At 44.1% G+C, this 72,089-nt stretch overlaps 1 protein-coding gene across 1 annotated transcript; it reads left to right on the top strand.

Annotated features, from left to right (window-relative positions):
- Window positions 1-40,071: 40,071 nt before the first annotated feature.
- Window positions 40,072-49,461, top strand: LOC120917271 (interferon-induced transmembrane protein 5-like). The gene is made up of 2 exons (XM_040328440.1): window positions 40,072-40,356; window positions 48,653-49,461. The coding sequence occupies exons 1-2, from the start codon at window positions 40,171-40,173 to the stop codon at window positions 48,875-48,877; spliced, it is 411 nt and encodes a 136-aa protein (XP_040184374.1). The 5' UTR covers window positions 40,072-40,170; the 3' UTR covers window positions 48,878-49,461.
- Window positions 49,462-72,089: the final 22,628 nt, after the last annotated feature.

Raw genomic sequence — 72,089 nt, 5'->3', positions numbered from 1 at the left:
TTTAACAGGAAACAGAGCTGATAAGGTGAAATACAGTATTTAGAAATCCGACGGACGGTTTAGATGTTGAATTTTAAAAGCAGCAGCAGCAAACCTGCTGATCTGGCAGGTTTGCTAATGTGACGGAACACCGCTGTACCTCTGAACACTGACTTTTAGGCCTAATTCACATGGATGTTTGCAAACATGAAATATGTCTAATGTAAAATTCCAAGCATTTTCCCACACCCAAGGTGCCAAAGGTGAGCCAGCCATAGAAGTGAATAGCTGCATAGAGCACTGGCATTTGTGCATTGGCATTTAACCATGCAAACAGGTACATCATATTTCCCAAAAGCTGAAGTTTCACATTTGGGAAATATGCAGCATGTGCAGGTAAACTCACAATAACTTCAATCACCAAATGATGGGGAAAATAATAGTGACCCGGAATGTGATGATAGGGAAACACCTCCACCTTAATGATATACTGCCTCTTACCAGCTGGTATTGATCTCTTGTCACAGGAGATCAAAAAAAGCATGTAAGCTGGTTAGCACATAGCATAAAATCCAATGTAAATTTATTCAAAGAAATAGTAAAATGCACACTTACAACATGTCAAATGCAATGTGCATGTAAAAGATCGAGCCGGCCGGCTCCTCGATCCGCCTGCCCGTGTCTTCCGGGTACAGCTGAGCGCGTTGACGTCAGAACGTCGCTTACCCAACGTTTCATCACAAAAATGGACGTCACTTATTGATTGAGGCTGTATCCTATTGATGCCGTTCGCATCCACTTGCTTGATATCCACTGAATAAACGCAATTTTTATTTTCCCACAACCTGAATACCCAGAGATGGGCCCAAACCATCATTCCCCACAGACTATTTTGACCATGCTCACCTTCAAAACCCTGAGACCCATGCCTATGACTCTATCGAACACCCTCGCTTAGAGCTTGCAAAAGAAACATACACACCAACACTCACCAAATGCAAGCAAGGAAAAAGAAACAAAGAGAAGGGTAAACTAACCAAACAGTAACATTTAGGGGAGGGGGGGTAAAGTTTCTCCACAGCTTACCAGTCTCCAACTGACCCTTCAATCAATGCCCCTACTATCAGATAAGGATGTGCTCAGGCGTGTTCGCAACTCCACATGCCCACACCTGCCAGAAAGCTGACACTCCGCAGCGCTAATCGCAGGTAGTGAAACGTTACCCGATCTGTGCAGCCACAGACCGGGAAATGTCTCACTGTCTGTGAATAGCGCTTTGGAGTGTCAGCTTCCTGGTGGACGCGGGCACGTGCAGTTGTGAACACGCCTGAGCTCATCCTTGCTATCAGACCACTTTATTAAAATTAGAGGAACTGAATATATTCTCTCTTGAGTAGAGGAGAATAAGGGGGGATATGATCAACATGTACAACTATATAAGGGGTCCATATAGTGAACTTGGTGTTAAAGCGGATCTCCACTCTAAAGTGAAGTCGCGCTGATCGGCACCCTCCCCCCCTTCGGTGTCACATTTGACACCTTTCAGGGGGGAGGGGGGTGCAGATACCTGTCTACAGACAGGTATCTGCACCCACTTCCGGCCCTACGATACGGGCAAAAGACGGGTTTTTTCCTTGCTTCCCGTCCGTCCCCCGTTGTATGCTGGGAACACTCGGCTCCCAGCACACAGCGGAAGCCAATCGGCGGGCGCAGCGCGACTCGCGCATGCGCCGTAGGGAACCGGGCAGTGAAGCCGGAGCGCTTCACTTCCTGGTTCCCTCACCGTGGATGGAGGGGGGAGCAGCAGGGTGACGAGCGATCGGGTCGTCATCTGCTGCGATCGGCGCTGGACTCCAGGACAGGTAAGTGTGCTTATATTAAAAGTCAGCAGCTGCAGTATTTGTAGCTGCTGGCTTTTAATATATTTTTTTAGTGGCACATCCGCTTTAAGTTATTCACTTTATGGTCAACACAGAGGACAAGGGGCGCTCTTTACGTCTAGAGGAAAAGAGATTTCATCTCCAAATACGGAAAGGTTTCTTCACGTAAGAGCTGTGAAAATGTGGAATAGACTCCCTCCAGAGGTGGTTCTGGCCAGCTCAGTAGATTGCTTTAAGAAAGGCCTGGATTCTCTCCCAAATGTACATAATATATATATAACTGGGTACTAACATTTATAGATAAAGTTGATCCAGGGAAAATCTGATTGCCCCTCGGGTGATCAGGAAGGAGTTTTTCCCCCAGCTGTAGCAAATTGGATTATGCTTTGCTGGGGTCCTTCCCCTTCATCTGGATCAACTGTGGGTATAGGATTGTGTAGGATTGTGTATGATATTATTTTTATTTATTTATGTGGTTGAACTAGGTGGACTTGTGTCTTTTTTCAGCTTGACTAACTATGTAACTATTAAAAATCTCTCTTCCTCCATGACCTTCATCCAAATTGTAATTATGTATGTTTCCTGAAAGTTTCCTTTCAAAATAATAAACTCCTTTTGTAAAATGTTAAAGGGGTTGTAAAGGAAGAAGTTTTTTTATCTTAATGCATTGCATGCATTAATATATAAAACCTGTGTGTAGCAGCCCCCCCCCTCAGCTCCACTCCCCCAGGCTGACAGTGATGCACCCTTTTTCGCCTTCATCCAGAGATGGGGGGAACTCTAATACAGGAGGTGTGTTACTGGCCAGATCACCAGGTGAAAACAGAGGAGAAAAGGCCTAAAAAAGAAACCTAATGCAGCCACCACATCTAATGGTTATAGGGTTGCCACCTTTTCTTCAAGCCAAACCCGAACACTTGCGGCGCATTATTATTATTTTTTTTGCAGTAAATGTTGCATATATGCTGAAAGTATGGTCAATAATTCCAATGTGCGAAAGTAGGTAACGGGCCGGGTGAAACCAGAAGTGTTTTTATTAAAAAGTTTCTGCAGTGACACAAACACATGACCTTCAGAATGATAGACTGGGCAGCAACTGTCTCTGTGTTCCACCAGAAACAAAAGGTCATTCTTTTGGTTCCCCCTGCTATTAGCAATGGTTCCTTTAGAATGTGCTTTCTGTCATTCAGGCTTTTTACTCTATGCTGCCATCTACTGGTGATTTAATAGAAATGCCATGAGTTTTACTTTCCCCATTAGCAGAACTATAATCCTTTTTTATGGGTTACCTGATTTTGACATTCCTTATATCAGGGATCCTCAAACTACGGCCCTCCAGCTGTTGCGGAACTGCGGCATTGTAAAACTCTGACATTCACAGACATGACTAGGCATGATGGGAATTGTAGTTCCTGAACAACTGGAGGGCCATAGTTTGAAGACCCCTGAACCCTATAGGATTATAAAAGACCTGGGAGACATTTGGGTGCCCCAAGGAAAGTAGTAACATAGTGCACAGAGAGCGCCAGTGGGTGTGGCCAAATTGCTCTTGCTGGTTGACATCACCACCCCACCCTTCAGTGATGCCAAACCTGCCCCCAAATAGCTGCCTGCAGCGGCAACAGTTTTGTGTACGACTATCTCGGTTACTTGGGGAGCCACAGCCTGGTCTGAATAATGTGTCCGGGTTTCAGGTAGACTAAAACCCGGACACCCGATTCAAAACCCAAACTGTCCGGGTGAATCCTGGACAGGTGGCAACCCTAAATGGTTAATGTAAAAATGTTGGTTTAATACCACATTATTTGTGGAAAAGGAGGGGAGGCTAAGAAGAAGGACATGCAGTTTCTCTTTTGGACACTTCATCAGGCCACCGACTAAGACAATATGCTGAATGGCAGATCTGTAATAAAGAAAAATCGTTTTTAGGGGTATTGTGTATTGTAGATTTTTCAGTATGTGTTCCCATACACAAAACCATTTTTAGTACATTGTTGCTACTAAAGCTTACAGTTACCGCTGTCATTGTTTCAGAGCTTTGTATCATGTTAGATCATGAAAGTGAGCACAATGATTATCTTATGTGATTAGACAAGATCCTCTGGCACCCAAGGTGATGCTGCCAAATTACACCCGCAACCTCCCACCCCGCATCCTCCCCTTTCCCACGCTGAGGTGGATGGAGTTTGTACGTTCACAACCACATTGAACGTGCCTTTGTAAGATGTAGAAATAACAGCTGCATTCCATTGCACCCCAGAGTTACCATGGTCCATGGAAAACTGTACATGATAGAGGAAGAGTTGCAATGAGGTTAAATTAGTAGGATTTAATTATTTGGGGCATGATAAAACATATCCAAGATTTTATTAATGTTATAAATGTATAGAAGCCAGAATATGTTCTTCCACCTGAAAACAAAGGTATCTTATAACCAATGTAAATGAAGCCCAGTGGCAATGCCTTCAATCAAACCTGTTGGGAGGTGGCAAATTACGATCACCCCCTAAGGGCCAATGGGGCACAACAGGCCAGTTAGGTTATACATTTAGGGCTAGATTCAGAAAGCCCGGCGTATTATTATGCTGGCGTAACGTATCTCAGATACGTTACGCCGCTGTAACTTAGGGCGCAAGTTCCGTATTCATAAAGAACTTGCGCCCTAAGTTACGGTGGCGTAGTGTATGAGGTCCGGCGTAAGCCCACCTAATTCAAATGTGGATGATGTGGGCGTGTTTTATTCAAATTTAGTGTGACCCCACGTATTTGATGTCTTTTACGAATGGCGCATGCGCCGTTCGTGAAAGAATCCCAGTGCGCATGCTCGAAATGACGCCGCAAATCGTCAATGCTTTAGACGTGAACGTAACTTACGTACAGCCCTATTCGCGAACGACTTACGCAAACGATGTAACGACGTCCATACTTAACATTGCGTACGCCTCATATAGCAGGGGTAACTTTACGCCGGGAAAAGCCTAACGTAAACGACGTAAAAAAATGCTCCGGGTGGACGTACGTTTCTGAATCGGCGTATCTACCTAATTAGCATATTCCTTGCAGAAATCGACGGAAGCGCCACCTAGCAGCCAGCGTAAATATGCAACTAAGATACGATGGCATAAGAGACTTACTCCAGTCGGATCTTAGCCTAATTTCGGCGTATCTTGCTTTCTGAATACAGAAAGAAGATACGCCGGCGCAGCTTTGAATTTACGTGGTGTATCAATAGATACGCCAACGTAAATTCTTTCTGAATCTAGCCCTTACTTTGTGTGGACATTAACACCTTCAGGCTGGAAAGCACTTGAATCTTACACATACTTACGAAGGACCACGTCTCTTCTTCAGTCAGCGGCCAGGTCTGTACATACCTGTCCCAACAATGGATTCTGGAGCATTTTAAGAAAGTTTTACCTAGTATGTCCTTAACTCCACCAACTTGTCTCACATCTTTATTTTACACTTTTTCCACATGTTATGCCCTTGGGAACACAGGAGAGCCACCATACTTCATCCCGCAAAGCTTTGCATCTTGTGACTCCAGGCTCAATCCCTAGGAAGGCCTTGTACCAAAGCAGGCTCCAATATAGAGACCCAGCTACTAGGTGGGGAACAGGAAGTACATCCTGTACCCTCACTTCCAGGGTCTCCATCATCTGGCACCACAACCATTTCCACTGACTGCTACTTCTACTTCTTGTTTCATACACATAGTTACTCATAACCTCAAAGGTTGAAGGGACACTCGGGTTGCTGTTTAAAAAAAAACAAAAAAACAAAAAACAAACATGTTATACTTACCTCCACTGTGCAGCTCGTTTTGCACACAGTGGCCCCGATCCTGGTTTTCTGGGGTCCCTCGGCGGCTGTCTCGGCTCCTCCCCGCAAGAACTAACCCCCTTCATTTGAGCTCTCTCCCATGGGGGTTAGTTCTTGCGGGCACGCTCCTGTGATACAGCCGGCGGCTATAGCCGGAGACTGTATCACTCGGCCCCGCTGCCCGTCATTGGATGTGATTGACAGCAGTGCAAGCCAATGGCTGCGCTGCTATTAATCCATCCAATCTAGCCAATCAATGGCCAGACAGACTGAGTGGAGAAGAGGACATCAGGGCGAGCGCAGCAGTTGAACGGACTCAGGTAAGTATAAACGGGGGGGGGCCAACATTGCCAGTTTTTTTTCCCCCTTAATGCATAGGATGCATTAAGGTGAAAAAAAATGAACCTTTACAACCCCCTTAAGGTAGTGACACTTGTTACTGCATAATTTCTCTTCTCCTTAACCCAAAGTGTTAAACATGCCTCCTGACTCCCGCTTCTTCTAAATACATCATAAATACTCCCATTAGAAATACACTTGATTCACTGCTTAAATCAGAGCTCCATTTGTCTGCCTCTGCCCCCCCCCCTCCTTTCCGATGCCATTTGAGGGAGAGCGTGTACCTGGTTTTGAAAGGTGCCCAGTACCACTTCCGGCTGAGTTAGCTGCGGCAAATTTGACTAGAAGTTTGGCTCCCTCCTCCTTCCCACGTATGTGCAGTGGAGGATCGGCTTCACTGCTGGGTTCCTTTAGCCAAGCCATTCGGCTCGGGTAAGGACACTGCTGGATTCGTGGGCAGGTAAAGACTCGTAATCACGACTGGTTTTCCCATCGGGAAAACTGCCATTAAAGCTTTTGGCCGTGAAAACCGGCCATGTGTATGCTCCATCGCAGTTTTCCCGACAGGAAAACTGCCGGAAAAAAAAGAGAACCAGCTCTCTTTTTTCCTGCTGAGACTCCCGGCAGTTTTTAACCCGGCCGGCAGGGCTCTAGTCCTGCGGGAACGCGTGGGAACGGAGTTCCTGCACTTTTTTCACAGCAGGAACGCAGTTTCCTTTGCAGGACTAGAGCAGCCGAGAGCAGCCGAGCCAATCCTTCACTTAACGGCGATGCCCAGCTCGAGTCACTGTCAGGGGCAGGCGAACCTTAGTAATCCTTTGTTACTGGCCGCTTCCTGTATATGGATTCATCGGGTAGTGTGCGGGTATTCCGTCACTTCCTCGATGCCGCAATGTCTCCTGGGAGCTTTTGTCATTGTTCCCAGGAGACATTGCGGAGCTCTGCCGCGAGTTATCGTGGGATTTAGAAAGAACTTGCTTAAAAAAACATGCGGTTTAGTAAGTATGCATACGAGCGTATCATTTTTTTTTTTTGGTGGGGGAGTGGATCTTGGGTGGGAGTTCCCACACTTTTTTCCCCAGGACTTGGCCCCTGCCGGCCGGGATTTCCGACCAAAGCTCTCATGGCAGTTTTCCTGTCGGGAAACCCAGTCGTGTGTAGGGGGAAAAAGTTACAGAGCAGGTTCTCGGTTTTCCCCTCGAGTTTCCCGACTGACTTTTTATCGCCCGGAATCCCGTACGTGTGTACGAGGCTTTAGTGTTCAAATATTAAAAGTCAATATTTGTAGCTGCTGATTTTTATTTTTTTCTAAAGGAGCCTAGAGCTCCACTTTAAAAAATTCAGACCAAGCAACTCTTCTTGCTCAAAGATTAACTATTGAACATCACTTAGCATGTGAGGTAGCTTACATTACATACCAGAACATCTTTCACACAACATAGTCCCATCTGTTCTTGATTTCGAGGGACTGTCCTGATTTGGAACAAAGTCCCTCTTTCCTCCTCATTTGTCCCTCATTTTAATCTGATTTATATAGTTGTATATAAAATGATTTTTTTATCTTTCAAAAAGTGTTTCCCAGCGCTAAACCTTTCATGGGAAAATAGACGGGAAATAAATAAAATTCTTAAAACTTTAAAATAGAAAAAACGAAGCAGACACTCATTGGATATTAAAGGCCGCGGATGTTTATTATTGGTTTTAAATAAATAAATAAATAAATAAATAGATAGATAAATAAATAAATAACTAATGGGTAATAATAATTTAAGATAATAATAAATATATAAATAAACTTTAGCAAGCCTAGCCACTACGGCTCAGGCTGCAACAAAATTACCCACTCCAATTTAAACACAGCACTTGAGCAAAGAATAGCATAAGCATAGTTCTTCAACCTTTTCTCTTTTTTTTTTTTATATAAAATATAAACTTTTATTTAACAACTCGTCCCCCTCTGCAAAAACACAAAGGTGACCCGACCACATAACAACAACCGCGACATAAGCAAACAAGGGGGGGGTGGGGGAGAACACCACAGTTCTTCTGTCTCTGCGGCGACTAAGCTCCAAGCCGACGGAACCCTCTTTAAATAGCCCCAAACTCAGCCTGTTCTAACTAGTTTTTTAAACACTTTGCACGGGCTTTCCCTGTTGCTAGCAAAATGACCTGAAAAACTGGATCTAACCTGTCAAACTCAAGCGGGCTTTAACAGGTCACTGAGAGGTCACTCTACCTTGTCCCCTCAGACCTGTGACCCCTTAAGGAAACTAGACTCCAGGGGAAAAATAGACCCTATCCTCCCGCCATTTTCCCATGAGGAAAAGGGGGGCTAGAGGCTGCCATTCCCCTTTTCCCTTGATTCAATTTCTAAATTGCTGCAGTTGTAAATTTCAAAAGACAGTATAAAGGAATAGTAGTGGTAAAAAAGCCGCTTGGTTGTTCTTACAGGCGGAGGGAGGGGACAAAAACTTTTTTTTTTTTTCAGTTTAAAATAAATTTATTGAAGAGCAGTACAGTACACGTTATTGCCGCCAGCACATTCTGGGGCCAGTATTAAATACGTACAATGCTTGTCAAAGTATTCATGTCAGATAAACAACCATCTTTAGAGGAAAAAAAAAAAACCCAGGTCACCCACCCACTTCGTATGCTAACAATTACATAAAAGCAGGTATCCCCTATAAGTGCACTTAATTGTATTGCCAGTCCCGACACCCCCTATGGGCACAAACTGTGTCGGGTACAGGCTAATTCGATAAATTCAGGAGATACATTCTTAAACACAGAACTCATCTCGCGGCTCCAGAATAACAGAAACCTCCAGAGTCGGTCGAGAGCTCTAAAGTGAGGAGATTAATACTAGGATCTAGTAGTTCTTTCCTCCTCGGAGAATCCTAACGATACCTACCGAGGCATACAGAAGCTCCTGTGGTCCTAGAGCTGTATGAGCATCAAGTTCTAGCTAAAGCAGACCGAGGTACAGTGACTGCTATCAAACGTTGTATTAGTGAGAACAACAGAAATAAATAATATATATAAAAAAAAAAGATAGCCTAAAGATATAGGAGCAGAAAAAGAGAAAAGGAGAAGAAGGATATTGCCAGCTACAGACTGTAAACAACTGTAGAATTCGCCTAAGGTTCCAGCGTGAGGGATATACCAATATGTCTAGCCCAGGGCTCCCAAATCGCCTCAAATAGATTAGTAGTGTTTAGAATTGAGCTAATCATTTTCTCTTGGTTCATGATCCAAGATATTTTCCTCTGGGCCGCCGAGACAGATACCGTAGGTTGTTTCCATGCCCCAGCTAAAGTAGTTTTTGCCCCTAAGAGCATAAAATCAATCAGTTTTTGAGTAATTTTGGGGGCTTGTGGGATGCGGACACCAAGCAACGCTATCTGTGGGGACTTCACCACCGGGAAGCCCGTTACTTTTCTGAGGAGGTGAAAGATTTTATTCCAAAATCCTCTAATTTTTGGACACTCCCACCAAATATGTAGCATGGAGCCCTGGGCTTGACATTCCCTAAAACATAGCGGTGAGGCGGTCGGGAACATCGCCGCCACCCTACTAGGTACCAGATACCATCGCATTATAACTTTCAGATTAGCTTCTATTAGAGAAATGTTAACAAGTCCTTTGAAAGCTCTCGTTTCTACCTTGTGCCATTCCTCCAGGTCCCAGGTCTCTTGTAGATCTCTTTCCCAAGCCTCCATGTACGAGAATTTGGACGTTGGTTCCGATAAGGATGTGTATATTATAGATATGCCTCCCCTTTGCTCCGCCTTTTGGCTACACCATTGCTCGTAGCGAGTGAAGATCGGGGGAGAGGACTTGTTTTTCCAGAGCGATGATACAAAGTGATAAATTTGGGAATATCGTATTTTCTCAGAGTCCGGTAATTTCAACCTCTCCACACAGTGTTTCAACGAGAGCGGACCAGAGACAGAGAAAAAGTCCCCGATTCTGTAAATCCCCTTGTCTATCCACCATTGAAATTCTTTGGCATCCATTCCCGGGACAAACTGGGGGTTATGAAAGATTTGTGCCAGTGGGCGAACATTTGATATTAAGGAAGGAAGATGCCTCAAATCGTCCCATAGTCTAAAGGATTGTGACAGTGCAGGTGACATTATTGCAGGCCTGGACTTCTGGGAACACCACATCAGTTCCTCTAAGGAGTGATTAGGAACTGCCTGTCTCTCTATCTCAATCCAATCAGGCTTCTCAAGTTTTGAGTACACCCTGGATAATTGTGCTAGTCTAGCTGCTTGGTAGTATTTGATCAGGTGCGGGAGACCAAGTCCTCCTTTTGTCTTTGGGCCGTATAGAACATTTTGTGCTATATCCCTTACCTCCCCATATAAATTTAAGTATTTTACCCTGAAAAGACCTGAGTTGATCTCTCTTAATCGCTATCGGAAGGGATCTAAACAAGTAAAGTAATCTAGGTAATAGTGTCATTTTTACAGAGTTGATTTTGCCCACCCAGGAAATTTTATGTTGTGCCCACGTCTGGAGGTCAGCTTCTAGTTTGCGAAACATGGGGGGAAAATTAACTTGGTAAAGGTGTTCAAATTTAGGAGTTAGGTTTACACCTAGGTATCGAATAGAAGTATCTGCCCAATTAAATTCATAAAGGGATTTCAACCGATCAACAATTGTACTTTGAATTGAGACGTTTAATGCTTGGGATTTGCCCATGTTAACCCTCAAACCAGATACATTTCCAAAGGAGTTAAGTATCTTGCAAATGTTTGGAAGCGAGGTTATTGGGGAGGTGACGAATAAAAGGAGATCGTCTGCAAATAAAGCGCATTTGTGCACTTGTTGCCCACATTGTACCCCCTTAATATTGTGATCCGTTCTGATGGCAATGGCAAGCGTCTCAATCGCTATGGCGAAAATCAATGGGGATAGTGGGCAACCTTGCCTAGTGCCCCTGGCAATCTCAATCGGGTCTGAATAGTAACCCTGTAGTTTGATCCTCGCATTTGGTGCAGAGTATAGTGAGCGCAGTAAACCTAAAAAAATTTCCCCGAACCCCCAGTGCTTCAGGACAGAAAAAAGGTATGGCCAAGAAAGAGTGTCAAAGGCCTTCTGGAGATCCAATGACAGGAGAAACCCCTCCTGGGAGACGCCCCCATCCCAGCCCGACTGAAGGATCGAGATGATATCAACCGCTCGCCTGACTTGGTCCGGACCCTGCCTACCTGGTATAAAACCAACCTGGTCTTTATGAATGTAATGATTAATGGGACAAACACTTCTATGCCTTGACAGACCACAAGGTAGAACTTTCCTTGTATATGTAGCACTACCCCCAAAGGAGTTGCTGGATATTTTAGGGTGGCATGTTACCTCTATTTCCTTGCCGTCCAGGGTAATAGATGAGAGTAGAGAAAGTTCAATGTCCACACTGTACACTTCGGGCCTGATTCAAATACATTGGTGTATCTTTCCGGGTGTCGTAACGTACGCCGCCGTAAATTAGGGCGCAAGTTCCGTATTCAGAAACAACTTGCGCCCTTAGTTGCGGCGGCATAACGTATGTGTGTCGGCGTAAGCCGCCTAATTCAAATGTGGATGATGTGGGGGCGTGTTTTATGTATATTAACTGTGACCCCGCGTATTTGATGTTTTTTACGAACGGCGCATGCGCCATTTGTGAAAAAATCCCAGTGCGCATGCTCGAAATTACGCCGCAAATCATCAATGCTTTAGACGTGAACGTAACTTACGTACAGCCCTATTCGCGAACGGCTTACGCAAACTACGTAAAATTTTAAAAACTCGACGCGGGAACGACGTCCATACTTAACATTGGCTACGCCTCATATAGCAGGGGTAACTTTACCCCGGAAAAAGCCTAACGTAAACTACGTAAAAAAATGCGCTGGCCGGACGTACATTTCTGAATCAGCGTATCTAGCTCATTTGCATATTCCTCGTGTAAATATACGGAAGCGCCACCTAGCGGCCAGCGTAAATATGCAGCTTAAGATCCGACAGTGTAAGAGACTTACGCCGGTCGGATCTTAGGGAAATCTATGCGTAACTGCTGATTCTATGAATCAGTCGCATAGATACGACGCCGCACACTCAGAGATACAACGGCGTATCCGGAGATACGCCGTCGTATCTCCTTTCTGAATCCGAGGATTCCTTTTTAAAGATTAATTTGCTGAACTTGGTAAAATAATAAAAGAAGTGATTGAAGAGGTGGAAGGGTAACAGGTAAATAGGTTCAGGTGTATTAATTAAATCAGGAAACACTCCTGCTTCCAGCAACACTGCTTTCGTCACCACAGAGTGGGTATTGTGTACCCGGATAGGTTTCTCTCACTAGCCTAGCAGCCAGAATGTCGCACGGAATATGGTACAGTCTCTGCCACAGACCTTCCCACAGATGGAGACACTTTTGGTCAGGAATCCTCGTAGCACAGGATTCAGCACCCGGAACTCTCTAGATTAACTTCTTGCAGAACTTGAAACTGATAGGCGATAACCATCAAGCCTTTTAGTAAACGGTCAGGGGCCAGATTTCAGACAAGGCCAACAAGGCCAGGCCTCGGGGCGGCAGTGGGTGCAGGGGCGGCACTGTGGCTGAGAGGAGAGGACACTTTCACTTTCATTTCGGGAGTTCCCCCTGTCATGCGGATGGTGAGAGGAGAGAAAACAGAGGAAAGAGGAGGTGAGATGGTTCTCGGCAGCAGCACCCCCCCTTCCGGTTCTCAATGTCATTTTGTCATTTTTGGCAGCAGCACCCCCCAATGCTCAATGTCATTTTTGGCAGCAACACCCCCCAGGTTCTCAGTGTCATTTTCGGCAGTACCAATCCCATTCCCCCACCCCCCCCCCCCCCCCCTCCGCTTCTCAATGCATCTCAGTATCTGTTACGACCCTGATTCTGAGAACACTCTGTCTCAAGTTTAGACTCCAGCTGTAGAGGCCTATCAGAATTAACCACCAGCTCACTCTCACTGAACTATAAGAGTATGGGGTCTATATCATCATATCCTCTGATTGGAGCAAAACATGTAGTAATAGTTTAATACTTGTTAAACTATGTTGTATCTTTTATCTAGAAAACAAGGATAAGTCTTTAGTAGGTGCTTTCTGAATATATAGGTAGTGAACTTGAGTCATGTAGAAAATTAGCACTCATGATATAACACATAGAAAGAACCCCAATATAATTAGAGCAAGTATCTCAGTAGTTAATATGCATTCTGAGAGAGAGAAAAGGAGACAGTCCTGAGTATGGATAGCAACACTATCTTTGTGGCAAAATAGTCTATATACACATGCAGTTTAAGGGGTAGTGTGGACCAGGTCTCTTGCACAGGAGTAGATGGTATTTCCAAATATGCAGTAATATGGTCTATAAACTCATGCAGTTTAAGAGGTGGTGTGGACCAGGTCTGTTTGCACAGGAGCAGATGGTATTTCTAAATATACAGTAATATGGTCTATATACTCATGCAGTTTAAGAGGTAGTGTGGACCAGGACTGTTTGCACAGGAGCAGATGGTATTTCCAATTATGCAGTAATATGGTCTATATACTCATGCAGTTTAAGAGGTAGTGTGGACCAGGACTGTTTGCACAGGAGCAGATGGTAATCCCAATATGCAGTAATATGATCAGAATATACTTGCGGTTAGGAGGTAGTCCAGACTGGGAAAGTTAGCACAGGTGCTGATGGTATCTCCTTAGCAGTATGCAGCGGTGGTGGTCCTTCTATCCAGTATAGCAATGAGATTTGGAACCAAGTGTCCCACAAAGGGGAACTTCAAGGTTGCTGTGGGTTGGTGGAGGGTCTCCAGGTGGCGGCAGGGTCCAACAGGAATATTCCAACAACCTGCCGCCAGTGCTGGAGGTTTAAATAGCCAGGTCTCCCATCCACGCCGAGTGCCACACACTGGAACGCACTTCCGCGTTCTAGCGTGGAGCGCAGACGTCCGCGTACCGGAAGTGACGCGGATGTCTTCTTGAATGGAGCTGCGCTCCTTGTACACAAATTAACGCTAATAGCGTTACATACTCCCCTCCTCAAGGGGGCCCATCCGGGGCGCCTAATAGGAGATGGTTTATCAGGATATTTGTGATGGAACTGCTTAATGAGTCTAGGGGCATGAATATCTGATGAACATTCCCAGGAATCATCTGTGGGAGAATAGCCTTTCCAACAAATCAAGTATTGAATGGAAGAACCTCTCCTCCTAGAATCCAAAATCTTCTCTACTTGATATTCAGTCTCACCAAAAACTTGAACTGGTGGAGGAGGTTGTGGATCTCTGTTTGGAAAAGGGTTTGGTTTGTAAGGTTTAATTAATGAAACATGGAAGGATGGATGAATCTTCCAATCGGAGGGTAAAATTAATCTGACAGCATTATTATTGATGATGTGGGAAATTGGAAAAGGTCCCGTGTACTGACGACCAAGTTTCTTTGAAGGAATCTTGAGTCGTAAATTCCTAGTAGATAACCATACCAAATCTCCAATTTTATATGAAGGGGGTTTTGTTCTATGAGAATCATAATACTTATTTTGTCTAATCTGTGCATCTTCAAGATTAGAACGGAGAGTATCTAGAGTATCCTTTATGGTTGATAAAAGATTCTGAACAGCAGGGACATTAGTTGAAGGAAAAGTAGACGGTAAATTATTAGGATGAAAACCATAATTTGCGTAAAAAGGTGAAAACTGGGAGGATGAACTGGAGGCGTTGTTGTAAGCAAATTCTGCATGTGGAAGTAAATGAAACCAGTCGTCTTCAAGATGAGTGCAGTAACAGCGCAGATATTGTTCCAGTGTTTGATTTACCCGTTCTGTTTGCCCATTAGTTTGGGGGTGATAGGCGGTAGACATGCGATGATCTATTTGTAGAGTTTGACAGAGAGCTTTCCAGAATCTAGAAATAAATTGTGAGCCTCTATCTGAAATGATCTGAGATGGTAAGCCATGAAGTTTAAGAATATTGGATATGAAAGCCTTTGCAGTCTCTTGAGAGGTTGGTAACCTCTTCAAAGGTACAAAATGGGCCATCTTTGTTAGAACATCAACTGTGACCATGATGGTGTTTGTTCCATTTGACCTGGGGAGGTCAACTATGAAATCCATAGAGATAACGTCCCAAGGTCTATTTGGTACTGGGATAGAAGTTAATAGGCCATAGGGAGGTTTTCTAGAATGTTTGTTGGTGGCACAGGTCTGACAAGAATTAACATAGTCCTGAACTGTCTTTGTGAGATTTGGCCACCAGTAATTTCTCTTGACTAAATGAAGGGTCTTAGTAATTCCAGGATGTCCTGCAAGTGGAGCATCATGAAGTTGTTTTAGTAACATAAGTTGCAATTTTGGTGGAACATATATCTTGTTGTTAAAAGTTAATAGTCCGTTAGACTCTTGTTGTAAACCCATAGGTAAATGAGATCTCTCTTTAGTAAGGGTTTGAATAAGCAACTTATTAAAGGTCATAGTAGTACCCAGAATCCTATTGGATGGAATAATTGAAAGTGGTGGAATCTCCAATGTTTGTTCTTCATGCATACGAGACAAAGAGTCTGCTTTAGTATTTTGAGTACCAGGAAGGTAGGAAATAACGAAATTGAATCTATCGAAAAATAGACTCCATCTGACTTGACGGGCAGAGAGAGTTTTACAAGATTTTAAGTGTTGTAAATTTCGATGATCAGTGAGGATGGTGATAGTATGTGTTGAACCCTCCAGCAAATGTCTCCAGTTAGAGAGAGCATCTCTTATTGCTAGTAATTCTTTCTCACCAATAGGATAATTTTTTTCCGCTGAGGAGAGTGTCCTGGAAAAAAAAACAACTGGATGTAGTGGTTCTGATAATGTTGGTTGTTGGGAGAGTACAGCGCCGAGAGCAAAATGCGAAGCATCTACTTCTAATGTGAAATGGTATGATGGATTTGGCAATTGAAGAATAGGAGCTGAAGTGTAACTATTCTTGAGTGTGTCAAAGGATTTCTGTGCATCCTCATTCCAAACAAAAGGTATCTTTGAACTGGTTAAGCTGGTTAATGGTCTCACAATAGCTGAAAAGTTTTTTATGAACTTTCTGTAGTATTTTGAAAAGCCGAGAAATCTCTGAAGAGCTTTCCTAGTTTGTGGTGAAGGCCAGGACAGAATGCAATCTACCTTAGATCGATCCATCTGAACTCCACTAGGAGTAATCTGGTATCCCAGGAAGGAAATAGTAGTTTGATTGAATACACACTTTTCAAGTTTTGCATACAAAGAGTGTGTCCTAAGCCTAGCCAGAACCCAGCGCACATGTTTGTGATGTTCATCCTGATTCTCAGAATAAATTAAGATGTCGTCCAAATAAATTACAACGCAAATATCAAGTAGATCATGAAAAATATCATTAATGAACCACTGAAAAGTTGCTGGAGCGTTACATAAACCGAAAGGCATTACACAATACTCAAAAAGTCCATATCGGGTTTTGAAGGCAGTTTTCCATTCGTCACCCGAACGGATTCTGATCAGATTATATGCACCTCTGAGGTCCAGTTTTGTATAGATCTTGGCGTTCTGTAGACGCTCAATGAGTTCTGGAATGAGTGGTAATGGGTATCTATTTTTTATAGTGATATTATTGAGAGAACGATAATCAATGATTGGTCGGAGTGAACCATCTTTATTCTTTACGAAAAAGAGAGCTGCACTTGCTGAAGAGGTGGAGTTCCTAATAAACCCCTTCTTGAGATTCTCATCGAGGTACTCCTTTAAATGTACAAGCTCTGGTTGTGAGAGGGGGTAGATTCGAGCAGTAGGGATAGGACTGTCGGGGATGAGGTCTATGGGACAGTCGTAAATTCTATGTGGAGGAAGTTTTTCTGCATTAGTCTTACTGAATACATCAAGGAAGTCATGTAAATATTCAGGTAGGTCATGTGGAATGGCGTCAGAGAAAGAGATGATACATGGCGAATAACAGAACTCTTTACAATAATCAGACTGCAAAGAAATTGATTTGGTGGACCATAAAAAAATAGGCTGATGGAGAAGCAACCATGGAAGGCCTAGAACAATGGGAAAGACAGGTGATGAAATAATATCAAATTTGAGGGTCTCAGAATGACCACTGGCACATGTAACCTTTAGGGGAGATGTCTGAGATATAACAGGACCATGAGTTGAACTGGACCCATCAATAAAAGTGAGCGACACTGGATTTTGCTTAAACACACAGGGAATTTTATTTGATTCTACAATACTTGAATCTATAAAGTTGCCGCAGGCTCCGCTGTCGACCATTGCTTCAATGGAAATCTCTTCTTGATCCCACTGTAGAGTAAGAAGGATAAAGATATATCGATTAGATGTGGAAAGGGATGAGTCTAATTTATTAATGTGGGAAAATTTACCTTCAGAGTTTTTCTTAAGTAGAGGACAGGTAGAGACAATGTGGTCTGGAGCTGAACAATAAAGACATAGATTATTGGCTCTACGGCGTTGCTTTTCTGCTGGAGTCAAAGGTCCTCTTATAGTTCCAAGTTCCATTGGAGACTCTTTTGAAGGCGATCTGAATCTCCTGAAGGAAGTGACTGGGTATGTATTTGCACGTTCCGCCTTTCTCTCACGCAGGCGACGATCGATAGTCACTGATAGGTGCATGAGATCTTCTAGAGTATCAGGGAGTACAACGCGAGCAAGCTCATCCTTCATGGCCTCTGATAATCCCAAACGAAATTGATTTCTAAGAGCAATCTCTGACCATTGGGTCTCCCTGCTCCAGCATTTAAATTCTGAAATAAAGTCCTCCACAGGCCTCTTTCCCTGTTTGAGGGTTCTGATTGAATTTTCAGCTGTTAGCTGTTTGTTAGGATCTTCATATAAGAGAGACATCTCATTAATAAAAGTATCAAAAGCTCCCAAAAGATCTCCATGTTCTTCTATGTATGTATCAGCCCACACTCTGGGTTCACCTCTGAGATAGGTAATTAAAGTGAGAATCTTTATTCTATCAGAGTAATAAGTGCGCGGACGTAATTCATACATCAAACGGCATGAACTAATGAATTGTCTATAATTCTTCCTTTCACCAGAAAAAAGTTCTGGTGGACAGACCTTAGCTTCAGGTCTGTCTCTAGCTTGTGCATGATTGAGATTGCGTAAGGTATCATTCTGAACACGCAATTCATTCATGTTAGCAGTAAGGTTATCCACTCTTTGAGAGAGTGTAACTAAATGATTTGCAAGTTCAGCTGGATCCATCTTGAATGTTCCTTTTTTTTTTTTTTTTTTTTTTAAAGAGGTTGGAATATTATGTTACGACCCTGATTCTGAGAACACTCTGTCTCAAGTTTAGACTCCAGCTGTAGAGGCCTATCAGAATTAACCACCAGCTCACTCTCACTGAACTATAAGAGTATGGGGTCTATATCATCATATCCTCTGATTGGAGCAAAACATGTAGTAATAGTTTAATACTTGTTAAACTATGTTGTATCTTTTATCTAGAAAACAAGGATAAGTCTTTAGTAGGTGCTTTCTGAATATATAGGTAGTGAACTTGAGTCATGTAGAAAATTAGCACTCATGATATAACACATAGAAAGAACCCCAATATAATTAGAGCAAGTATCTCAGTAGTTAATATGCATTCTGAGAGAGAGAAAAGGAGACAGTCCTGAGTATGGATAGCAACACTATCTTTGTGGCAAAATAGTCTATATACACATGCAGTTTAAGGGGTAGTGTGGACCAGGTCTCTTGCACAGGAGTAGATGGTATTTCCAAATATGCAGTAATATGGTCTATAAACTCATGCAGTTTAAGAGGTGGTGTGGACCAGGTCTGTTTGCACAGGAGCAGATGGTATTTCTAAATATACAGTAATATGGTCTATATACTCATGCAGTTTAAGAGGTAGTGTGGACCAGGACTGTTTGCACAGGAGCAGATGGTATTTCCAATTATGCAGTAATATGGTCTATATACTCATGCAGTTTAAGAGGTAGTGTGGACCAGGACTGTTTGCACAGGAGCAGATGGTAATCCCAATATGCAGTAATATGATCAGAATATACTTGCGGTTAGGAGGTAGTCCAGACTGGGAAAGTTAGCACAGGTGCTGATGGTATCTCCTTAGCAGTATGCAGCGGTGGTGGTCCTTCTATCCAGTATAGCAATGAGATTTGGAACCAAGTGTCCCACAAAGGGGAACTTCAAGGTTGCTGTGGGTTGGTGGAGGGTCTCCAGGTGGCGGCAGGGTCCAACAGGAATATTCCAACAACCTGCCGCCAGTGCTGGAGGTTTAAATAGCCCGGTCTCCCATCCACGCCGAGCGCCACACACTGGAACGCACTTCCGCGTTCCAGCGTGGAGCGCAGACGTCCGCGTACCGGAAGTGACGCGGATGTCTTCTTGAATGGAGCGCAGCTGTCATTGTAGGTAAAGCTGCGCTCCTTGTACACAAATTAACGCTAATAGCGTTACAGTATCCTGCCGAAAAAGTCCCCCGGTGGATAATGTCCCCCCTGTACTGTGTAGACGAGGGCGGCATTGAAGGACCCGGCCTTGGGGCGGCAAAGGGAGTAAATCCGGGCCTGTAAACGGTGCATCCTTCGATGAAGTTCAAGGCCTCTCTTGATACACCAGCCTCGTGCTCGGTCCTTTCCAAGATAGGTCCTTCATCAAGCGGCTTCCTCCCTCCAGAACAAACAGCACAGGATCGGGATCACCCTTAAAGGGTCACTAAAGGATTTTTTTTTTTTTTTAGCTAAATAGCTTCCTTTACCTTACTGCAGTCCTGGTTTCATGTCCTCATTGTTTGTTTTTGCTCTGATGTTGTTGTAATCCTTCTCTGTTTCTATGCGACTGATTCTTAGGCCCCATACACACAATAGAATCCATCCGCTGAAAAATCCCAGCGAATGGGTTTCAGCGGATAGATCCTATGGTGTGTACACTCCAGCGGATCTGTTTCCGCGGATATTTATCCCCTGGGATGGATTTCCAGCAGATAAATATTTGTTGACATGCTATCAAATCTATCAGCTGGAATCCATCCCAACGGATGGATCCGCTGGTCTGTACAGACTCACCGGATCCATCCGTCCGAAGGGATCCCCCGCATGCGTCGTAATGATTCGACGCATGCGTGGAATTTCTTATATGACAGCGTCGCGCACGTCGCCACGTCATAATCGTGGCGACGGCGCGACACGTCATCGCCAGAGGATTTCGGCGCGGATTTCGTTTCGATGGTGAGTACACTCCATCGCATCAAAATCCGCGCAAATCCTCTCATGTGTATGGGGCCTTAGAATCAGTTACACATAGATATCCATTAGATCCAACAGGCGTAAGTCTCTTATGCCGTCGGATCTTAAGTGCATTTTTTTTTTGGCCCCCCTAGGTGGCGCTTCCGTCGAAATCCGCGTCGAGTATGCAAATTAGCTAGATACGCAAATTCCCAAACGTACGCGCGGCCGACGCAGTAAAGTTACAACGTTTACGTTAGGCTTTTCCCGGCGTAAAGTTGCCCCTGGGTCTATGAGGCGCAGCCAATGTTAAGTATGGCCGTCGTTCCCGCGTCGAAATTTTAAAAAGTTACGTCATTTGCGTAAGTCGTCCGTGAATGGGGCTACACGTCATTTACGTTCACGTCGAAACCAATGACGTACTTGCGACGTCATATGGAGCAATGCACACTGGGATATTTTACGGACGGCGCATGCGCAGTTCGTTCGGCGCGGGGACGCGCTTCATTTACATGATACACGCCCCCTACCCGTCGAATTTGAATTCCGCCGGGTGATTTACACTGCGCCGCCGCAACTTTACAGGCAAGTGCTTTGTGAATAAAGCACTTGCCTGAAAAACTTGCGGCGGCGTAACGTAAATGAGATACGTTATGCCCGCACAATACGTGAATCTGGGCCCTAGTGCTCTGGATTGATATAAGTACACAGTACAGAGGGATATGCTTTGCTAATATTTCATGACAGAGGTTTACTATCACTATAAGCATATTAGAGACAGAGTGAAAAGATCCTCCGACTCTGAAAAAAAATAAAAAAATAAATAAAAAGAATGCATTATACATAGTATGCATTTTACAGATGTTTAGATATTGTAAGTTTGATCCTATAACATATTCATTAAATAAAATCCCTGCACGGTATATGTTTAATCGTTTTGTGTGATTGGAGCCTTTGTAGGTACACACCAATTAGCGGCTGCGTTTAAGAATCATCTACATGCTATAATTTTTTATTTTCGCAGAACATATTTTCCTTATAAAATGACTTCTCTATACCAAGGTACTACACGAGATGGCCCACAGCAATCCCAAACTTGCAAGTCAAACAAACAGACGTCACCCCAGGAAATGTACCCTGGTCACATGTGTATACCTGTCTATGAAAACAAAAATTCAAAGCTGAGACAATACCCTCTGGCACTCCAGGTGAAGAAGATGCCAAAGTACACTTACTGCTTCCCACACACACACACACCATTGCCAAGCTTAGGCAAATGGAACTTGCAGGATCACATGTACAGTGCCCGGGTCAGTGTAAGATGTAGATCTAATTCACCCAGACAGTCCAGGTTTTGAATCATGTGTCCGGGTTTCAGGTGGACTGAAACCCAGATAGATTATTCAGACTGGACTGTGGCTCCCCAGAGTGGCGGCTGGTGCTCGAAATTTTTTGGGGGGCGCAAACAAACTGGGGAAAAAAAAATCAGCCACTGTGCCCGCCAAACCCAGCTACGGTGCCCATCGGTTGCCGCCACTGTGCCATCAAACGTAGCCACTATACCTATTAAATGCAGCCACTGTGCCCATCAAACGCAGCCACTGTGCCATCAAAAGCAGCCACTGTGCCCATCAAACGCAGTCACTGTGCCCATCAAACGCAGTCACTGTACCCATAAATTGCCACCACTGTGCCATTCAACGCAACTACTGTACCTATCACTTGCTCACACTGTGCCCATCAATTCCTGCTACTGTGCCCATCAATTGCTGCCTGTGTGCTCATCAATTGCCGCTTCTGTGCCCATCAATTGTTGCCAGTGTACCCATCAATTGCTGACACTGTGCCCATCAACTGCTGCCAGTGTGCCCATCAACTGCCGCTACTATGCCCACCAATTGCTGCCACTGTGCATCCCCTGCCTGCCTGGCACTTACCTTGTCTTGATGGGGCAGCGGGTCACGGCGATGTCCTCCTCCCGTCCTCTGCAATGATTGGATGCCTGATAGGTGGCATCCAATCACAGTGCCTGTCGTTTCAGCCAATCAGGTGACAGGTAACAGACCTGAGCACCTGATTAGCTGAGAGGCGGTTCATTGTTAGGAAAGCGATTCATTACCTTTCGTAACACAACGCTGAGTGAACAGCGAGCGCCCAGCATGGCGCCCGCTGTTCACCTTTTTGGATGCCTATTAGAGCCTACGGCTCTAATCAGGTGCTTCCCAGCTGCTGTAAGGGGTCGGGCACATGAGTAGGGTTTTTTTTTTCAGGAGGCTTTACTTCCTCTTTAAACACCCCCGGTTTTGATTCACCTGGAATGTATTTCAATTCAAAAAAATTGGAACTAAAAGTTTTCTTGGGCTTTCATTCATGAATGATAAATAGTATGACTGTACTGGTGTAATGCAGAGGCAGGAGAGGCTCATACCCCAGCGACCGGCCCAATATCCAAGCCAGGAGTCTTCCCAGCACTGTTTCTACGCTGTGCTCTCTCTATACGGGTTTCATAAAGTCCTTTCGTTTTTTTCCAGCAACTCAAAAGCATAAGAAGGTTAATTGGCTTCTATTCAAATCTGTCTCTATGGTATGTTTGTATTTCTGTGAGAACATTTTAATGTCAGAATTTTTGTGGATAGGGAGAGATGTGAATGGTTCTTTGTATTCCCCAAATCACCAAGCAAGATGTCATCATTGTATAAATTAGTGACACTAAATTGTATCCTTATCTTCCAAAAATCATCCATACACATCCCTTGTTTAATGGCCCTATAATCTACTTTTCATTCATTTCACAGTTTAAAATTGCATGACAAGTCGCATCCTTTTGTCCCCAGTGAAAGCGGTCAAGATGGTGCGACTTTGAAATGCTACTTTGAAAACGCGCTACTTCAATTGAAGTAGCACAATTTAAATGTTGCAATCGGTGTGACCAGGGTGTGAATCTCTTCACTATGTTTTTCTGTCTCCTTCTAATGTTCTCTGTGAGCTCCTTAAAGGAACACTAAGGCCCCATTCACACCTAAGCGACAAAACGCCCGACGCGGGACGCTTCTGTCGCTTGAGGGGAGAATTCCCATTGCCGTCTATGGAGATGGTTCACATCTCATAGACGCGCAACGCCTGTCGCCTGAAAAAAAGTCCCGGACCCTTTTTTTCACGCGACAGGCGCGTTTTCCCATAGACAGCAATGGGAATACTTTAGAAAAAAAAAAAAAAAAAAAGAAACATTTGTAATCGCGGCAAATCTGCCGCTACACGCGTACGCGGCTGTCGCTTAGGTGTGAATGCAGCCTAAAGGCAGATTATTTTTTTGGGTGAAATAACAAACATGTTATACTTACCTCCACTGTGCAGCTCGTTTTGTACAGGGTGTCCCCGAATCCTGTCTTCTGGGGTCCCTCGGTGGCTGTCTCGGCTCCTCCTCGCGAGAGCTTTCCACCTTCATGCTCCCTCGCATGGTGGAAAGCTCTTGCGGGCGCGCTCCCGTGATACAGCGGCGGCCATAGCCGCTGACTGTATCACTCGGCCCCGCCCCCCGGCACGCCGCGTCATTGGATGTGATTGACAGCAGCGCCAGCCAATGGCTGCGCTGCTATCAATCCGTCCATCCTATCCAATCAATGGCCAGGCTGGGAACCGAACAGGATGACGGGGACGCGCACAGGACTTTCGAGGGGTGAGGTAAGTAAAATGGGGGCTCTGTGGAGGGGGGGGGCTGTCAGATGTTTTTTCACCTTAATGCATAGGATGCATTTTTACAACCCCTTTAACCTTTCCTTTTCCCCCTCACATTTTGTTTATTGGAGTGCTCTTTATTTGCGATTGTGTGCACTGCGTTATGCACACTACAAATCCCATAGTTCACCTCAGGAGCGAGTCAGAGACAGTGGCTACGTTCCTACATACAGTGAGGACTGGTTCACACCACAAAAAAGCACTCCAGATCCATTCCCAATGCGTTTCTGCATGCACAGTTGTAACGCGTTTTGGTGCGGACTTAATGCGTTTTTGATGCGTTTCCAGATGCATTCCAGGCATTTTTTTTCTTGTTTCTTTTTTCACTGTGCTGGGGTGCGGTGTGCTTGTGATTCGTTTTTGATGCATTCCAGTGCATTTCGGTGCGTTTTTGATGCATTTTACTGCATTCCAGTACAGTCCAGTGAAGGAAAAATGCAGCACGTTCTAAGCTTTTTTCTGGAACTGGAAAGCCCTGGACCTGACTGCACTGGTGTGAATTATGCCATTGGAAACCATATAACATGCATTTTTGATGCAGAAAAAAATGCACTGGACTGCATGTGGTGTGAACTGGCCCTGAGACGTAAAGAACGAACAATGAGAATGATGCGCTTTCAAATTAGCAATGAAATGGATGGGGGATGTGTAGTTCTTTCGCTAGAGACAAAAGCGGTTGCCTGCCCGTCCCTATGGAATTACTCCCTCTGTAGCCAGGCCCAGCGGGATGTTGCTCTGTCACTGGCCGGAACCCTGCTGAATCTCTATCGCTAGCAATTGAAATGGAAGGGATATCTTTACTGTCTAAGCTACAGAGACAAACAGGCAACCTCTTAGCAATCTTGACTCTAGAGATTCCCACAAATGGCCAGCAGCAGAATAGCCAGTGGCAGAGTCAGTGGCATCTGGTGCTCAAATTTTTTGGGGGGGCGCAAACGAAAAAAAAAAATTTGCAGCCTCACTGTGCCCATCAAATGCAGCCACTGTGCCATCAATTGTCACCACTGTGCCATGCCATCAAATGCAGTCACTGTGCCATGCCATCAAACGCAGTCACTGTGCCATCAATTGTCACCACTGTGCAATGCCATCAAATGCAGTCACTGTGCCATGCCATCAAACGCAGCCACTGTGCCATCAATTGTCACCACTGTGCCATGCCATCAAATGCAGTCACTGTGCCATGCCATCAAACGCAGTCACTGTGCCATGCCATCATACACAGCCACTGTGCCATCAATTGTCACCACTGTGCCATGCCATCAAACGCAGCCACTGTGCCCCTCAATTGTCGCCACTGTGCCCATTGTTGCCACTGTGCATGTCACTGTGCCCTTTAATTGTTGCCACTGTGCCCATTGTCACCACTGTGCCCATTGATGCCACTGTGCATGTCACTGTGCCCTTTAATTGTTGCCACTGTGCCAATTGTCACCACTGTGCCCATTGTTGCCACTGTGCACGTCACTGTGCCCTTTAATTGTTGCCACTGTGCCCATTGATGCCACTGTGCCCTTTGTCGCCTCTGTGCCTCAATAAATTGCAGCCTCACTGTGCCCATCAAATGCAGCCACTGTGCCATCAATTGTCACCACTGTGCCATGCCATCAAACGCAGCCACTGTGCCATCAATTGTCACCACTGTGCCATGCCATCAAATGCAGTCACTGTGCCATGCCATCAAACGCAGTCACTGTGCCATGCCATCATACACAGCCACTGTGCCATCAATTGTCACCATTGTGCCATGCCATCAAACGCAGCCACTGTGCCCCTCAATTGTCGCCACTGTGCCCATTGTTGCCACTGTGCATGTCACTGTGCCCTTTAATTGTTGCCACTGTGCCCATTGTCACCACTGTGCCCATTGATGCCACTGTGCATGTCACTGTGCCCTTTAATTGTTGCCACTGTGCCAATTGTCACCACTGTGCCCATTGTTGCCACTGTGCACGTCACTGTGCCCTTTAATTGTTGCCACTGTGCCCATTGTTGCCACTGTGCCCTTTGTCGCCTCTGTGCCTCAATAAATTGCAGCCTCACTGTGCCCATCAAATGCAGCCACTGTGCCATCAATTGTCACCACTGTGCCATGCCATCAAACGCAGCCACTGTGCCATCAATTGTCACCACTGTGCCATGCCATCAAATGCAGTCACTGTGCCATGCCATCAAACGCAGTCACTGTGCCATGCCATCATACACAGCCACTGTGCCATCAATTGTCACCATTGTGCCATGCCATCAAACGCAGCCACTGTGCCCCTCAATTGTCGCCACTGTGCCCATTGTTGCCACTGTGCATGTCACTGTGCCCTTTAATTGTTGCCACTGTGCCCATTGTCACCACTGTGCCCATTGATGCCACTGTGCATGTCACTGTGCCCTTTAATTGTTGCCACTGTGCCAATTGTCACCACTGTGCCCATTGTTGCCACTGTGCACGTCACTGTGCCCTTTAATTGTTGCCACTGTGCCCATTGATGCCACTGTGCCCTTTGTCGCCTCTGTGCCTCAATAAATTGCAGCCTCACTGTGCCCATCAAATGCAGCCACTGTGCCATCAATTGTCACCACTGTGCCATGCCATCAAACGCAGCCACTGTGCCATCAATTGTCACCACTGTGCCATGCCATCAAATGCAGTCACTGTGCCATGCCATCAAACGCAGTCACTGTGCCATGCCATCATACACAGCCACTGTGCCATCAATTGTCACCACTGTGCCATGCCATCAAACGCAGCTACTGTAACCCTCAATTGTCGCCACTGTGCCCATTGTTGCCACTGTGCATGTCACTGTGCCTTTTAATTGTTGCCACTGTGCCCATTGTCACCACTGTGCCCATTGATGCCACTGTGCATGTCACTGTGCCCTTTATTTGTTGCCATTGTGCCAATTGTCACCACTGTGCCCATTGTTGCCACTGTGCATGTCACTGTGCCCTTTAATTGTTGCCACTGTGCCCATTGTCACCACTGTGCCCTTTTTCGCCACTGTGCCCTTTGTCACCACTGTACCCATTGATGCCACTGTGCCCTTTGTCGCCTCTGTGCCCATTGTCGCCGGCAGAGTCACCTGTCTTACCCCAGCCTATCTCTTTACATTTATATTCATATGTTACAATATTGCAGTTTTATAAATATAAATGATTTTCAGTTGGTCTGTTGTCACTGGCCCAGATTCAGCATAGCTTGCGCTATATTTGCGGGGGAGCAGGGCAACGATTTTGCCCTGCGCCCCCGCAAATATTTTGCGCTGCCCTCGATTCACGGAGCAGTAGCTCCGTGAACTGCGAGGGCGTGCCGGCAAATTTGCCTGGCGTAAGCGCGCGCAAGTTAAATGATCCCGCCGGGGCGGGAATCATTTAAATTAGGCGCGCTCCCGCGCCGAGCGTACAGCGCATGCTCCGTCGGGAAACTTTCCCGACGTGCATTGCGGCAAATGACGTCGCAAAGAAGGACGTCATTTGCTTCAAAGTGAACGTGAATGGCGTCCAGCGCCATTCACGAATCACTTACGCAAACGCTGTGAAATTCAAATTTCACGTCGCGGGAGCGGCGGCTATACTTTAGCATTGGCTGCCCCTACTATTAGAAGGGGCAACCTTGCGCTAAAGTTGCCGTACGGAAACTCCGTACCTGGCTTGCACGGGGCCCGCGCAAGCTTGTGAATCAGTGGTAGTATGCAATTTGCATACTACACGCTGATCACAATGGGAGCGCCCCCTAGCGGCAAGCACAAGAATGCAGCCTAAAATCTGCGAGGCATAAGTGCCTTATGCCGCGCAGATTTTAGGCTGCAGTCGGTGTAACGAGGTTCCTGAATCAGGAGCACTCGTTACACCGGAGCAAGTAAGCAATTGCGCCGTGTAACTTATGGTTACACGGGCACAATTGCTTCTTGAATCTGGGCCACTATTTGTATCCAGGTTAGCTGTAATTTAGTGAAAGTAAGGTAAGTATATGGGCTTCCTGATTTTCCTCCATGTGCAAAGTCCAGGTTGACTATAAAGTAGAAATAAAGGCAAGATTGTTTTTCATTTTGCATAGAGTAAGGAAGGTTTTATATTGAGTGTTTTTTTGCCCTCAATTTCTGTCCTATAGCCAAAAGGAGGAAGTGATAGCAAAACAATTCAAAGTGAGGGAATATTCTGTTGTCACCGCAGAACTAGATTTCCCATCTACTGTATTGCTGTTCTGGTGACAACCCAAAATTTGGTCTTTTCTTTTACTGATAATGGTTACCGGTAGGGTTGTCCCGATACCACTTTTTTAGGACCGAGTACAAGTACCGATACTTTTTTTCAAGTAGTCGCCGATACCGAATACCGATACTTTTTTTAAATGTGTCCCCAAATGCAGCCATGTCCCCCCCATATGCAGCCATGTCCCCCACATATGCAGCCATGTCCCTCTAGCCATGTCCCTCACATATGCAGCCATGTCCCTCTAGCCATGTCCCTCACATATGCAGCCATGTCCCTCTAGCCATGTCCCTCACATATGCAGCCATGTCCCTCTAGCCATGTCCCTCACATATGCAGCCATGTCCCTCTAGCCATGTCCCTCACATATGCAGCAATGTCCCTCTAGCCATGTCCCTCACACATGCAGCCATGTCCCTCTAGCCATGTCCCTCACATATGCAGCCATGTCCCTCACATATGCAGCAATGTCCCTCTAGCCATGTCCCTCACATATGCAGCAATGTCCCTCTAGCTATGTCCCTCGATGCGGCGGCGCGATGCGGCGGCAGCGGCGGGGGGGAAAGGGGGGGAAGTATTCTATTTAGGTATCGGGGGTATTTGCGCGAGTACGAGTACTCCCGCAAATACTCTGTATCGGTCCCGATACCGATACTGGTATCGGTATCTGGACAACCCTAGTTACCGGGAAAAATAGAGAGGGGAAATCTCTGTAATGGACCCATACAGGAAAAAAAAAATCAATCTTCACTCTGTCCAAACTTAAAAAAAAGTTTTGTCTTTAGTTACATTTCTAAACTTCCAATAAAAGCTGAAAACTTATTTTGCAGGAAATTTTTAAACTTCACACTGCTGCCATCTACTGGCTTCCCAAAGACTAATCATTTTTAATGCACGGGATGTTACTTGTGGCACACCTGATCCCCTACATATTGTAAATGCACTGTCTCACATAGTTTGTATAGAAATACAGTTGTTTCTCACATAGTTTGTATAGAAATCCTGTATAACAATAATATTTGTACCCAAAATCCAGAAATAATCAGGTGCTAAATGTCTGAATGGGCATGCCATCCTTTCACTGAAAAAAAAACAGACCATACACAGCTAGCACACAGTATACAGAAACATATATATTTAATGATTTTCACAGAAGATTAAACATTGAATTCAAACAAATGAGTGAAGCAAAATGATTTAACACTTTCAATGTCACCAAAGTATGGCCTGCGTTTCCAGCGAGGGGGGTGGGGGTTTGAATTTTACTCACTTGGCCAACGCATTGCAACTGCTGGTATGGTTTGTCACCATTTTTACACATCACTTCACTCCTACTTTGGACATAGTTTCATCACTCTCTGTATCAACTCTGTGGGTCTTTTCTCTCACTAGATATGCAAATACTATTTTATAACCTTTATTACTTTCCCAGAATGGTTTTGGAACCACCACTTTACTACCAGTCATCCCTCCTGGAACGACACTCTCACACCCTGGGTTGCCCACTGTTGCCTGTGCTACTTTGCCTGCTGCAGGACCCAGGGGCGGACTGACTGAGGGCCCCATGCCACTAGGGGGCCCCAATCAGGGTTGCCAGCCTCAGTAAAACCAGGGACAGTGTGTAAAAATCTGTGTTTTTTTTACATCTGTCCCTGAAATGTCCCTCACGGACATCATTTTGGTCTAAAAATCTCAAGATTATAGCTGCCCCGCCTCTCCAGTACCTTCGCAGTGTGTGTATGTGTATTCTGTGTGTATGTATACTGTGTGTGTGTATACAGTACTGTGTGGCCCCAAAATTTATTGCCTTGGGGCCCCATAATCTTCTATTACCTGGGGGCCCCATAATCTCCTATTGCCCGGGGGCCCCATAATCTCCTATTGGCCGAGGGCCCCATGAGTTGTCAGTCCGCCCCTGGCAGTACCCCACTACCACAGCTCCCCGGAGTGACACTTCCACCACATCCTCAGCTCCCGATGCCCCTTGGGAATGCCGCAGGGCGACTTGTAAGGTATATTGGCTGTATACCCCCCCCCCCCCTTTTCCCTTCCTCCCTTCAGGTCAAGGCAGAGCATAAGACCTTATTGGCTATGCATTTTACTTCTAGATATACCACACATTGGTTCCTGATGAATGGAGTTGTCAACGAAAAGTGTAGAGCTCCCTCGCGATGCTACCACCACCATCTACATTCATTATCAGTTCACCCATGCAATTTTTTGAGAGGGGGGTGGTGTTTTATTCCAATCGCCTCTCATTTTTTGTTGTCCATGTCTACCAGGAAGGACAAAGCTATTTAGCCACATTTTTCATACTGTTTATCATGTTGGAATATATGTAATACAGGCATTTACTATGTTATTTACATTGACAATACCTTTATTCCATGTTTCCTTTATGTATTTTATGTCAATAAATATATACTGCATAATACTTTACCCTCATTTAAAGTCCAAACCCCTCTCCTTATAAAATTGCATTGCAATTGCTGGTATGTCCAGCAACCACAGCAGGGGGTATAACTATTGCTGTGACTTTAAAGAAAAGCATGAAAACATCCTCGACCACTGTCTTCACAGTTAAAGAGGGAGCAGTTGAGGGGTGGTAATACCATTACTGCAAACAAGCCTTGAAGATGAAGTGGATGTTAGTGGATTTTTTTTAAGTGGAAGTGGGTGAAAATACCTGTATCTTACAGGTATCTGCACCCCCCCCCCCCAAAAGGTGCCAAATGTCACACCGGAGGGGGGGGAGGGTTCTGAAAAAATGGAAGTTCCATTTTTGCGTGGAACTCCGCTTTAAGGGGAATCAGATGCCAGCTCTCAAAGTGGGACTTATTCCATATGAAGTAAAGTGGAACGGTTGATCTCAGCCTTTCATAAGACCCAAATGGAGTCAACTCCGTATTCAGTGAACAACATCACCAGTATGACCAAAAATGAAAGAGCTTGCCACAATGTAAAACCAACTTTATTAATATAAATTGTATTGCACTTACAGTTAGGAGCTAATATAAAAGCATTTGTAAAAAAGCCAACCGACTTGCAAGAACCATCCGCCCTGCAGTGATGTCAGCACCTCCCTCCTACGGACACGTTTCGTCACAATCTGACGTCGTCTTGGTTTATGGTCAGTGTAGCTTTTTTGTTTTATTTGTATGTCACTGTGTGTATCTCACAGTAGAGCTGCTGCTCGTACTAAATAGATATTTTTAGAACGGTAATGTTTTTTTTCATATTGTTATAATAATTGTTAGTGCAATTTTTTTGCTTGACATTCGACCATCATTATGCACATGAAATAGATATGTTTATAATCATATACAGTACTTATAATTAATCTATTACTATCTTCCGGTTGTCGTGAAGAATTGCACATTTATGCCCAAGAAACAAGTCAAGGATTTATTCTGATGCCATCAGTATGTAACACTACTGGATCCACATGTAATACAATATCTCTATTACGTTGTATTACGGGGTTGCAGAGGGAATGATCTAGCAATTTGATATGAATATGATCTACCAACCCTGTATTTTATATATAAAATTTTGATGTATTGGTAATAAACTATATAGATTTTATGAAATCTGTGTTGGATGGTTTTGACAGTGCATGTAAAGTGCCATGTTGTTGTTTTTCTTCCTGTATACAGTAAAACCTTGGTTTGAGAGTAACTTGGTTTGAGAGCATTTTGCAAGACAAGAAACATTTATTTATAAGTTTTGACTTGATATACAAGTGATGCCTTGATATACAAGTAGTGTCATGTCACACCACAACTGAGTAAAAAAGAGAAGAGAGGCGCCTCTAAGTCTAGCACTATGATTACATTTAACTACTTAAGACCCGGACCTTTAGGCAGCTAAAGGACCTGGCCAGTTTTTGTGATTCGGTACTGCGTCGCTTTAACTGACAATTGCGCGGTCGTGCGACGTGGCTCCCAAACAAAATTGGTGTCTTTTTTTTCCCACAAATAGAGCTTTCTTTTGGTGGTATTTGATCACCTCTGCGGTTTTTATTTTTTGCGCTATATACAAAAATAGAGCGACAATTTTGAAAAAAATTTAATATTTTTTACTTTTTGCTATAATAAATATCCCCCAAAAGTATATAAAAACATTTATTTTCCTCAGCTTAGGCCGATGCGTATTCTTCTACCTATTTTTGGTAAAAAAAATCGCAATAAGCGTTTATCAGTTGGTTTGCGCAAAATGTATAGCGTTTACAAAATAGGGGATAGTTTTATTGCATTTTTATAAAAAAAAATGTTTTACTACTAATGGCGGCGATCAGCGATTTTTTTCATGACTGTGACATCATGGCGGACACTTCGGACAATTTTGACACATTTTTGGGACCATTGTCATTTTCACAGCAAAAAATGCATTTAAAATGCATTGTTTACTGTGAAAATGACAATTGCAGTTTGGGAGTTAACCACAAGGGGGCGCTGATGGGGTTATGTATGACCTCATCTGTGTTTCTAACTGTAGGGGGGTGTGGCTGTAGGTGTGACGTCATCGATTGTGATTCCCTATATAAGGGAACACACGATCGATGACGGCGCCACAGTGAAGAACGGGGAAGCTGTGTTTACACACAGCTCTCCCCATTCTTCAGCTCCGGGGACCGATGGCGGGACTCCAGCGGTGATCGGGTCCTCGAGTCCCGCGGCCGTGGTCACGGAGCATCGAACCGGGTCGCGTGCACGCGCCCGCACGGCTGGGCTTAAAGGGCAACGTACAGTTACGTCGATGTGCCCAGCCGTGCCATTCTGCCGACGTATATCGGCGCCTCTCTTCTCTTTTATACTCTGTAGCTCCTGCTGGAATTTGCTTCTAATCTCCTTGTAGAGCCTGGCATTTGTGGATTTTATGGTTACACAACCACATTGCTATAATCTTTTTATATGGACTATGAACTGAAGGACCTATGAATAAATGGTTGTGGAACAAATCATTTGAGTTTCCATTATATCTTATGGGAAATTCGCTTTGATATACAAGTGCTTTGGATTACAAGCGTGTTTCTGGAGCGAATTATGCTCACAATCCAAAGGTTTTACTGTATATGATATGTCATCACCTGTTATTCCCAGAAAGACCTCTGCTTCTCCGTAGACAGCTTACTAAGTAAGCCAAGTAATGTAGTTCTACCACTTCATAAATATCATACAAATAATACTGAAGTGGGAGCTATTAACCACTTAGCAATCACAATTCACTTGAAATGACTTGTAAAACACAACTTTCAGTGTAGTATAAAATGTCTTAAGTGTTTTCAGTACAGTTTTGAAATAAAAGTAGTCAAGCTTGATGTTCACAATATCACTTCCTAACTCAAGACAAACAAAAGATAAATTGGAGATAAGGCTTAACCATTTTTGCTCTGGAAGATTTTACCTCTTTCATGACCAGGACATTCCTTGCTACTTACCATTGAGCTTTCTTTTGGTGGTATTTGATCACCACTGGGTTCTTTATTTTTTGCGACATAAATGAAAAAACACAACGTTTTATATATATATATATATATATATATATATATATATATATATATATATATATATATATATATATATATATATATATATATATATATTTTTTTTTTTTTTTTTTTTTCTGCTATAAGACATATCCAATGAAAAAAATAAAAAAATCGAATTTCTTCATAAATTTTGCCCAAAATGTATTCTGCTACATGTCTATGGTTTAAAAAAAAAAATACCAATAAGCGTAAATTGATTTGTTTGCATTGAAGTTATAGTATTTACAAACTATGGTATAGAATAGATACTGGAATTATTATTTACTTCTTTTTTTTATACCAGTAATGGTAGTGATTAGCGACTTATAGTGGGACTGTGATAATGTGGTGGGCGTTCTGGGGGGGGACTGACTACCTGGCACTAACATCACCAGTGACACTAATACACTGATCAGTGCTAATAATATACACTTTCACTGCACTAATAAAACTGTCTGGAAAGGGGTTAACATCTAGGGCAATCAAGTGGTTAAATGTGGGCCTAACAATGTTTTTTTTTTTTTTTTATGATGACGTTTTTTTCAGAATTCAAAACAGGAACCATCTATACCAGGGTGATGGCAGAAAGGTCAGTTGTGTAGAGTCCATCAACATAATAATGTCATGACAAGACAAGATACTATAAGCCAGCCATAGAATAAAACAGCCTTTAGCAGGAAAATAGGCAGTGGCACCATAAACAATGACTGATCAATGCAGCCAACAGTAAAGGAAACAATTAGCAAAAGTTACAGAAAACATGCTTACAACCCTCCACCATTCGAGAGGCCAAAATATCCAACCAGGGTTGCCATACTTCAGTCTATTTTTTTGGGCAGGAATGGCCCTCGTAAATTAGTTTATATAAAAGCAATGCCCGATTGATCAGGCGGCAAACATACGGCAATGTAGGTGAAGATGGAGTCTTCCAATGCAATAAAAGTGCTTTTTTAGCATAGAAAATATCAAAGGAACATAATATGGCTACGGGTAAGGACATAATTATCAAGTACGCCCAGTAGGCCAACCTCCAGAGTCTTAGGAGCTTGTAGACCAAAGTGAGTTACCAACATATCAAACAGTGCAGCCCAAAAAGAGAATAATCGAGGACATGACCAAAAACATGTGTAAATTATTGGTAGAAGCTTCCCCACATCCAGGACAGCAGCCATGTTCCGCCAATCCTATGCGGTTCAGTTTAGCTGGAGTGTAATGTGTTGTAATAATAATGCAGCTGATGAATACATTTGAAATGTTTAAACTTATCACCAGTGTTAATTGCATCAACAAAAAAAAAAAATTGTCAAAATTTTTATCAGCTGCATTTTTACAGTGACAAAAAGTACAGCACATTTTCGTCCACTGACGAAAACTATGACGAAAATCAATTCCATTTACAAATGTAAACGAAACTAACTTCCGGTATCCATGGAGCTCCGCCTGCGTCCACTCCCAGCAAGCAAGCGACTGGGTGCAGCCAGCATTATAAGCATCCAAGTCAACTGCTAGAATAGCAGAATTAAAGTGACCTTAAAGGTTCACTTTTTAAAAAAAAATAACAAACATGTCATACTTACCTCCACTGTGCAGTTCGTTTTGCACAGAGTGGCCCGATCGTCCTCTTCTGGGGTCCCACAGCGGCTCTCGCAGCTCCCCCTCCAAGAGCTTACCCCCTCAGGGAAGCTCTCTCCCCGAGGGGGTTACCTTGCGGGCGCACTCCCGTGTCATACACTCGGCGTCCACAGCCGCCGATTGTATGACACGCCCCGGCGGCCGCGTCATTGGATTTGATTGACAGCAGTGGAGGCCAATGGCAATCTATCCAATGAAGAGCAGATCAGCCATGGGGAGAACGACGCGAGGTCGCGCCCTCGGAAATTCAGGGCTCAGGTAAGTAAAATAGGGGCTGGGGGGCTGGACACTGCAAGGATGCATCAAGGTGAAAAACCTGAAGGTTTACAACCCCTTTAACCCCAAGCCTTTAGTGGCTTGCATTCTGTCTCATTCCATTATGCACACAGTGAGAAGGCCCTACTATGGACTGGAAATTATCATCTCCATTAAGGTAATTACTTTAACAGCTATTAAATTATTCATTACCTTGTGCTACAAACACAGGAAATCACCTAATAGCTCCAATTTAGTTACTACAGTAAAATTAGCATTACAACATTAATCCAACAGCTAATAAGCATAAATCTATACACTTTCATACTACAGACACATATTTGAACAGCATGAATTTGTAGGGCTCATGCACACAGGACATTTTTACAGCTGCTGTTATGGGCGTTTTACATTTTTTTTAAACTTCCTCTAAAAGCCCCTCCATGTTAGTCAATGGGGGTTATTTATGAAAGGCAAATCCACTTTGCACTACAAGTGCAAACTACAAGTGCAAACTGCAAGTGCAAAGTGCAATTGAAATTGCACTGAGAGTGCACTTGGAAGTGCAGTTGCTGTAGATTCGAGGGGGACAGTATTTTAGCTTGCACATGATTGGATAATAAAATCAGCAGAGCTTCCCCTCATTTCAGATCTACCCCTCAGATTTACAGTGACTGCACTTCCAAGTGCACTTTCAGTGCAATTTCAAGTGCACTTTGCACATGTAGGGGTAGATCCACAAAGAGAGTACGCCGGCGTATCTAGTGATACGCCGGCGTACTTTCAAATTTCCTGCGTCATATCTTTATTTTGAATCCTCAAAACAAGATACGACGGCATCTGGGTTAGATCCGACAGGCGTACGTCTTCGTACGCCTTCGGATCTTAGATGCAGTTCTTCGGCGTCCGCTGGGTGGCGTTCCCGTTGTTTTCCGCATCGAGTATGCAAATTAGCTATTTCCGATGATCCACGAACGTACGAGCGGCCGTCGCATTTTTTTACGTCGTCTCTAGTCGGCTTTTTTCGGCGTATAGCTAAAGCTGCTATTTGGTGGCGTATGCAATGTTAAGTATGGCCGTCATTCCCGCGTATAATTTTAAAAATGTTATTTCGTTTGCGTAAGTCGTCCGTGAATCGGGCTGGACGTAATTTATGTCCACGTCAAAAAAATGACGTCCTTAGCAAAATGCACGGCGGGAAATTTAAGGAATGGAGCATGCGCAGTTCGTTCGGCGCGGGACGCGCTTCATTTAAATGAAACACGCCCCCTACTCGCCGATTTGAATTACACGCCGTTACGCTGCGAGAGATACACTACACCGCCGTAACTTACGGCGCAAATTCTTTCTGGATTCGAAGCTACAAAAAGTAAGTTACAGCGGCGTAGCGTATCTCACATACGCTGCACCCATGCAATTCTACGTGGATCTGCCCCGTAGTTTGCACTTGTAGTGTAAAGTGGATTTGCCTTTCGTAAATAACCCCCCATGTGTCCATGCACACATAAACTGTCAGAGGCATTTGGGGGCATAAGCGTTTAGGGGCAGTAGAAATAAAATGACAGCCTGTGCTTGCAGGAGCAGTAAAAACAAGTCAAGCCGGGTTTAGCCGCGTTTGACATTTGTAGGCGTTTTTTCACTATAAAGAGTGTTTTTAATGAAAGAACCCCCAAAAATGCTAATGCCACAAAAAGCAGGAAAATGCACAAAAATTCTGCTGTAGCGTTGGCGTTTTTAAAACATCCTGTGTCCTTGAGCCTGTAGACTGTATGCAGGCACTGACCTAATTCCAATAGTGGAGAAGAACAGCACTGCCTAAAAATATCCATTCACGAGCTTGCTATTTCACCTGAAAAATCGTTTTAAGGCTGTCTGTCCTCATTATTCCTGGCCAATGTGCTAAAAATATTAATTTGTAGTTGGTCATGGGGCTTAGGCTCAAATGTTGCTACTTCTTATTTCCAGCTGTGTTAGTATATTCTGCTACATACAAAATAAAGAGAACCTGCCACTGATTATTTGGGAAAAGGTTCTGTTGAAAGCCTATCTCCCCATCCACTGATACTCAGCTTCATTACACTCTCCTGTCATGTATTATAGTTGTGGAGCTTATCCATCTGTAAGTTCAGTTACTGTTACAGCTCACATGGGGTTAAAACAGAATTAAAATTCACATTAGGATGCATCTGCTAATGAGAAATCACTGAACACTTCTTTTATTTTTTTGCAACCACTTCCTTTATCCCTGACATAGGGATCAATTCACAAAGCTTTACCACATGCGATAATGTTATCATGTTACTCATTTACATAAATCATTGCATGTGGTAACTGAGGTCCAATTCATAAAAAACGAACAAAAAAAAAACGGTTTTGCGGTAAATAACGAAAAAAAAAAATGGTCGGTATGCAGCATCTTGAAAAAAAACTTGCGCTAAGCTGTTAAGTCCAATTCAGTAATGGAACGGGAACTTAAAAAATGTGCGAGAAAGCCTCTTGAGGGGGAAGGGGGCGAGCAGGAGTGTCAGGACACTCTCTACTTTGCAGATAGAGAAAGGAGCTGTGTGTTAGTGGGCGTCCTGACACTCCTGCTCGCCCCCTCCCCCCTCAAGAGGCTTTCTCCACACCAGGGAGAAAGCCTTGCATTACTGTGTGTAGTTAAAGACAGAAGAACAGGAAGTGAGTATTTCTCAGAAGAAATAAGGACATTTCAAAGCAAAATTGAAGGATGAGGTAAGTGAAGGAGGACTGCACTATTTTTACCTTTACAACCACTTTAAGGCTTACCTGTAGGTGAAAGAAATATCTCCTTAACCTACATGGTTAAGGAGATATTTTCACTGAAACAGGCACCACTGTCTACGGCGCATGCGCGCCGTAGACAACGGCGCGGGGGCGCACCGAGCGGTGCCGTTTTTGTGAATGGCATTAACTGGGTTAATGCCGTGTTTTCGCGCATGCGCGGGGACCTGTTGATCCCGCGTGCATGCGCAGGAGTGACGTCATCGCCACTTCAGCCGATTACATCGCATTTTTTTAACCAAAAATATGTAGAAGAATACGTATCGGCCTAAACTGAGAAAACATTTTTTTTAAAAAAAAATTGGGATATTTATTATAGCAAAAAGTTAAAAATATTGGGCTAGATTCAGATAGCCCGGCGTAATTTTCTGCGGGCGTAACGTATCTCAGATACGTTACGCCGCCGTAACTTTGGGCGCAAGTTCCGTATTCATAAAGAACTTGCGCCCTAAGTTACGGCGGCGTAGCGTATGTGGTCCGGCGTAAGCCCGCCTATTTCAAATGTGGATGATGTGGGCGTGTTTTATTTAAATTAATTGTGACCTAACGTATTTGAAGTTTTTTACGAACGGCGCTTGCGCCGTTCGTGAAAGAATCCCAGTGCGCATGCTCAAAATTACGCCGCAAATCGTCAATGCTTTAGACGTGAACGTAACTTACGTACAGCCCTATTCGCAAACGACTTACGCAAACAACGTAAAATTTTCAAAATTCGACGCGGGAACGACATCCATACTTAACATAGGATACGCCTCATATAGCAGGGGTAACTTTACGCCGGAAAAAGCCTAACGTAAACGATGTAAAAAAATGCGCCGGGCGGACGTACGTTTCTGAATCGGTGTATCTACCTAATTAGCATATTCCTTGCGTAAATCGACGGAAGCGCCACCTAGCGGCCAGCGTAAATATGCAACTAAGATACGACGGCGTAAGAGACTTACGCCAGTCGGATCTTAGCCTAATTTTGGCGTATCTCGCTTTCTGAATACAGAAAGAAGATACGCCGGCGCAGCTTTGAATTTACGCGGCGTATCAATAGATACGCCAACGTAAATTCTTTCTGAATCTAGCCCATTGTGTTTTTATCCAAATTGTCGCTCTTTATTTGTTTATAGCGCAAAAACTAAAAACCGCAGAGGTGATCAAATACCACCAAAAGAAAGCTCTATTTGTGGGGGAAAAAAAGGACGTCAATTTTGTTTGGGAGCCACGTCGCACGACCGCGCAATTGTCAGTTAAAGCGACGCAGTGCCGAAAGCTGAAATTTAGCCTGGGCAGAAAGGGGGCATATGTGCCCAGTAAGCAAGTGGTTAAAATAAGCACCCGGTTTGGTAACAATACTATCAAATCTTTTTGCAATAAAGTATAATTTATTTCTATTTTGGACACTTTGGTCTTTATTTATGTCACATACAGTAAATGTTTCATGAAAAAATCTAGCTTAGGCAGGCCCAGCAAACATACAAAATGTACATCCAAGAGGCGACCACAATGACTATGTAGAGAAAGGGACCCTGTAATACAAGAAAGGAGGGGACAGGCCCGGTCTCTAGAGAGCTTTATAAAGAGGGAACATGTGACAATGTGTCTCTTCCCAGACGTCTCTCAGGAGCTCCTAACCTCCTTTCACCACTGCTTTCTGACTTTCTAGAATCTGGTGTATCTGACTGAATAGATATCTTGTTATTGATCTTATATACTTTAGTTTCCTATTCTTTCCTCATCTTCTTCACCATTATGGACACCTCTTACCCCCGTGAAGATATATTTGCGTCCCACCCCAATAAGCCAGCTAATTCTCACACTGTTGTCAATGTAGGGGCCCCCGCAGCGCCCAGGGACCACCTATTGTGGTCTGTATGTAACACCGTGTACCTGAACCTCTTCTGTCTCGGATTCATGGCGTTGGTCTACTCCGTCAAGGTAAGGAAAGGGAAGAAAAAAATCTATATTAATGTTTAATGCATCACCTCAGAAATTACACAGACTAGTCATACCTTTTTGTAAATGTTTTTGAAGTGTTTTTGCTGTTTTTTTTTCTTATGTTTTTTTTTTTTTTAATATTCATACTTTTGGTAGAAAGTTACTAATAACAGAAGGGATTTGAATTACAAAAAAACAAAAGACAGTACGGTTGATTTACTAAAGGAGTAGTAGAGGCTGCTCACTGATCAAAGTAAATGTTAGTAAAGGTTAAAGGGGTTGTAAAGGTACAATTTTTCCCCCTAAATAGCTTCCTTTACCTAAGGTCCCTTTTCCTACTTGGGCGGGATTCGGCCGCTAGTGGTGCGGTATTAAACCCCCGCTAGCGGCCGATAAAGGGTTAATACCGCCCGCAATGCGCCTCTGCGGTATTGCCGCAGTTCCCATTGTTTTAAATGGGAAGGAGCGATGAAGGAGCGGTATACACGCCGCTCCTCTCACCGCTCCAAAGATGCTGCTGACAGGAGATTTTTTTGTCTCCCGCCAGTGCATCGCCTGAGGCCCCGTACACACGTCCGAGGAACTCGACGGGCAAAACACATCGTTTTGCCCTTCGAGTTCCTTGTGAAGCCGCCGAGGATCTCGGCGAGCTGAAATTTCCCATTGAACAACGAGGAAATAGAGAACATGTTCTCTATTTCCTCGCTGAGATCCTCGTCGGCTTCCTCGGCCAAAAGTGTACACACGGCCGGGTTTCTCGGCAGAATTCAGCTCCGACCGAGTTTCTGGCTGAATTCTGCCGAGAAACTCGGTTGTGTGTAAGGGGCCTCAGTGTGAAAGCCCTCTGGCTTTCACATTGAGTATGCAGTGCAGGAGTTTTTCAGGCGGTATAGCTGCGCTATTTTTAGCGCTGTACCACCTGAAAAACTCCTCAGTGTGAAAGGGGCCTTAGTGCAGTCCTCCTTCACTTACCTCATCCTTCTATTTTGCTTTTAAATGTCCCTATTTCTTCTGAGAAATCTTTACTTCCTCTTCTTCTGTCTGTAACTCCACACAGTAATGCAAGGCTTTCTCCCTGGTGTGGAGTGTCGAGCTCGCCCCCTGCCTTGGATTACAGGAGAGTCAGGACGCTCTCTACGTTGCCGATAGAGAAAGGAGCTGTGTGTTAGTGGGTGTCCTGACTCTCCTGTAGTCCAAGGGAGGGGGCGAAAGCCTCGCATTACTGTGTGGAGTTACAGACAGAAGAACAGGAAGTGAGGATTTCTCAGAAGAAATAAGGACATTTAAAACCAAAATGGAAGGATGAGGTAAGTGAAGGAGGACTGCACTAAGGTAAAGGGAGCTATTTAGGGAAAAATATTGTACCTTTACAACCCCTTTAAGCTGTGTTGCCTTCGATTACCCAATCATGTGCTAGCAAAAATTTCCTTCACGCGATTAGGTTATTCAACCCAACATTTCCTTTGCTGAGGAAATGGCTTAATTTCTCTTAAGAAATTGACTCCCGTTGGTTTTATGCAATATGCCATCCCTAGAAAGATGAACCTTCTAATGGAGCTAAAAGGGTTGTAAACCTCTTACATGAAATATAAACAAAACATATCCTTCTACAATGTGTACTTGTCTCAATCCAGAGCACTAAAGGGAAATCTATTCTGCACTACAAGTGTAAGTGCAGTCACTGTAGATCCCTGTAGATCTGAGGGGAAGCTCTGAAAGTAGGGGAAGCTCTGCTGATTTTTATCATCCAATAATGTGCAAGCTTAAATGCTGTTTTTTATTTTCCTTGCATGTCCCACTTAGATGTACAGCGACTGCACTTCCAAATGCACTTTCAAGTGCACTTGCAATGCACTTGTAGTGCAAAGTGGATTTGCCTTTTGTAAATAACCCCCTAAGGCCGGGTACTCACGACCAAACATGTATGGTGAAAGCGGTCCGTCGGACCGTTTCCACCATACATGTCTGCCAGAGGGCTTCTGTACGATGGTTGTACACACCATCGTACAGAAGTCCGCGCGTAAACAATACGCGGGGCGTGTCCGCGGTGTCGCCGCGTCGATGACGCGGTGTCGCCGCGACAATGACGCGGCGACGTGGGCGGCCCGCCTTTAAAATGCTTCCACGCATGCGTCGAAGTCATTCGACGCATGCGAGGGACGGCGGGCGCCTGGACATGTACGGTAGGTCTGTACTGACGACCGTACATGTCCGAGCGGGCAGAATTCCAGCGGACTGTTTTAAAACAAGTCCAGGAATATTTGTCTGCTGGGAAAAGGCCCGGCGGGCAAATGTTTGCTGGAATTCGGCCCGCTCGCGCCCACACACGACCAAACATGTCTGCTGAAACTGGCCTGCGGGCCAGTTTCAGCAGACATGTTTGCTCGTGAGTATGGGGCCTAAGTGTCATTTCTGTCTGCTGCTTTGTTCCTCTGCTATGAGTCTCTTCTGACCAGTTTTCCTGACACCAAGAGGTAAAAAGGTGACAACCCGTGATTGACAGCTTCAGCTCTGTTCCTGTGTGCTGTGTGAAAGCGGGAGGGGGTCCCTTCCCTCCAATCAGCTCTCACTGAGCAGTGCAGAGTGCAACTCCTCATCCACTGCTTTCTGAAAGCTTATACAAGCTGTATAAATGATGCACTTTGAATAGAAGAGCAGACTGCAGATAAACAGGTATAACTTATGCAGGAGGATCACCTGTGCATCACCTGATGCAAGGGTTTACAACCACTTTAACACAATGTGGGTATTTACTAAAGGAGTAGAGGCTGTTTATTTTAAATAATGTATGTTTGGTTTGTAGAATGTAGGTTGACTTTGACAAGTTTAGTGAATAAAATGAAGCTGTTGACATGTTAGCAAAAATCTATTTTCTTTTATTTTTCTTGCATCTGACTAGGTGTTCAAACACAATTATACCTTATTCCCCAACAATTGCCTGGCGATGTCAATATTACATTTTCTAGGAAGGGCGCTCAACCTGTGGCCCACCAGCTGTTGCAGAACCACAAGTCCCATCATGCCTCTGCCTGTGGGAGTCATGCTTGTAACTGTCAGCCTTGCAATGCCTCATGGGACTTGTAGTTTTGCTGGAGGGCCGCAGGTTGGGCACCCACGTGCTAGGTGAACATTATCTAAACCTTAATTAAATCGACCCCAATACAGAACCTTTACAAATCATTTTTCCTACAGTGGTGGAAGGAACAACCCCTGTTCTGTCGCAATATTGCATTTATTGCAATGAATTACCATATTTATCGGGGTATTGCACGCTCCGGCATATAGCGCGCACCCCTAAAGTGGACCCGCATTCCTGTGGAAAAAAGATTTTTGTACTTACAGTTTTGGTGTCTTGCGCGGCGTCCATCGGCGGCCTCGTCGGGTCCAGCGTCCGTCTGCGGCTTTGGGTGTCCTCTTCGTCGGGTGCGGCGTCCTTCTGCGGCGTCCTCCCCGCTCGATCCCCGCGCCGAGTTTGAATACTGCGCCGGCATATACCGAGCGCAGTACACTCGTGTATAGTCAGGCAGGCTCGGCTACTCTCGCGCTCACGTCCTGTGCGTCCAGGACGTGAGCGCGAGAGGAGCCGAGCCTGCCCGACTATACACGAGTGTACTGCGCTCGGTATATGCCGGCGCAGTATTCAAACTCGGCGCGTAAAAGCGGGTATCGGCGCATATCGCGCACCCACGATTTTGCCCTGATTTTCAGGGCAAAAAAGTGCGCAGTATACGCCGATAAATACGGTAATCCTTGCTTGTTGACATACAATAGAACGTGGGTCTTATGCACTTGTTTGGGTTCTTTTATTTTTTTCATAAGTTATATGATTTGCTAAAAAAAAAAATTTAGAGCCCCAAATAATAGTTTTATAATTATTTTACTTATTAATGCACACAACTCAACCTCACTACAAAAAGGTATGATGCTAGAGAGTTTCAAAAGTACACAAAATATTTGCTATTGAATATAACTTACTGGTAAATTGGAAAATGAATGATATATGTTACTGGTTAACACTGATTATATATTATTTATGATAATTCACACAATGAGATAGGAAGAAGCTCTGGACAGCCGCACTCCAAAAAATGATTTGCCTTTTATTCAAAAAATAGGATCAAAAATACATGCCACAGCAGAACGGACAGAAGAGCTGACGCGTTTCACACTATCAAACAGTGGCCAGGTGACAAGTGCACCCCGTTGGGGTCAGGGATGCACCACAGGGTAGGGAACCCATTGGCCGACTACTGCGATCAGAGAGGAAGCGTGAGCCCAAGATTCCCCAGGGCGCCGAGTCTTATGCTGCGTACACACGATCAGTCCATCCGATGAGAACGGACCGATGGACCGTTTTCATCGGTTAACCGATGAAGCTGACTGATGGTCAGTCGCGCCTACACACCATCGGTTAAAAAAACGATCGTGTCAGAACGCAATGACGTAAAACACAACGACGTGCTGAAAAAAACGAAGTTCAATGCTTCCAAGCATGCGTCGACTTGATTCTGAGCATGCGTGGATTTTTAACCGGTGGTTGTGCCTACTAATGATCGTTTTTGACCTATCGGTTAGGAATCCATCGGTTAAATTTAAAGCAAGTTGGCTTTTTTTTAACCGATTGTTAAATAACCTATGGGGCCCACACACGATCGGTTTTGACCGATGAAAACGGTCCATCAGACCGCTGTACTCTGTTTAACCTATCGTGTGTATGAGGCCTAAGACCCAGCTTTGTGTTTACCAGAGCCTCTGGTGATGAGGATGGCCTTCGCCGCAGCTGGATTCAGGTCGCGACCCCTGGGGTCCCCATGGTCACGCTCCGCAGGGAGAGAGGGGAAGCAGCAACCAGGACAAGCGATAGTGATGGGTAAGCCGAGGTCGGGCAACGGGCAGACGAGGTTAAACAAGGAACATGCCAAGGGTCAGGGAAACAGGCAAACAGGAGAAGTCAGAGACAAGCCAAGGTCGGTACACAGGAAGGTAAACGTAACACACTGCAGACAGGAACAAGCTACAAACAAAGGTTGAACAGCAAACCAGACTAGCAGTGCAGTGGTTAATATAGGCTTCCTGAGATGGTCTGAGGTGGAGCCTTACAGGAAGGAAGGTGATAAAAGACAGCCAGGAAGAGAGTCAGGCCTCTAATGAACACATGGAGACAGGTAAGCTGCCAGACTTTATTGCATATCCATGACATAGTGCTTAATCATAGAGCTATGATTAAGCACTGTTTGATAGTGTGAAACACGTCAGCCCTTCTGTCCATTCTCCTGTGGCATGTATTTTTGATCCTATTTTTTGAACAAAAGGCAAATAATTTTTTGGAGTGCGGCTTCCCAGAACTTCTTCCTATCTCATTGCTATATGCATTGCCAGAACCTGTGGCTTCTAAACTGGAGGAGAGGAGAGGTTTTACCTTCGTCTGACCTACCTGGAGCAGTGATATCCCTTTCCCTCATAATAATTCACAATGGTGCAAGTTATGGCAGCGGTCCAGATATTACTTATTGAAGGAAATGATGTATTTAGAGCTACAGTAAGAATATTTGTTTTGTTCAGACAATAAAGCAAAAAATTAGCATATTATTTTTAAAGTGAGAATATCATCAAAAGGAACATCTTTTAACATTTATTTTAAAATGATTCCAGCTATGAGATCCATTTTTTTTTATTGTGAGTAATTTGTAAACTTTGTGTAATTTCTAATATATGTACTTGGAACAATTAATTTTTAGGCTTTTTTCTTTCTCTTTTCACCTGGTGATCTGGCCGGTAACACACCTCCTGTATTAGGGTGCCTCCACTCTGGATGAAGGAGCACAGAGGATACCTTTGGGCAGCAGCATGGCCAGTCTGGTGGGAGGGGGATGTTAGAGGTACTAGCAGATATAGCTACACTAAAAAAAAAAAATGAAGTCAAACTTCAGGTTACACTTTTTAAGCAGCTATAGCAAACAGTTTTGTTCTTTTTGGGTTAAATGTCTTACACAAATGAAAAAAAGCTGATTGTTGTAAGCCTCCATTTCAATGGCAAATGGTTAGTCTTAGCCTTGTAACTGCTACATCTGCAGGACAGCTTGTTCTGTTGAAAACCAACAGACTTACTGCAGGATCACCAGGTGAAAAAATAGGAAAGAAAGCCTAAAAAAGAAAATGAATGCAGCCATCACATCTAAGAACTGGTAGGCTGCAATATAAGAAATGTTTACTTTTAGGTTTAATACATTGTTAATACATCTCAAGCAAGATGGAAGATACAGCTTTAAGAAATATACATTATGTGTTTTTTTGCTTGAAAAATCCAAACTGTGGGCCAGATTCACAAAAGAGATACGACGGCGTATCTCCTGATACGCCGTCGTATCTCTGAGATACGATTGTCGTATCTATGCGCCTGATTCATAGAATCAGGTTACACATAGATAGCCCTAAGATCCGACAGGTGTAAGTGTGTTACACCGTCGGATCTTAGGCTGCAATTCTAGGCCGGCCGCTAGGTGGCGATTCCATTGCGGTCGGCGTAGAATATGCAAATGACTAGTTACGCCGATTCACGAACGTCCGCTTTGCCCGTCTATCTAAATTTACGTCGTTTCCGTAGAGATGCGTCGCGTAAAACTAAGCATGCCCTCTAGGTGGTCTAAGCAATGTTAAGTATGGCCGTCGTTCCCGCGTCAAATTTTTAAATTTCACGTCGTTTGCGTAAGTCGTCCGTGAATGGCACTGGATGCCATTTACGTTAATGTCGAAACCAATGACGTCCTTGCGACGTCATTTAGCGCAATGCACGTCGGGAAATTTTGGGGACGGAGCATGCGCAGTACGTTCGGCGCGGGAACGCGCCTAAGTTAAATGGTGCCCGCCCCATTTGAATTAGGTGGGCTTGCGCCGAGCGGATTTACACTACGCCGCCGCAAGTTTACAGGTAAGTGCTTTGTGAATCAGGCACTTACGCTTTAAACCTGCGGCGGTGTAACGTAAATGGGATACGTTACGCCGCCGCAGCGTAACAGATTTCTACGTGAATCTGCCCGTATGTTCCCATAACTGTATAATCTACAAATGTGTTCTAGGCGTAAAAGACGCACAAAAAAATAAACACGAGCCTTGCGTGGACATTGTAATAACAGACTGACAATGTGCTCCACCGAAATAGAGCAACCCTTAATTACAGGGCTGGTTTATGCTCTGCTTTGTGTCTCTGCTACTTTGTGGCAATGTGTTTATGTAACCCAACAATTTGCCGTCTCCTGCTATGGAGGATTCCTCAGTTTTCCGGACACCTGACCAGTCACAACTGCCACTTAACAGAAATAGAGTTTAAGACTTCACTGGGTCTCCGGGATCCAAAGGAGGAAGATTCACATCACTGTCATGTAATATGACAGGCACTACTTTTTCAGTGATTGCAAGAAATTAGAAAGAATACTGAGCACCACAATCAAATGAATTAAATAAGTAGAATACAATAAGTCCCATCTTCTCTAATACATGAGCATAGTTCAGGGATCCTCAAACTACGGCCCTCCAGCTGTTGTAGAACTACACATCCCATGAGGCATTGTAACACACTGATATTTACAGACAGGACTAGGCATGATGGGAATTGTAGTTCCTGAACAACTGGAGGGCCATAGTTGGAAGACTCATGCCATAGTTCATCAATTTGTCACATTAAAAAAGCAGAAGACAATACAAACATACCCGTATTTATCAGGGTATTGCGCGCTCCGGTGTATAGCGCGCACCCCTAAAGTGGACCCGCATTCCTGTGAAAAAGAGATTTTAGTACTTACAGTTTTGGTGTCTTGCGTGGCGTCCATCAGCGGCCTCGTCGGGTCCGGCGTCCGTCTGCGGCTTCGGTGGTGTCCTCCTCGTCAGGTCCGGCGTCCTTCTGCGGTGTCCTCCCCGCTCGATCTTCGCTTCCCGCGCTGAGTTTGAACTACTGCGCCGGCATATACCGAGCGCAGTACACTCGTGTATAGTCGGGCAGGCTCGTCTCCTCTCGCGGTCACGTCCTGTGCGTCCTGTACGTCCAGGACGTGACTGCGAGAGGAGCCGAGTCTGCCCGACTATACACGAGTGTACTGCGCTCGGTATATGCCGGCGCAGTAGTTCAAACTCGGCGCGGGAAGCGGATATCGGCGTATATCGCGCACCCACGATTTTGCCCTGAATTTCAGGGCAAAAAAGTGTGCGGTATACGCCGATAAATACGGTAATTATTTTCTCCATGCTGTTTTATGTGATTTTTTACTTTGTAAGGACTAATCCCTTTCTTATCTCTTTATAGGCACGAGATCAAAAGGTACAAGGAGATGAACGCGCTGCCCTCATCTTTGGCAGGAAAGCACGCTGCTACAATATTCTGGCCACTATATGGAATATCACCCTGCCTGCTTTGCTGGTGGCTCTATTCATCACAGGCATTGTGCACCTATCACAGGTTGTAAATGCTTCCGTTGACCTCTTCCACCTTCGAGACTACATGGGCAGTACGGAAGATGACAACAAGTAATCCAAAATCCATTATGTGATCATTAAATCAGATGGGCAACAACTGTGTGTACTTTGAGAAAACAATATATATATGTTCATAATACCAAACAATTCACATTACTGACCAGCCATACAGCCACCATGAACAGTCCGAGCATGCGGAAAAGTCCATGTAACATACAAAGAGAAGAGAAGACGTGTACATCATCATCTAAAATATGGAAAGTTAATCTCTTACTTTTGTAAACAAAATCTGCATCATTTATCTTCGGAGAATTTTTTTTACAATGGATTTTGCTCATTGATAAAGAATAGATGTTTTGATCAGTACAACAGAAAACCGATCCATCAGAAAGAGAGAAAAGTAAAAGGTTCTATACAAAAAAAATCCTGATATTAAAGAATAAATGAAAGGCTATGTATTACAGATGTTATTTTTAGATTGTAATATCACAAGTACTACTAAAACATCTATCCATTGTATATTCAGAATTGTAGTAGATAGCACTTCGGATGCATACAAAAAGAATAGTAGACTCATCAATGTTATCTGTTTGTCATATTATATTTAGATTTTAAATAAATAAAGTAAAATATATCAAAGGCTTTTTGTAGAATGAATATTTAAATAGAGTGTGCATACGGGAGGACTCAGAACTTTTGGCCTATGTGGCAAACACTATCAACCAGATTTTCATGGTTGGGGAAGTTTTCTGTGAGCTAAAGGAAGTGTACAACACAAAATATGCCATGGGTTCTTCTGACTGGTGGGCAGGGCCACCAGCCTAGCATATCTTATTAGTACTGGCCCAAGAGGAACATGTTGCTGCCTCCCAGACTTGTCCTCCCTGTGTAAATATGGTATATTAAAGCGGGAGTTCACCCAAAAATCAACTTTCTGCAGTTAGATCCAGCATACTGTTGACATCTGCAGTATGCTGGTCTTTTTTTTTTTTTTTTTGGTACTTATCGTTATAGCAGTAATTCTTCTATGCCTCCGAGCGGGGATTATTTCCTGGTATAGGTGTTCCCTTCAAGACGAGCAAGTTGATTGACAGCCTTCGATAGCGCGTCACGGCTTCCGAAGATACACGAGTGACGCTCGGCAATTTACGGCGCCTGCGCAGTCAGCTCTACACGGCAGGCGCAGGCGCCGTAAACAGCCAAGTGTCATCTCGGCTGTTTTCGGAAGCCGTGACGCGCTATCGAAGGCCGTCAATCAACTTGCTTGCCTTCGGGAACGCCCATTCCCCAAAGGATTCCCCGCTCGGAGCCATAGAAAAAATAATGCTATAACGATAAGTACCAAAATAAAAAAAAAAGACCAGCATACTGCAGATGTCAGCAGTATGCTGGATCTAACTGCAGAAACTTGATTTTTGGGTGAACTCCCGCTTTAATGACTGAAGGAAAGGTGCAACCAATGAAATTTCAGCTATAAAATTTTCAGAACAATGCTAAAAAATACAGTAAAACCTTGGATTGCGAGCATAATTCATTCCAGAAACATGCTTGTAATCCAGAGCACTTGTATATCAAAGCATTTGTTTTTTACAGGGTATAAAAGAGAAGAGAGGCGCCTCTAAGTGTAGCAATAAGTTGCTAAATCTTGTACTTTTATTAAATGTAACCATATTGCTACACTTAGAGGCTCCTCTCTCTTTTTTATACTCAGTTGTGACATGACGCTACTCTTATATCAAGACATCGCTTGTATATCAAGGCAAAATGTATTAAAATATTTTGCTTGTCTTACAAAACGCTCTCAAACCAAGTTACTCTCAAACCAAGGTTTTACTGTATATGGAAACATGATTGGCCATCATGTGCAACAGGTTCTTTATTGCAAATAAAGAGGATAAAGTTAAATACAGACACAGTCTGGTAGCATTCAGAGAAAAACAAAACACTTTCCACTCCAGCATTACACCATGATTGGCATAAAGAAAAGACAATATATCATCAAGGAGTACATTATTAGCACATTCTTGCCCGCAGCTGAATGTAGACTGGGTATAACCTTTTAGTCAGACCAAAAATAACCATCCACTAGGTATGTTCAAGACCATATATGGACCAGGACGCTGCAGAAGCCAAGTGTGTACAATTTCACGCGGACTGGGGTATCCAACCAAGGCACCCATAATCTTTCACATTTTCCAGGACACCTTTCAAATATTACGGTATTTCCCATATGTGTTACCCATAACTGGTGTGAAGGGGGATCAGATGACTTTCAGAGCAGAAGAATAATCTTCCAGGAAGAGGGCACGGTTAAATGCCACCCGCGTGGGTTCCTTTGGGATAATGTCACTTAAGACGCCCAACAAACCACATTTAGGCTGCATGGGGTTTGGAAGGCCCTATTTAGGGTACCCAGGACTGCCGTCCAATAGCGGTGTAGTTTGGGGCATCGCCAGAGTAGATGAATAAGTTCACCCTTGTCCTGTTTGCACCTAAAACTTACAGGGTCTGCCAGTACAGCAATGCTGTGAAGGCGAGCGGGAGTGTAAAGCCTTGTACACACGATAGCTTAACCAGAGGACAACGGTCTGAAGGACCATTGTCATAGGTTAACCGATGAAGCTGACTGATGGTCCGTCATGCCTACACACCATAGGTTAAATAACTGATCGTGTCAGAACGCAGTGACGTAAAACACAACGACGTGCTGAAAAAAACGAAGTTCAATGCTTCCAAGCATGAGTCGACTTGATTCTGAGCATGGTCGTGCCTACTAACGATTGGTTTTGACCTATCGGTTAGGAAACCATAGGTTAATTTTAAAGCAAGTTGGCTTTTTTTTAACCTATGGTTAAATAACCTATGGGGCCTACACACGATCGGTTTTGACCGATGAAAGCGGTCCTTCAGACCGTTGTCCTCTGGTTAACCTATCGTGTGTACGAGGCCTAATGGGATCTTAAGACTATATAAAGCTGGGATCATTTTTGTGAGGGAGTTAGGGAGCTGGTAACCACTGCCTGCAACGCATCTTCCCATTGGTGCCCTGAAAGCTGACCAAGGTCTCCCTAGCATTTCCCAAGAGCCTTGGAGGGGTAGCCATCCAAATTTGTACATGTGCAACATTGTTAGTTTTCTGATTTCCAGTGCTCCGATTTCCAGTGAGAGCTGTGATCTAGATATTTTAAAGGGTCAATAAAATGTTTTATTTATCAACTACTCACTTGTTTTGTAGAATTGATCATAAAAATAGAAGCACTCCAGGAAAGAAATTTTTTTTTATCATACAATTACAGTTAGACAATATACACTAGGGTTGATTCACTAAGGCCTCGTACACACGACCGAGGAACTCAACGGGCGAAACACATCGTTTTGCTCGTCGAGTTCCTTGTTAGGCTGTCGAGGATCTCGGCAAACCAATTTTCTCCATTCCCGTCGAGGAAAAAGAGAACATGCTCTCTTTTTGGCTCAATGAGTTCCTCAACAGTTTCCTTGTCGAAAATTGTACACACGATCGGCTTCCTCGGCAAAAAAAAAAGTTTCTTGCTGGTTTTTGCCGAGAAACTCGGTCGTGTGTACGAGGCCTTAGGCTGGGTTCACACTATTGCGAATTGGAAGTGGGGTGTGACTGGCTCTCAATGGAGCCTGTATACACATCTCCGGGGCGCTTGTGGAGTGCACAGCAGAGTCCCGTGCGTCTGTGGTTCAGTTTCAGGTCTGAATTCAGACAAAAATATGAACCTAATTCGGGCTGGAAAGGGTGAATGGGGATGCAACAGACCCCCTGCTGTGCCCCGTGGCCGCACATAATGTGGAACCAGCCTAACACTGTAGAGTGCAAATGTGCTTTCTTTTTCTTGCTAGAAAACGCTTGATTCCATTATTATTTCTTCTGAAAAATATACATTTATCTGAAAAATTTTTAATTCACATTCTAGAAATTTTTACCAGTTTTTTTGATTTTTTACCTTTTTTACTTTGTCTGAACATCCAAACTTTTGTGCACTAGAGATATTCAATCTTTTTTATACTGGGGCCCAAAGTATCTATTATTGTAAAAATTTAGTTGTAACATTTTCTGTGATACCCAACTGTAAAGCCCCATACACACTATCAGTTTTCCTGCAGGTTTTTCTCTTCAGGTTTACCAAAACCATGTAGTGCAAGTGCCTGCCTGATTGCATACGAATTGAAACTCTTATGCCCTGTACACACGATCGGTTCGTCTGATGAAAACGGTGGGCCCCATCATTTTTTTTCCCATCGGTGAAAAAAAATATAACCTGTTTTAAAATTTTCTGATGGTTAAAAAAACGACTGTGGGGAAATCCATCGGTCAAAAATCCACGCATGCTCAGAATCAAGTCGACGCATGCTCATAAGCATTGAACTTCATTTTTCTCTGCACGTCGTTGTGTTTTACGTCACCGCGTTGGACACAATCGGATTTTTAACTTATGGTGTGTAGGCAAGACTGATCAAAGTCAGCTTCATCGGATATATATGATGAAAAAATCATCGGTCCATTTTCATCGGATGAACCGATCGTGTGTACGTGGCATTAGGCCTTGTACACACGACCGGGTTTGTTGGTTTCTTGCCGAGATTCCCGTTCGTGTGTACGAGACATTCAGGTTTCTCATCTGGAAATCAGGCAAGAATTTCGAAGAGAAAAAAGTTAGAACCTGCTTTCTTTTTTCTCGTTGAGATTCTCGTTTGCCTGTTTCCAGACGAGAAACCCGAGAGTGTGTATACTTACCTGTCGCCATGGAAACCCGCGCATGCTCGAAATTACTTTGACGCATGCGCGGTAGCTTCCACGGCATAGGTAGGGTGAAGAAAGATGGCGGCGACGGCATCGAATGTGACGAGCACATGCTCATCGTACACAATAACGTCACCGCTTTCTTTCCTTTCAAGAGAACCGCGGTTCTTTTGAAATGAAAGTCAGTACACTCGGGTGGCAAGAGTTTCTTGCCAAGAATCTCGTCAGGGAAAACTACTGTTTTTTCCTGATGAGATTTTCGATCGTGTGTACGAGGCCTTAAGGTTTGACCTCATATTAGGTGGTTTTGGTAAACCTGAAGAGAAAAACCTGCAGGAAAACTGATAGTGTGTATTGGGCTTAAGGCTGGCCATACATGGTCAAATTTCGAAAGAATTTTCTTCTGAAAATCAGAAATTTAGTGCGTTTTGTGATACGGTGCCACCATTGATTTCGAAATTCGTCCAACCAAGCCTTCAATTTCACCTCCTTAAGTTTTGTAATTCTTTAGGGCCCCTAAAACAATTATGTCTTTAGTCAATAACTATTTTGAACAGATAAAATGTTCTATAATCTGAGAACCCCTAAAGTATAAGGTAAAATCCTTAGGCACCAGGTATGAGCCCTGCATTGGCCATTTGCTGTCTGTGTATTATCACACACGCTGTTTATTGCCTGCATATTGTAATGACCACATGTGTTTCCTAATTGCTCCCAAATTTGCCAGTTTGTTACCCACATGATATACTAGCTTGTATGATAAAATTCTTAAGGGTGTCACAGAAGTGACCTTAATTCGCAACCAGATATATGCAAAGGACAGATGAAATGTGAGTAAATTGGATCCCTAAAAATCTTTACTAGAACATTTTATTTTTTTCATTTTGGATAGAGTAAGGAGGGTTAACTACCCAGGCAGGTTTTTTTTTGCCATCTGTTTTCCATTGGGGCAATTTATTTTCTATTCCTGTCCTATAGCCAAAACAGGAAGTGAAAGGAAATCCTTCAAAGTGAGGGAACACTTGGGTGTCACCAGAACTAGTGGAAGATTTCCCCTCTCTTAGGCCCCGTACACACGTCCGAGAAACTCGACGGGCAAAACACATCGTTTTGCTCGTCGAGTTCCTTGTGAAGCCGCCGAGGATCTCGACGAGCCAAGTTTCCCCATTAACCACTTGACAACTGGGCACTTAAACCCACTTAATAACCAGACCAATTTTCAGCTTTCGGTGCTCTCACATTTTGAATGACAATAACTCAGTCATACAACACTGTAACCAAATGAAATGTTTGTCCTTTTTTTCCCACAAATAGAGCTTTCTTTTGGTGGTATTTGATCACCTCTGCGGTTTTTATTTTTTTCGCTATAAATGAAAAAAGAACGAAAATTTTGTAAAAAAAATGAATTTTTCTTCATTTCTATTATAAGATTTTGCAAAAAATGAATTTTTCTTCATAAATTTGGCCTAAAATGTATACTGCTACATATCTTTGGTAAAAAAAAAAAAAAAAATTTGGATATTATTTAGTCTGGGTGAAAGTTATAGGGTCTACAAGCTATGGTACCATACTGAAAATTGATCAATTTGATCACATCTGATGTACTGACAGCCTCTCTCATTTCTTGAGACCCTAACATGCCAGAAAAGTACAAATTCCCCCTAAATGACCCCTTTTTGGAAAGAAGACATTCCAAGGTATTTAGAAAGAGGCATGGTGAGTTTTTTGAAGTTGTCATTTTTTCCCACAATTCTTTGCAAAATCAAGGTTTTTTTTTTTTTTGTTTTTTTTTCCACAAAAGTTTCATATTAGCAGGTTATTTCTCACACACAGCATATGCATACCACAAATTACACCCCAAAACACATTCTGCTATTCCTCCCGAGTATGGCGATACCACATGTGTGAGACTTTTACACAGTGTGGCCACATACAGAGGCCCGACATGCAGGGAGCACCATCAGGCGTTCTGGAACACCCAGACCAATTCTGACATTCCTCTCCTACATGGAAAAATCATAATTTATTTGCTAGAAAATTACATAGAACCCCAAAACATTATATATGCTTTTTTAGCAAAGACCCTAGAGAATACAATGGCGGTCGTTGCAACTTTTTATCGCGCATGGTATTTGCACAGCAATTTTTCGAACGCATTTTTTTGGGAAATAAAACAGTTTTGTGCTTTTTAAAAAAAAAACATTAAAGTTAGCCCAATGTTTTTGCATAATATGAAAGACGAAGTTACGCCGAGTAAATAGATACCCAACATGTCACCCTTCAATATTGCACACGCTTGTGGAATGGCGCCAAACTTCGCTACTTAAAAATCCCCATAGGTGACGTTTTAAATGTTTTTACTGGTTACATGTTTTTAGTTACAGAGGAGGTCTGGGGCCAAAATGATTGCTCTCGCTCTAACGTTCGCAGCGATACCCCACATGTGTGGTTTGAACACCGTTTTCATATGTGGGCGGGACTTACGTACACATTCGCTTCTGTATACGAGCACGCGGGAACAGGGGCGCTTTAAATATTTTTTTTTATTTTTATTGTTCATTTTACTTAATTTATTTTAGTTTGACACGTTTTTTCCCCAAAAATAAATGTTTTGATCACTTTTATTCCAATTACAAGGAATGGAAACATCCCTTGTAATAGGAATATAGCATGACAGGTCCTCTTTACAGTGAGATATGGGGTCAATAAGACCCCACATCTCACCTCTAGGCTGGGAAGCCTGAAAAAAAACAAGAAAAAAAAACGATCCTGGCTTCGATCGCAGCGGTGAGTCAGAAGAAGCACCGGAGGGCGAAGGGAGTGGGGACGTCCCTTTTTGCCTCCCGTAAGAACGATCAAGAGGCGGAACAGCCGCCATGATCGTTCTTATGGTGTAGAGAATCGCCGGCTGAAAAAAATGATATCTGAATGATGCCTGTAGCTGCAGGCATCATTTAGATATCCCTGCACAAAGTCAAGGACGTCATATGACGTGGGCGGGAAGTGGTTAAAACGCATTTTTTTCCCCAGAGTATTTTCTGGGTATTGCAAAGTATTGGTGTGGGGGTATTGCAGAGTATTGGTGCGGGGGGTATTGCAGAGTATTGGTGCGGGGGTATTGCAGAGTATTGGTGCGGGGGTATTGCAGAGTATTGTGTGGGGGGTATTGCAGAGTATTGGTGCGGGGGTATTGCAGAGTATTGGTGTGGGGGTATTGCAGAGTATTGGTGCGGGGGTATTGCAGAGTATGGTGCGGGGGTATTGCAGAGTATTGGTGCGGGGGTATTGCAGAGTATTGTGTGTGGGGTATTGCAGAGTATTGTGCGGGGGGTATTGCAGAGTATTGTGCGTGGGGTATTGCAGAGTATTGTGCGGGGGGTATTGCAGAGTATTGTGCGGGGGGGTATTGCAGAGTATTGTGCGGGGGGTATTGCAGAGTATTGCGCGGGGGGTACTGCAGAGTATTGCGCGGGGGTACTGCAGAGTATTGCGCAAGGGGTACTGCAGAGTGCTGGCAGGGGGTACTGCAGAGTATTGCGCGGGGGTATTGCAGAGTATTGCGCGGAGGTATTGCAGAGTATTGCGCGGGGGTATTGCAGAGTATTGCGCGGGGGTATTGCAGAGTATTGCGCGGGGGTATTGCAGAGTATTGCGCGGGGGTATTGCAGAGTATTGCGCGGGGGTACTGCAGAGTATTGCGCAAGGGGTACTGCAGAGTATTGCGTGGGGGTATTGCAGAGTATTGCGCGGGGGTATTGCAGAGTATTGGTGCGGGGGTATTGCAGTGTATTGAGCGGGGGTATTGCAGAGTATTGCGCGGGGGTATTGCAGAGTATTGCGCGGGGGTATTGCAGAGTATTGCGGGGGGGTATTGCAGAGTATTGCGCGGGGGTTTTGCAGAGTATTGCGCGGGTGTTTTGCAGAGTATTGCGCGGGTGTTTTGCAGAGTATTGCGCGGGTGTTTTGCAGAGTATTGCGCGGGTGTTTTGCAGAGTATTGCGCGGGTGTTTTGCAGAGTATTGCGCGGGTGTTTTGCAGAGTATTGCGCGGGTGTTTTGCAGAGTATTGCGCGGGGGTATTGCAGAGTATTGCGCAGGGGGTATTGCAGAGTAATTGCGCAGGGAAGGCAGAGTATTGCAGGGGTTAATGCAGAGTATTGCACAGGGAAGGAAGAGTATTGCAGGGGTTAATGCAGAGTATTGCACAGGGAAGGAAGAGTATTGCAGGGGGTTAATGCAGAGTATTGCACAGGGAAGGAAGAGTATCTCAGGGGGTTAATGCAGAGTATTGCACAGGGAAGGAAGAGTATTGCAGGGGGTTAATGCAGAGTATTGCACAGGGAAGGCAGAGTATTTCAGGGGTTAATGCAGAGTATTGCACAGGGAAGGCAGAGTATTTCAGGGGTTAATGCAGAGTATTGCACAGGGAAGGAAGAGTATCTCAGGGGGTTAATGCAGAGTATTGCACAGGGAAGGAAGAGTATTGCAGGGGGTTAATGCAGAGTATTGCACAGGGAAGGCAGAGTATTTCAGGGGTTAATGCAGGGATGGCTGAGCAGGGATGGATGGATCTGTGACTGCAATAGTCACAGATCCATCCCACACTGCTGCTGCCATCCGCGCTCTCCTCTCACACTGTACCGATCGGTACAGCGAGAGGAGGGAGGAACCGGCGTCATCAAATGACGCCGGTTTGTTTACCTGTGATCGCGCCGTCATTGGACGGCGCGATCACATGGTAAAAGACCGCCGTTGCCGGTCAGTTACCGTGATCTGTGTAGCGCCGGGTCTCATAGACCCGGCGCGCACAGAATTTTCTGTGTGCGCGCCCGAGGCGGCGCGCATTACTGCTTCTGGTGGGCGCCGTTTCAGAACGGCGACCCCCAGTTAAGCAACCACCTTGCCGCCGTTTGTAGACGGCGGCTGGTGGTTAAGTGGTTAACTAATGAGGAAATAGAGAACATGTTCTCTATTTGGCTCGACGAGTTCCTCGTCGGTTTCCTCGGACAAAAGTGTACACATGACCGGTTTCCTCGGCAGAATACGGCTCCCATCGAGTTTCTGGCTGAATTCTGCCGAGAAACTCGGTCGTGTGTACGGGGCCTGACTGTTCTGGTGTCAACTCAAAGTTTGGGATTTTCTTTTACTTTCACTCTCAATGATAATTGTTAAAAAAAGTTTTGCCTTTAGTTATACTGTAATATATAGCATGGCAAAGCCCTAACATATTTTAGTACTCAGCCCAGGCTCCAGGATCTCCGGTTTCGGTTCTGGTTACCCCTAAAAGCGGTATCTGCTTTCTGCTTGGCCTCGGTAATTGCTGTTTCAGACATCCAGTGATGTACTGTGGAAGGAAGGAGAGAAAACCATATACAGTTGTGCTCATAAGTTTACATACCCTGGCAGAATTTATGATTTCTTGGCCATTTTACAGAGAATATGAATAGCACAAAAACTTTTCTTTCACTCATGGTTAGTGTTTGGCTAAAGTCCTATTCTCCTATTGTAAAAGTTCACTTAGCTGAGCTCCCAGTATTTCACTAGACTAATAGATCCACTAGCCACTGGATCTCCTGAGCTCTTCCAATCTTCTCACTCAGTATCTTCTTCAAGCGTCACCCCCGCATCCCTGCTGGGTCCCTGGCTTGGCACTCACAGATACTCCTTAAACGTCACCCTGCTGGCCTGCTTGGTCCCTGGCTTGACACACTGGCTGGGTCCCTGGCTCGGCACCTGCTGAAGTTTTCCCAATTCTTCACCATCCCCGGCTGGTGAGAATACTGCTCAGGTACTTTCTTCAGCTACTCACAGTGGTCTCCGGTAGCAAAGTGGATGGTCCATTAGTGGCGACAGCTTCCTCTCTCCCTCCAACCACAGCTGGTTCTCCGGCCGGCAGAACCGTTGCTTCTGGTTGGACTGCAAGTCCCAACCCTACGCTGCTCTCTTGCTTCTGGATAGGCCCTGAGACAGCCTAGCAGCCAGATGTCCCTGGGATAGGCCCAAGGCTTATGGCCTAGCAGCCTGGGGCGTTACAAAACACGTCCACCCAGACAGCCATCCAGATGGCACAGAACCCAGGTCACCTGACCCCACCCAAATAAAAAGGTTCTCCCAGCAGGCCAAGGGATCCAAGAAAATCATTGACCCATTGGCTGAGACACCCCATTCATTCCTAGTCTGTCCTTGCAATGCCCTTGTCTTGTCTAATGTCACCAGGTACCTGGCCACCTAGCGAAAGAAGAGAGAAGTGCAGCAATTTCAGAGTTAGGGTGAAATCAATTGACTTCCTGACAATTGGGCCACTATCACTTGGGAAATACATTTAATAGCCACCCTGCCTAAATACCAAGGTGCTACACATAGATTGGCCACTTTAGAGTGCCATCAAAGAGGTATCCCCAGGAGTTCCTCAGTCTGGCCTAACCAACACCATCTAGTAGCCTGTCACATACCTTCCTCAGGTCGTATGGCAATAGACCCCAATAGAAGCTTCACCTGTTTGTTTCCAAAACATATTCCTATTCTGAAGTTAGGAGAAGGGAGAATGCACACAATAAAAGCTTTTTAACTCTTCTTTTATTAAAGTGCAGGTAATTTACGTATATCTGTGTATATATATATATATATATATATATATATATATATATAAAATGTCCAAATTGGGACCAAAGTGTCAATATTTTGTGTGGCCACCATTATTTTCCTTAACCCTCCAGTCCATCACCTTTACCCTCAGCTTCTTTAGCAAGGCAGTCATATTGAATACTGCCCTGTGGCCCAGTCTCCGAAGGGAGGGGATCATGCTCTGCTTCAGTATGTCACAGTACATGTTGGCATTCATGGTTCCCTTAGTAAACTGTAGCTCCCCAGTGCCGGCAGTACTCATGCAGCCCCAGACCATGACACTCCCACCACCATGCTTGACTGTAGGCAAGACACACTTGTCTTTGTACTCCTCACCTGGTTGCCACCACATATGCTTGACACCATCTGAACCAAATAAGTTTATCTTGGTCTCATCAGACCACAAGACATGGTTTCAGTAAACCATGCCATTAGTCTGCTTGTCTTCAGAAAACTGTTTGCGGGCTTTCTTATCTTTAGAAGAGGCTTCCTTCTTGGACAACAGCCATGCAGACCAATTTGATGCAGTGTGCGGTGTATGCTATGAGACAGGCTGTCCCCCCCACCCCTTCAACCTCTGCAGCAATGCTGGCAGCACTCATATGTCTATTTCCCAAAGACAACCTCTGGATGACGCTGAGCACGTGCACTCAACTTCTTTGAGTTCAGGGCGAGGCCTGTTCTGAGTGGAACCTGTCCTGTTGAACCACTTTATGGTCTTGGCCACCATACCGCAGCTCAGTTTCAGGGTCTTGGCAATCCTCTTATAGCCTAGGCCATCTTTATGTAGAGCAACAACTCTTTTTTTCAGATCCTCAGAGAGTTCTTTGCCATGAGGTGCCATGTTGAATTTCAGTGATCAGTATGAGAGAGTGAGAGCGATAACATCAAATTTAATATACCTGCTCCCCATTTACAGATGAGACCTTGTAATACTAACAAGCCACATGACAGTGTGGAGGGAAAATGGCTAATTGGGCCCAATTTTGAAATTTTCACTTAGGGGTGTGCTCACTTTTGTTGCCAGTGGTTTAGACATTAGAGGCTGTGTGTTGAGTTATTTTGAGGGGACAGTAAATTTACACTATTATACAAGATGTACACTCACTACTTTACATTGTAGCAAAGTGTAATTTTGTTCAGCGTTGTCACATGAAAAGATATGATAAAATATTTACAAAAATGTGAGGGGTGTATTCACTTTTGTAAGATACTGTATATATATATATATATATATATATATATATAGATATAGATATAGATATATATATATCTACCGTATTTTCCAGTGTATAAGACGACTCTGCATATAAGACGACCCCCTAATATTCTGCTGAAAACTGTGGTTTTGTGGTCTACTCACCGTATTAGACGACCCCCTTGTGCGGTAGTAATGCGTTTTAATTAAACGAAGAGGCAGCCCGCCGGGTAATCTGTAAGGCTGTATGTAGTCTGTATATGCGCCGCTCAGCCAATCCTGATGCACTGTTGATGACAGAGCATGCTAAGCCTGCTCAGATTGGAGTAACAACCTCTACCAATCCGAGCAGACTCTAGTCATCAACAAAGTGCATCGCCCGCCGGGATTCGATGAGCGGTGCATATACAGAATACATAAAGCCTTACAGAGCACCCGGCAGGCTCATATCGATCGAGCAGCTGCTTCATCCGGCGTATAAGACAACACCCAGTTTTTGGCTGTGTAATTCCTGTGTAAAAGGTGGTCTTATACGCTGGAAAATACGGTATATATAGATATATATATATCTATATATAGATGTAGCACTACCCCCGAAGGAGCTGCTGGTTTCGATTTGGGCCCTCACCATTCGTTGTCTAGGGGAATGAGAGTCTGTAGAAACCTCAAAGTCCACACAAGTTGCAAATCCTTTTTGTTAAGCTTTATTCACACAAACTTGCACAGGTAGAGGGATGGAGGGTCAGGAGAAGGTTCAGGCACTCAATGCTAAGCTTCAAAAGTCACACTCACCACTTTCCTTCGAGTGGGTATTGTTCACCCGGATAGACCCCTCTCACCGGCCTAGCAGCCGGGGTGATGGACAAACAAAAAGAAAGAATAACAGTCTCTGCCACAGACTCTAGTGCGATGAAGTTGAACTGTACAATAATCCTCTGCCACAGGATTTAGCATTCAGATATCCAGCCTTTCAGTTTAGAACCTTTAAGCCGACCCGGCACACTGTAAAGTAACATAGGCTCCGGTGCATCCTCCAATAAAGTCACCAGGCCTTTCCCGAGATAAAAGCCCTCTGCTTGGTCCTCTCCAGGACAGGTCCTCCCCTGGTTTCCTCCATTGAGTGGCTTCCTCCCTCAGGACGGACGTGCAGGATCACCTCCAAAGTACAGGCCTCAGTCAGCACAACTGGGCCTGCGTGGCAGGGATGCAGCCTTAGGCCAACGTGACCACCGTGCTGTTCCCGGGGGAAAGTATGCAATAATCTCTGGCCTGCTTGTATTCCAACATTGGCCTGGGGTGGTAACGCCACCTACAGGCAACAGTGGGAATTTCCTCAAGCACAGCCATAGCCGGAACAGAGGCTTATTTAGTCTGAGCCAACTACCAGCTCAGGCATACACTAAATTTAAACATTGTGCCTGATCATCAGGAGCAAGGCACTACATAGATATATATATATATATATCTATATCCTTCATAGAACAGCAGCCCGTACCTTTAGGGGTTTTGCCAAAATCCTAAATCCCAAGCAAAGGAGATTGAATAGTCCTATTAGTTCTGCATCTCTCCTTATTTGTTTTCCCACCGAGGGGAGGCTCCCAGAAGCTATAGCCTCACACAATACACCTTTGCGTGCCTTGGTCCTTGCACAGCTTCCCATAACCGACTCCCTAGGTCAGTGGTCTCAAAGTACCGGCCTGCGGGCCATTTGCGGCCCGCGGACCAGTTATAAATGGCCCTCAGGCAGGGTGGAAGTGAGGGGAGCAAAAAAAAAAAAAATTTTTTTTTTTTTTTTTGAGCTGGTGCCATCTGGTGGTGAGCCGTTGGTATTACAAGTTATTACCACCAGATGTGAGCTGGCGCCATCTGGTGGTGGCCGTTGGTATTACAAGTTAAGCATTACAAGTTAAACAGCAATTCTAATGTCATTTTACACTATTTTCACTGCCATATTCTTCCCTCTAATTAGAACCCCCAAACATTATATATATTTTTTATCCTAACACCCTAGAGAATAAAATAGCGATCATTGCAATACTTTCTGTTACGCCGTATTTGCGCAGCGGTCTTACAAGCGCACTTTTTTGGGAAAAAATTACACTTTTTTTAATTAAAAAATAAGACAACAGTAAAGTTATGAAAAAACGTATTGGGTGGGCTCCTGCGCTGTATGGGATAAAAGTGAAGGGGAGTGGGCCAGAGAAAGGGACAGTGGGGTAAGTGGGCGTGAATACTGCAGCAAACACCAAGAGTGTTGTCCTCTCAAGACAAAAGAATTGATACTGTGTAGATGTGGAAGTGTCTGCGCTGTATAAAAAAATTCCAAGTGTCTCTGTGTCCAAAGGAATCTGTAAAAAAAGTCCCAATAAGTGTTCAATCAGTGCATCACATGTGAACGAAGAGAAAACAAATCTTCTTTCTTGAATATTCTTTATGTGCAAATAAAGGAAAGCCGTCACCAACAAATCCAATCTTCTTAATCACCCTCTAATTGGTGTTAAAGCAAACAAATGTGCTTACCAGAATAAGTGGACTATTATACTTAAACAATAGTCAGCTAGACATATGCAGGATTGTGCCTGCATGCACATCGGACAGGAAATCAATAGTGAGCCTCAATACCAGGGATTCCAGATGGGATATATAATAAAACAAAAAGGCAATGGAGATGCCAATAGTGTGATACCACTTTAAAATTTATTGTACATAAAAACAGAAAAACCAAAAAAAACAAATGGCCCAGATGGCCTCTTACTTCTAAAAGTGCCTACCCGGCACTGGGGCTGCATGCGTGTCACCGCTACCTTGCGGTGCGGTAATAGACCGGGTCGTCTGATCCGGTGCTGTCTCCGCAGCAGGGCTTGGCGTCCCAGCTGGCAGCTCGTATGGGCAGGGAGGCACGTCTCGTGATCGGGTCCGCCTCCGACGTACGTTTCATCAGGTATAACGTCTTCAGGGGGGCGTGCCCGATCACTGTTGCATGATGGTATATGTAGTCTCATAGAGGCTACTGATTGGTCCAAATTTAAGATGGTGAAATGAAAGCAGCCGCGGTGCCGTTTAAGCCATATAGCAAGGCATGACAGTCAAATTATTTAATCAATCATGGACTATTAACTATACAGCAGCGGATGCCTCAGTATTTGCTAGATAGACTCAAAAAACACCAAAAACAAAAAAAGAGAGTCGCAAAAGAAATCTAGCAAATAGCAGAAAGCCGGGGGATGTTGAAAAATACTACACTCGCATCCCTCCGGACGTGCAAACTGAATCTCCATCGTAAAAACAATATATAGTAAAAAACCATCTCGCAGGCTAAACTAATACATAAAGAATGACTGGAGAATGGATATATGAATAACTCTGCATCCCTCCAGTTATTCATTTATCCTAGTTTATGTCACTAATGTTGTGGACTATTCATTTAATGTCTACAACTCTTTTTTATTTATTTTTATATCCATTCTCCAGTCATTCTTTATGTATTAGTTTAGCCTGCGAGATGGTTTTTTACTATATATTGTTTTTACGATGGAGATTCAGTTTGCACGTCCGGAGGGATGCGAGTGTAGTATTTTTCAACATCCCCCGGCTTTCTGCTATTTGCTAGATTTCTTTTGCGACTCTCTTTTTTTGTTTTTGGTGTTTTTTGAGTCTATCTAGCAAATACTGAGGCATCCGCTGCTGTATAGTTAATAGTCCATGATTGATTAAATAATTTGACTGTCATGCCTTGATATATGGCTTAAACGGCACCGCGGCTGCTTTCATTTCACCATCTTAAATTTGGACCAATCAGTAGCCTCTATGAGACTACATATACCATCATGCAACAGTGATCGGGCACGCCCCCCTGAAGACGTTATACCTGACGAAACGTACGTCGGAGGCGGACTCGATCACGAGACGTGCCTCCCTGCCCATACGAGCTGCCAGCTGGGACGCCAAGCCGTGCTGCGGAGACAGCACCGGATCAGACGACCCGGTCTATTACCGCACCGCAAGGTAGCGGTGACACGCATGCAGCCCCAGTGCCGGGTAGGCACTTTTAGAAGTAAGAGGCCATCTGGGCCATTTGTTTTTTTTGTTTTTTCTGTTTTTATGTACAATAAATTTTAAAGTGGTATCACACTATTGGCATCTCCATTGCCTTTTTGTTTTATTATATATCCCATCTGGAATCCCTGGTATTGAGGCTCACTATTGATTTCCTGTCCGATGTGCATGCAGGCACAATCCTGCATATGTCTAGCTGACTATTGTTTAAGTATAATAGTCCACTTATTCTGGTAAGCACATTTGTTTGCTTTAACACCAATTAGAGGGTGATTAAGAAGATTGGATTTGTTGGTGACGGCTTTCCTTTATTTGCACATAAAGAATATTCAAGAAAGAAGATTTGTTTTCTCTTCGTTCACATGTGATGCACTGATTGAACACTTATTGGGACTTTTTTTACAGATTCCTTTGGACACAGAGACACTTTTGGAATGTTTTATATATGTATTAGAGTTGGTTTAAATTAATCTAATTCTCATTCATTAATTTGGTTCACTATTCAGTAACACTGAGTGGTTTAGCGCCCTCTACACGTTTTTTCATTTATCACAATTTAGATTGTTTTTTGAGGAGCAGCTTTTATTTTACTTTATTTTAAGATTTTTTTATTTTTTGTTGTTTGGCCCTGATTATTATTTTTCAACAGTAAAGTTATCCCCATTTTTTTTAATATTATGAAAGATAATGTTACGCCGAGTAAATTCATACCCAACATGTCACGCTTCAAAATTGTGTCCGCTTGTGGAATGCCGACAAACTTTTTTACCCTTTAAAATCTTCATAGGCGACGTTTAAAAAATCTACATGTTGCATGTTTTAAGTTACAGAGGAGCTAGAATTATTGCTCTCACTCTACCAATCGCGGCGATACCTCACATGTGTGGTTTGAACACCGTTTACATATGCGGGCGCTGCTCACGTATGTGTTCGCTTCTGCGCGCAAGCTCGTCGGGACGGGGTGCGTTTTCTGGCTCCTAGATTCCAAGCAAATTTGTCAAACCCTGACTTACACCAGTGCTGGTGGTAATAATGCGCTCGCTGACACCAGTGCTGGGGGTTAATAATGTGTTCGCTGACACCAGTACTGTTGTTTTTGAAGTTTGAAAGTTTGCATGCGGCCCCCCATGGCATATTAAAACTTGTCTTGTGGCCCTCAGGTAATTTGAGTTTGAGACCCCTGCCCTAGGTGGACTCCTTTTAGACTATTTTTACTGGGCCCTCTACCCAAGGTGCCCCACATTGGCAGGGGCAGGGCTGGCAGTTCCTTGCTATCTAAGGCAGTGATGGCGAACCTTGGCACCCCAGATGTTTTGGACCTTAATTTCCCATGATGCTCACCTACACTGCAGAGTTTTTGAGCATAATGGGAAATGTAGTTCCAAAACATCTGGGGTGCCAAGGTTCACCATCACTGATCTATGGTATGCCCCATTCACCACTCTGGGGACCTCTAGCGGCTACCTACCTAAGTGCCTGCACTGCCTATTCTTTATTACTGGGTTCTCAACCGTAACAATGATGATATCTAGCGGCCGATTTAGGAAACTACACCAGGCACCCCTGTGCCCCTACCCTACTTCAGCAAATGTGACCAGATTGTGCAGTCAAATGCATACAGCAAAAATCTGACAACTTTTCCAATAGGTATTTGGCCAAAAATAAATGGCAAACAATCGCTTTCTGCTTTCCCCATAGAGTGCCATGGTCCTCAGAAACACTATTACAACCTGTAGGTTAGATACACCAGTACTACAGTAAAGTGTCTGGAAACCATTTTTTTATGTTGGAAGCTATGAAAGAGACACTGTAATGAATTTCTTATTCATCATAGCAGCTGCCATGAGTCAAATCGGTCTGTATATTTATGCACAGTAGCATGTGTGAAATGTCTGCAAATAGAAGGCTGAGGTGATCAAAATAAACTAACCATATTAGAGAGGATTGGGCACATGATTACATATGACATGACTTGTCAACATTGCGTTCTTTTTGGTGTTGTATGTAACATCAGTCCTCCAGCCTAGGTTTTAGGAGGTGTCTCGTGCCGGTGGTTACCAAAGAATGGCCACCATGCAGCTCAAGATCTCTGTTCTGTAATTACAAAGCTGTCAAGGCTATATATTCCCTCTATAAGTGATCCCACATGTGGGCGGCTTGTCGTGGTGTTTTTTTTTTAGACACAGCAGCTTGATTTTATGGTTCTTGGATTTTCGTTTAGAATGAAATTATCCAGAATACAGAAGGTTCTCAGGCAGTAGTACATGTCCCTCGTGGTGCTTTCTAACGGGGCTCCAGAGTACTTCTGCTTGTCAGAATCAATTCATAAGAGTTTAGGGCAAGATTCACAGCTGAGATACGACGGAGTATCTCAGATACTCCGTCGTATCTCTCAGAGTATCTATGCGGCTGATTCATAGAATCAGTTACGCATAGATATCCCTAAGATCCGACAGGTGTAATTGTTTTACACTGTCGGATCTTAGGATGCAATACCGCGGCCGCCGCTGGGGGGAGTTCACGTCGTAAACCAGCGTCGGGTATGCAAATTAGGAGTTACGGCGATTCCCGACGAATTTTTCGCGTTCGCTACGTCGCCGCTAGTCTAGTTTCCCGTCGCAAAGTTTTTTTTGGTGCCCTAACTTTAGTCAGCAATCGTATTGCTGTCTAAAGTATGGCCGTCGTTCCTGCGTTGAAATTTAAAATTTAACGTCGTTTGCGTAACACGTCCGGGAATACGGAAGTACGCTACGCGCGTCGCCGTTCAAAAAAATTACGTCAGGGCGCGCAAAGCACGACGGGAATTGCGAAACTGAGCATGCGCAGTAGGTCCGGCGCGGGAGCACGCCTAATTTAAATGGCACACTCCCATTTGAATTGGCCCGCCTTGCGCCGGAGGCCGCCGGCGTAGTTTTCATCGCAAGTGCTTTGTGAATCAGGCACTTGCGATGAAAACTTGCGGCGGTGTAACGTATCTACGATACGTTATGCCGCCGCACTTCTACCTGAATCTGGCCCTTAGATTTTTTTACTTATTATATTATACTTAATCAGCTGATAAAGATAAAAAAGTACACAAAAATTGACAGTGCACCTGTGCCCAGACATGGATATTAAATTATTTACAGTCGTCTTAACAAACAGAAAAAGAGCTTAAAAAACATAACTGACCTCACTAGCTGCTTGTAATGTGAAGTAATTTTATTTATTTTCAAAAATCACAACGAAGACTCTAAAATAATGTTTAACCCTTTGGTGGCGACAGGGGTAGGTCCTTTAATGAAGAAAAAAAAATCTACGAATCTTGAGGCTGGGTTCACCCCAGTGCGAATTGTATGTGGGTTTCCCTGCATCCAATTTGCATAGCAGAAGATTGTGAGCGGCTCTCTAGGGGCTCTGGTGCGAATTGCACAGAAGTCTTGTCTGTTTTCTGGTTCATTTCAGGCCTTAATTCAGCCACAAATTTGGGCTGAAATCAGACCATTGATGGTCATAGCAGTGACCCCCTGTGACCCCCCTCCCCCCAGGAATTGGTACATTATGGCAATAAAAGTTAACCCCCCATTGGTGATCACTAATCAATCACTAACCCATCACACACTACCACGCTGTTCCCTATGCTGGGACTTGCTCTCTTTAAACCCTGATGGGTTTTACTTCCTCTTTGTTCCCTGCAAAGTAAAAGCATAATGGGCTAGTATGCATCGCATACTAGCCCATTATGTGCCACTTAACACTTACCTGCCACTACCACTTATGTGCCACTTACCTGCAGAAGAAGCCTGCAATGTCACCGCTGTCCCTACTGTGTAATCGCGTCCATCTTCAACCCCTCTTCCTTCCGGGGGCCGTGGACTCTGGCTCTGCTATTGGCATGCACGCGGGAGCCGATGGTCACGGCACAAGCACTATGGAAACGGAACGATCATGCCCTTTCTTCAGTGCGCATGCGCCAATGATGTTGGCGCCAACGTATATGGCGAATATCTTGTTTTATACAGTTCAACTACCTTTTCCTGCAGATCCTTTGCCAATTCTTTTTCCTTCCCCATGATTTAGAATCCAGAAACGTCAGTGCAGCACTGGATGAAAGATGCAAGGGTCTGTCAGGAGTCTAGAAACTCATTGACCTTTTATACACACACACTAATTACAAGCAAACAGATCACAGATGAGGATGGTTACCTTTAAGGCCCCTTTCACACTGGGGCGTTTTTCGAGCGTTATTAAAGCGTTTTTCGAGCATTATTCGAGCGTTATTCAAGCGTTATTCAAACGAAGCCTCATCTGCAATCCCAATGTGCTGGTAAAGCCCTGCTAAGACCATAAAGTTTTAGGGCATTTTTGCAGTGCCTCAGTGTTAAAGGGTAAGGTGTTTTTACAGCGCTTTTCAATTCATTTCAATGGAGAGGGGCGTTTTTGGAGCGTTTTTTTCAGCGCCCAAAAGCTGCTCCAAAGATGCTGCTTGCAGGACTTTGCTCAACGCCCCGCCAGTGCAACGCCTCAGTGTTAAAGGGTAGGGCGTTTTTACAGCGCTTTCAATTCATTTCAATCGAGAGGGGCGTTTTTGGAGCGTTTTTTTCAGCGCCCAAAAGCTGCTCCAAAGATTCTGCTTGCAGGACTCAGTGTGAAAGGGTCCATTGAGATGCATGGGGAGTGTTTTATGAGCGCCATTTTTAACGCTAAAACGCTGTAAAAACGCTTCAGTGTGAAAGGAGTCTAATAGCCTTTCAAATAAACCCCTCTGTGTCAACGTGTGTGCATGTTATCAGGCCAAAATCAGGCCAAAATCACCAGGGTATGTAAACTTTTGATCGGGGTCATTTGGGTAGTTTCTGTTGTGATTATGATTTAAAAAGAGTAAACACAGTTGAATGATAATAAATGGCTTCAATCAAACACTAAGGCCGCATTCACACCTGAGCGTATCGTTTTCAGACGTTTTTTCCGGCGTTTTGTCGCATGTTTTCACACGTATTCGCACGTTTGCATACAGCGTTGTCCGACGTTTTTGAACTTTGTCGTTTTTTATTTTAGCCAATAGGAAAAATGATCATCTCTTTCATCACTTGTTGCTATGTTTGTAGATTTTTTTTTAATCTTCTTCCTGGGTGAATGTTCCATTTCACAGAACAGATTAAAGCGACAAAACGCCCGTAGAAACGCTCGTTGTCGCGCTAGACGCTTGAATCAAGCGTTTCCATTAGTTTCTATGGGAATACAAACGTTCAAAAACGCCCAAAGCAGCCCGATACGTGCGACAAAAAAGGGTCCAGAACTTGTTTGAGCTTCAGGCGTTCGGCTTCAGGCGTTTTGGAGTGGAGATGTGAACCATCTCCATTGAGAATAATGGATTTTTTCCCCTCTAGCGTTTTGGAGCTTCATGTTTCAGGCTACAAAATGCTCAGGTGTGAATGCAGCCTAACAATGAGTGAAAGAAAAGTTTTTGTGTTATTCATATTTTCTGAAAAATTAAACCAAGAAATCATAAATTCTGCCAGACTATGTAAACTTATGAGCACAACTGTATATATAGAACAGACCAAAATGAAGGACAAATGAGGAGGAAAGAGGGACATTGCTCCAAATCAGGGACAGTTGGGAGCTATGCCTGAGGTGGCGTTGGGATCAGTAGCCACAGGGATGTATGCTGGGCAGGACACTGACCTTTTTGCTTCACATCAAGGGGCTTCGGGTTCCTGACTGTAATGGGCTGAATCTCTAAAATGTGACCTGAGATCTGTGTCAGATTACCTATCAGTGTACCAGCTGGAGTTCTGCAAGCAAGTGTACTGGAGGAAGTGAGGAGTGTATACAGACTGTATATAGGAGACGTTGTCCTGAGCTTATCCTCTCTGGAGAAGAGACGCTTGAAAGGGGATATGATTTCAATTTACAAATACCGTTCTGGTGACTAAACATGTGCGTTCCCGTTCGTAACGTATGGATTTTCGTATGAATTTGTTAGTATTCGTACATTCGGATCAATTCGAACATCCGAAAAGCTGAAAGAACCAAAATACGAAAATTACGGAATTACGAATAAGCAAAATAACAAACAAGCGAAAATACGAACGTACGATTGGACAACCTTACTAAAATACGAAACACCGAAACCGCAAAAGAATAAAAATGACATCTGTAACGAACGATTTGCATTCCGTATTTTAAATCCTTTGTTTGTATTTTCATTTGTGTGTTTATTAAATCCGTTTGTTTGTCTGTTTGGAAATTTGTGTACTCATATCGTTCTTTCGATTGGGCACTGGGCAGTGTAGTAAGTGAGTGATGTATCTTACTTTATATCTTAGCCAATCAGCTTATCTCTTTTGTGCTGAGTCACATTGGACAGTGTAACGCCTCGTACACGCGATCGAACTCCAAACAAACTTTTCCGTGTTTTTTTGTCCGAAGGGAGTTGGCTAGACTTTTGAAACAGAAAAAGTTTGTCCGATGGAGCGTACACACGGTCGGATTTTTTGGAAAACGCTAATTTTGAAGTTTGTTGGCAAAAATTCAGACCGTGTGTACGGGGCTTAACCTTCTGAGCAGTGTTCCCGAGTCTGACTCGGGGGGAGATTTTTTGGCTACGATCGGTAACCCCGAGTCAGATTCGGGCTCG

This window comes from Rana temporaria, chromosome 11, assembly GCF_905171775.1.
Source record: "Rana temporaria chromosome 11, aRanTem1.1, whole genome shotgun sequence".
Lineage (NCBI taxonomy): Eukaryota > Metazoa > Chordata > Amphibia > Anura > Ranidae > Rana > Rana temporaria.
The sequence above is the reverse complement of the archived record's forward strand: the minus strand, read 5'-3'. Positions and strand labels throughout refer to the sequence as shown.

What these genes read in the sequence shown, in the direction of transcription:
- LOC120917271 (XM_040328440.1), top strand. Translation starts at nt 40,171, where the DNA reads ATGGACACCTCTTACCCCCGTGAAGATATATTTGCGTCCCACCCCAAT. An exon ending in CGTTGGTCTACTCCGTCAAG is followed by an intron (nt 40,357 to 48,652) that starts GTAAGGAAAGGG and finishes ATCTCTTTATAG; the next exon opens with GCACGAGATCAAAAGGTACA.